Below are 60,551 nucleotides of genomic sequence, written 5' to 3' on the forward strand. Positions count from 1 at the left end.
GTGACTGTTTCTTAACCAAAATACTGTTTTCAAGTAAAGCTTGGCCTTCGTGTCATTTCTCTTTAAAAGGCACTGCTTAGAATGTAGTGCATATTTTAAAATATAACATGTACTCTTTGAAGGACATTTTCCACGCACACACGGCTTCCTCGTCAGGTCGAGATCAAACCTTAATAACTGAGGGAACCATTAAGCTGGTGACCACTAAGATTAGGTTTGTTTACACGGTGTTCTCAGATATCTGGACTTCCTTTATGTGCTGCCTATTTCCATTGGGGTTTCTTGGTTTTTATTGGCTTGGGCAGGTTTCTTTGGCTGGGGGCGGGGGCACCACCCTATGGACCACCGACAGTTGGGCACCGTTACGTGTCTGGTCCTGTTGCTTAAGTGCAGGTGGTCATGTCACCAAGCAGAGAAAAGGCCAAGGTGTCAGTGTGACGAGTCTCTTCTCCTACTCAGATCACTGAGTTCTGACCCCAGAGGGATTCTCATCCCTCTCCTGTCAAACAAACATTTGGAAATGCAGACCTTACTGGTGATTGTTTCATTGTCAACAAAAAGAAGCGTAGGAGAAAAAGAACCCTGGCCTCCCCTCACCCACAGCAGGCCTGACGGACACCGTCGCTGAGCTGCGTACGTGTCAGGGCGGCGGCTTGGCTGGGACGGGACCTGAAACTGGGGTCAGATGTGGAGTGAGGGGTGTGTATGTCCCATTCACTCTGGATTAGGGCTTCCCCCAGCCGTTTGAGTTGGCGCCACAGGAGGATATGATAGAGAAGATGGCGTAGCTCTTCAGTCTTCAGGTGCCCCTTTTTATCCCTGACACTTAACGTCTGAGACGAGGGCACATCTTACAGCTCCAGCTTGTGGCTTCATCGGCAGCATTCTTCTCTTTTGTTGGCCTCATCGGCGCGATGAGCTGCAGTGTTCAGACGTGTCAGTCCCCCCGTCCTGTATGTTGCGTGCTGCGGTGTGGGTGCCATGGTGTCCTTTTCTGTCCTTGCTTGCAGGCATAGGTCGCGGTCCCGCTCTCGGGAGCGTCGCTCTCGGTCTAGAGACCGTGGCCGCGGCGGCGGCGGTGGTGGCGGCGGGGGACGGGAACGCGACAGGAGGCGGTCGAGAGACCGAGAGAGGTCTGGGCGATTCTGAGCCGTGCTGTTCTTGCCGCGTGTCTGCTGGGAAGCGTCGTCCGTCGTTGGTTGACCGAGCCAGTTCATAATGGGAGTTTTTTTAAAAAAAACAACAAAAAAAACAAAGATGGGTTTCTGAATAAAATTTGTAGTGATACAGAATTCCTGTGTGACTGATTTCTTGTGCCAGGTCTTTGTTTCCAGTCTCTTCCTTTACAGACCTGTGCATACATCATCAGCCCTTGAGGTGAAGGGATTACATCAGTCACTTCGCGTATAGATGACACACCTACCGGTTAAGGGAAAACTCATGTGTGAAAAAGGCCTGTTTCCTGCGATCTGCACGTTAACAGGTAATCCAGTGTTTCTCTTCCGAAGCTGTCAGCAGACTGGAGTGGAAGCCCTGCAGGCTGCGCTGGCGTCTGCAGGAAACTTGATCTCGACCAAGCGCAGTCCGTGGAGCCTGCAGTGTTGGGTTCTTATCCGTGAGCTTCTAGTTTTGCTCCAAGGGCTGCCTTGTGTCCTGAGGCACGGGTGGCACATAACACGGGGATGCGCTCAGGCGCTCGCGTTTCTGTTTCACCGACTGATGGCTGCGTCCTAAACCACTAAGGGACAGGAGCACAAGCCCTGTGATCACATCTGCCTCGGCAGAACCCTCCTGTCTGGTGTCACCTTCCCAAACCATCTTCGTCATGGCAACGCAGGGCAGTGTGACTCAGGGCAGCCGTGGAGTCGTGTCCCGGCTCCTGCCGTGGCTGCGCCTCGGCTGAGAGCACAGAGATCCTCTTAAGAGAATGTCTTACCCAAAGGCAAACCGAAACACGCTTCCAGGTGACCAGCACACGGCACTGCGTGGCATCCCCGTGTTTCCTCAAGACAGCCCCAAGCACAGTTGCCCGCAGGCGTCCGACCCTGTTACCCTTTCCTGAGAGGTGTGCCTGCTGAGTGCAGGGAGACACATTACTTCCCTGACCAGTTTGTTTCATGGAAGTCAGCTTTTATCTGATAAATTATAAAAAGTGATTTAGTGATTATGTTAGTTTTGTTCAGGTTTGCTGTCTTGAAATTTTGGGGGTTTTTTGTTTTTTTGCAGTAGTAGGCAGATGATTTTGGATAAAGTGGCACTTTGAGTCGGTGGTCTAGGAAGTTATCTTTAAATCAGTTTTCATACTCGCAAGAGTCAGTACCAGTACTTCAGATTTTCTATCTAAGTTTCGTCAGAGTTGTGGAAATTACTGAGTCATTTCCACTGCATCTGAAGGAGGCAACGTGACAGAATTTTTAATTTGTATTTCTTAACTTTGATTAGAGTCACCTTTTCCTGTGAAAGTCTCTAGTTTCAAAAGTAAATGAAGATCCCTGGTGGTCCAGTGGTTAAGAATCTCACTTTCCAACGCAGGGGACTCAGGTTCGAGCCCTGCTCGGGGAACTAAGATCTCACATGCCACGGGGCAACTAAGCCCACGCGCCACAACTACTGAGCTCACGTGCCTCAACGAGAGAGCCCGTGTGCCACAACTACAGAACCCACACGCCGCAGTGAAAGATCCCGCGTGCGGCAACTAAGACCCGTTGCAGCCAAAAATAAGTAGACTTTTTTTTTTTAAGTGTCTTGAAAACTTTGTCACCAAAGTCAGAAAGAGGAGCTTACAAAGTAAAGGGAAAGGAACCCTGCTGCCCCGCCCTCCACACCCTAATGCAGGTCTGGAGTGAAAGGCCGTTGAGGGCAGTTTGGGCCTGAAGCTGCCCCGTGTTGCCACTGGCTTGGGCATGCTTGGACCTACCCGCGTCAGCAAGGAGCAGCTCAGTAGATAAGCCCAAGTAAAGGTGGTAGCACCCAGGTCCAAGGGGATTTTTATTTTATAAAAATGGTGGGGAGCTTCCCTGGCGGTGCAGCGGTTCAGACTCCGCCTTCCAGTGCAGGGGACATGGGTTCGAGCCGTGGTCCGGGAAGATCCCACATGCTGCAGCGCAGCTAAGCCCTTGCACCACAACTACTGAGCCTGCGCTCTAGAGCCCACGAGCCACAACTACTGAGCCCGCGTGCCTAGAGCCTGTGCTCCGCAACAAGAGAAGCCACCACAACGAGAAGCCCGCGCACCACAACAAAGAGTAGCTCCCACTCGCCACAACTAGAGAAAGCCTGCGCGCAGCAACAAAGACCCAACGCAGCCAAAACTAAGTAAATAAATAAATAAATTTATATTTTTTAAAAAAGCCACTTGAAATAATTGATTTGTAATGAGGACGGGCCCAAATATTACTGGAAGAGTTTCTTGTCCTGAATATTACACGATGTATATTAAGACTGAAACCAAATAGAGAACAGCTGCTGAAACAAACTCTTAAATATGGTATCAACACATTTAATTCAACAGTTGTGTTGAATTACTTCAATTAACTTTTACAGCCTTTGTTTTTTTGCTTGCTGTTTTGACACACGTATAGCAAGCTTACCCTATGCATGTGTATATATATAATAGTTGAAAATCATTTTAAATATTTCAAACATTGGTGTTTGAGGTCACCACCACTATCGACTGGAGAAAATTCACTTCCTTTGAACAAGCTAGTATTGGAGAAAGGGTTGCTGGTGTGGTCACTGCAGTATCACTTTTTCCCTTCTCAGTTCAGGAGTCCTTATTTACCAAAAGGGAATGAAGCAGCAAATGATTTTTCTGTTTTAAAAGTCTATTCAGGGGCTTCCCTGGTGGCGCAGTGGTTGGGAGTCCGTCTGCCGATGCAGGGGACGCGGGTCCGTGCCCCGGTCCAGGAAGATCCCACGTGCCGCGGAGCGGCTGGGTCCGTGAGCCATGGCCGCTGGGCCTGCGCGTCCGGAGCCTGTGCTCCGCAGCGGGGGAGGCCACAGCAGGGAGAGGCCCGAGTACCACAAAAAAAAAAAGTCTATTCAAAACACAGAAAACACTGGTATTATAAATGTGCTTCTAGAGCCTTTGTAGTGGAAAGTCAGGCTGGGGTCTTGGCAGTCAGAGTGTCACACGGGACTCAGCGTGGCTGGCCCTAGTGAGGTTGGCTTTGTGTAGTCCAGTGGTTCCCAGTCTTGGGGGTTCTCAGACCATTTAGAATTTTCCAAAGAAACAACATAGGATTGTGGTCAATATAAGATTCTCAACTTCTGGTCTGCTAAGTGGGACTTTTTCAATTGCTCTCATCAAATTTCACCCATCATTTGCTGAAAGAGCATTTCAGTTTTTTAAACATATTCAAAAGTCGAGAAATTGTGGTGAAGCCCCAGATACTTAAACCTTGTGTACGTAAGATGTTTGCATCCCTGAAACGTAAGGACTTTTCCATGCTGCCCCCTCAGGAAAGCACAGCCCGGAATAAGCTTGGCTCCATCAGCCATGGTGCCTTGCCTTTCCTTTTGTATCTCCTAGGGTTGGGGTGTAGCAGCACGTCCATCAGGGTGCTGTGACGTGTGTGTGTGTGTGTTTGCACACACGCTTGTGCACCAGCCAAAAGTGAGCAAGGTGGAATAAATGGCTTGTTGGCACTTGGCATTTTCGGCTGGCATCTCAGGGCAAGAATAGGCAAAGCTCTGCACTTGAGAAAAGGTTGCCCAACTAGGAGAGGCGCTTCAGAAGGCCAGGTGCTCCGAGAACTCTTGGGTCCGGCCGAGCAACTTGGGAAGAGGGCTGGGGTCTGTCTAGGGGCGCGGGGATTAGGTTCTCAGGGGGCTTTGGAAGTGGCAACAGGAACTAGCCCTGGAGGCTGAATTCCTGTCCCTGTCAATCCAGACACAGGCGGCATGGAGCAAAGCAGGAAGAGAAGGCACCTTGTTGGGTCAGGCTTTCTATTGCAGTTGATCTGCATAACCTTTTGCGAGATAGGAGGGGACAGCTCTAGAAATCAGGTAAATTGAGCACGTGGTCCCAGTGCAAGTAACAGCAGATACGGTGAGCTAGTTCCATCAACAAAAATAAAGGATGTATTGGCTGTGTCGACCCAAAACACAGAGACTGCCAGTTATTTCTCCAGCAAAGATGGGCTTTTTCAGCATAAGCAGGGAATCCAACTGGGGTCTGTAGCCGTGAGGAGCCGTGTGCAAGTCCCCGCAGCGCTCCAGCCCTAGTTCTCTGCCTGCCTCACCCCGTAGGGGTTTGCATCGCCTCAGCTTCTCCAGGCTTCACGTTCCAGAGCAAGGACACCTTCCCCCAGGACACCCAGCACCTGGCATCTAATTGACCCAAATTGTTACTGCGTATAGCTTCCAAATTCTTCATATGAAATGAGTACGGTACTGATAAAATCTCCAAGAAATGGGACACACACACACAAAACTACAGGGGAGTCTCAGTTCTGAATATGGAGCAAAAGTCCTAAATATGGGCAAACAGAATCTAGCAGCATATTAAATATGCCACAGTTAAGTGGGATTTATTCTAGGAGTTAAGGATGAATGATAACAAATATTTAATTTGTTCTATTTAAGTTTTCTTAGGAGAGTCCCAATCACATCTGTGTTGTATCTCTTAGCCGGCTCCATGATTGTCATATTTTTAATGAGCTGCGTGATGCCTACCGCACAATACTTAGAGAACTGTGATGAGGTGAACCCCCCAGTAGGTCCTGCCCAGTCAGGAAGTAGCTGCACCGGCCAACGCCCAGACTAGCCTCCCAGCCACAAAGCACCTCCCTCCTCAAGAAAGCGACCATCTCAACACGTGTGGCCATCGACCATCTCAACACGTGTGGCCATCGACCATCTCAACACGTGTGGCCATCGACCATCTCAACACGTGTGGTCATCGACCATCTCAACATGTGTGGCCATCGTCTTGTTTCGATTTGGTTTTATTATCTTAAACACTGTACATAGATGGACCTAGAGATTATCATACAAAGTGAAGTAAGACAAAGACAAATATCACAGGATATCACTTACATGTGGGATCTAAGAAACCAATACAAATGAACTTATTTACAAAACAGACTCACAGACATAGAAAACAAACTGTGGTTACCAAAGAGGAAAAGGGTGGGGGGTGGATACATTGGGAGTTTGAGATTAACAGATACAAAATACATAAAATAGATAATCAGTCAGACTTCCTGGTGACGCAGTGGGGAAGAATCCTCCTGCCAATGCAGGGGACACGGGTTCGAGCCCTGGTCCAGGAAGATCCCACATGCCGCAGAGCAGCTAAGTCTGTGCGCCACAACTGCTGAGCCTGCGCCCTAGAGCCCGCGAGCCACAACTGCTAAGCCCTTGTGCCACAACTACTGAAGCCTGCGTACCTAGAGCCCATGCTCCGAAACAAGATAAGCCACTGCAATGAGAAGCCCACACGCCACAATGAAGAGTAGCCCCCGCTCGCTGCAACTAGAGAAAGCCTGCATGCATCAATGAAGACCCAACGCAGCCAAAAATAAAATTAATTAATTTTTTTAAATCAAAAAAATAAAATAGATAACCAACAAAGACTTACTGTATAGCACAGGGAACTGTATTCAATATAATAACCTATGATGGAAAAGAATCTGAAAAAGAATAAACATTGCAAATCAACTATACTTCAATAAAAACAAAACTAAAAATCTAGGGGGTGGAAGGATTTGGGAGATTGGGATGGACACATATACAATATTGATTCTATGTATAAAATAGATAACTAATGAGAACCTACTGTATAGCACAGGGAACTCTACCCAATGCTCTGTGGTGACCTAAATGAGAAGGAAATCCAAAAAAGAGGGGATATATGTATGCATATAGCTGATTCCATTTACTGTACAGTAGAAACGAACACAATATTGTAAAGCAACTGTACTCCAATAATAATAAAAAAATCTACATAGGCTTCACCGAACATTACAGTTTTGCCTGTTTTTGAATTTTATATAAATGGAATCATTGCGTATCGCCTTGCCTTGCTTTGACTCAGCTTGTCTGCAACGTTCAGTATGTTTTTGGACGCCGCTGACTTGAAATTGCAGCTCGAGGCATATGAATCGAGTAGTTAATGCCTGTTCCTGGCACAGCTGGCCAGCTGGAGGAACAGAAGGAGGAAGAGGAGGGGGGGCCGGTGGGGACGCGTCCCCTGAGGAAGGAGTGAGCTTGGACGTGCCTGGATCAGGAAAGACCGGCACTAGGCTGTGCTGTGGAAGCACGGGGCCCTCATCCCCCCTCACCCCACGTGTCGGCCGAGGGCCAGCTGCTCTGACTCCCAGCACCGTCATCTTCCCTGGGGCGGCTGGTGGGGCAGCCCCACCTGGATGGAGCGTGGCCAGCCCGCGGGTGCAGAAAGGGAGGAAAACCCCTTGCCGGTTCTTCAACTCTGACCAGAGAGACACGTGAACTTCCTTCCACACTTCGTGAGTCAAAGCAAGTCACAAGGCCACTCAGCACTGCAGTGGGAGGGGCGCCAGGGGTCCTGGGATGCTGGGTGGACAGCAGTGTCCTCCAAAGTGCATTCAAGGCACAGCACACGGGAAAGAGCGTCAGGGCGACATTGTACAGGGCCTCGTGAGTTTGGGAAGGACCTGGAGCTCGTTCTGAGCGGTGGGAAGGATTTGAGCACGAGGACGATACATTCTGATTCGTGTTTCTGAAGTAGTGTCTCACCGAGGGTGCTGGAAGGGGACCAGAGTGGAAGCTACTGCTGTGGTCCAGGCAGGCGGGGAGGGCAGCTTGGACTGTGGCACGTGTTGGGGGCCATTGAGTCTGGGACAGACGGTCTCTGTCCTCTTTGTCTTCTAGCTCTTCCAGTGGCTACCGTGGCAGGTTGGCAGGTCCCTGGCTTCACCTGGCACGTCCACAATGGACGGAGGAGGTTGGTGCCTTTTCGTGCCATTGGCCATTTGCGTGTCCCTGTGAAGGACCTGTTCAAGTCTCGCCCATTTTAAAATCAAGTCGTTTGTCTTTTTCCTGTGTATTTCTAGGAGTTCTTTACACAGTCTGAGTCCTTTGTTGAAGGTTGCAAATATCTATCCCGGTCTAGGGCTTCCTTTTCCCTCTCAGTGGTGGGATGAACGCATGTCTTCCCCTGTAACTAGTCCAGTTCAGCAACATGTCTTCTGTGGACGGTGCTTTCTGGGTCCTGTTTAACCCACCTTTGCTCCCGAGTTCCTGCTGATACTCTGCCTCGCCATAAGCTTATCGTCTTAGCGTGCACACTTAGGGTACACGCAGGATTGCTGTCTGGTCGTTTTGTGTGTATGGTGTAGGGGCGCTTGTCATTCTACAGGGTTAGCCCATCGTTCCAGCAACTTTTATTGTGGAAAGAGCCACAGCCTTCCCTGCAGAGCTGAGGGGGCCTCTGTTGAATCAGGTGACCACACGTGTAGATGGGTCCGTTTCCAGCTTCTCCAGTCCCGGGTACCTCCTCGTGCCTCCCATATAGTCAGAATGAAGGAGAGCCCATAGGACCTGCTGGTGGTCAGATGTGGTCGGAGAGAAGGTTCCAGGTCGCCTCCACGGGCTTTAACCTCAGATTTTTTTTTTCTTTATCAATTTCATTACTGATAAAGCTGATTGGAGAACATGAGTGTGGGTTTTAAGGCCCGTAGAACTCGTACTACCACCTCCATCCATGGTTTGACCTTGGGACAGCCCACCTGAGGGACAGCCTGTGTCCGCAGGACAGGCACAGTCTCCAGGATACTGCCAATGCCAACCTGGGGAGGGGACAGGAGAGTTGGTCCCCAGGGTTCGCACCTTTTAAACAGATCAGTGTCTTGCAGTCGGGAGAGAACGGACAAGTCAAGGGCCTCCGCCGAGCAGACCACCACTCTCCTCTCCTGGGAAGGAGGGGGCATGGGAGGAGAGGGGAGGAGGCAGCACTGTGATGGGTGCTGGTTCCTTGTGGAAACACAGTACTGAGCTAAAGCGGCGTCACTTCCCACCCCAGGATTCCTCAGAGCTCTCTCCCAGCTCCCTGGGCGGAGGCAGGTGGGGTCCAGAGTGGGCTGGGGAGGACTCACCCCTCAAGGCTGCCCTCCGTCACGCACAGGCCATGTCCCCAGTACCCCTACCCCTCCTGTTCCACGGATGGGCGGTTGGCTTCATCCCAAGAAGGTTTGGAACAGGTGAGAACCATGCAGTAATCAACTCAAGGGCCGCCCTGAGGTCAGGGCCGAAACTTCACTCCCGAAGCATCTGTCTCCCCTGAGCCTCGGTCCCACTGTCCAGAGAGGCTTCCCAGCACCTGTGCGGGAGACCGAATGAGAACAAAGCCAGCAATCTGAAACTTCGGGAGTTGAGAAAGTGCAACCCTCCTCCCACATCAAATCCCTAAGAGGGGGTAGCCCAGAGCCGCAATCGCCTTCCCCCATAAAGTTCAAAGACATTGACGCTCAAGGCCTCTTCCTCCTATGGCATCTTACGTAATGGAAGCTTCTCAACCAAACAGTCCTGAGGCCACCAGGTGGCTGCCTTCCCTTGCACCTGTTCCAGGAAGCAGGACGGGCCTGAAAACACAGCCCTGCAAGTCCACGTGGCCCGTCAGGAGAGCTCCCTGCCCGGGACGTAAGAGCTGCACCCATCCCTGGCGGCGGGTTCCTGGCGGCCGGATGACTCACGTGGATGGCACAGTATGGGTCTCGGGGGGACCTACCATGCCCCCCCGCCTTGGGACTTACTGTTAGAGTGAGCTCAGGAGGTCTCACCTCCGAAACGGGGCCCCCATCTCAGGACAGACTGTGGCCTTTTGCTCAGAAGATGCCAGGTTCATCCAGGTGAACTTGGCTCACTCCCAGCTGGAGCTTCCTTGGCGAGCGTGCTCAAACCTTACACAGCAGAGCCTTAAACTCAGACACTCCCCACCTGCATCTGGTGAACAAACATTCAGGCACCTGCTTCAAATCCCAGGTCTTTTTATTTCTTTTTTAACAAGTTGAATCAAATGAAATTGCCCTTTTTTTTGTAGGTTAAAAATGGTCAGACATCAGCAGTTTCATGTGGGTCAACCTGACATGTCCCAGGGTTGGGTTGATTGCCATTGCAAGACAGGCAAGAAAAGCAGAGATGCAGGCGTCCGACTGCCTGGGTCGAATCCTGGTTCTGCTCCCCTTTGGCTGCAGACCTTGGGCAAGTCACCCAACCTCTCCTCCTAGGGTAGTTATGAAGATTCCATTAGTTAAAGTTAGGTAAAGTTCCTTGAACAGTGAGTGGCACGTACATGGTAAGTGCTCAAGCAGGGTTAGTTGTTGTTGTTAGTGGTAACGCTATTCGTAGCTGAAGGTAGGACATGGTGGTATGGAGAAGGACAAGCAGAGGAATAACCAGGAACCCTAATAGGCTTGTTTTACAAGGTGAGGACTTGACAGGTGGTATAAGAAGTTACTGAGTACAGGCCTGTATGGAAAAGAATCTAAAAAAGACTGGACATATGATTCACTTTGCTGTACATCTGAAACACAACAATGTAAATCAACTATACTCCAATAAAATCTTTTAAAAAATAAATATAAATAAATAAAATTTTTCAAAAAGCAGTTACTAAGTACAAAACAGACTCTGAAATTGACAAAACATTGTTGGGAAAACTAGAGTAGAGCTAAATAAATAGACCTCCCGTGTTCATTCATGGGCTAGAAAGTTTATTCCCCAAATCAAAAAGAATAAAATACTTAGGAACAAATTTAATCAAGGAAGTGCCAGATTTGTACACTGAAAATGACAAAAAAATTGCAAAGAAATGAAAGAAAAACTAAATAAGTGGAAAGTTATCCTTTGTTCACAGATTGGAAGGTTTAATGTTGTTAAGATGGCAGTACTCCCCCAAAACAATCTCCAGATTCAGTTCAGTCCCTCTCACAATCCTAACAGCCTCTTTGTGCAAATGGAAAAGCTGATCCTAAAATTTTATGGAATTGCAAGGAAATCCAAGTAGCCAAGGCAATCTTGAAAAAGAAGAATGAAGTTGGAAGACGTGCACTTCCTGATTTCAAAAGTTAGTACAAAGTTACAGTAATGAAAATGGTGTGGTACTGGCATAAGGATTGATGTATAGATCAACAAAATATTTAGAATTGAGGGTCCATATGTAAACCCTAACATCTATGGTCAATTGCTTTTGACAAGTGTCAAGACCAGTCAATGGGGAAAGAATTATCTCTTTAACAAAGAGATAATCCCTGTGCCACCAGGGAACCCAAGCATTTATTTTTATTGTTAAAATAGATATGGCCTAAAGTTCATAAATCAAGAAAAAGAAATACTGGATATTGTCTACATTATGGCGATGAATACCATTTTAAAAATGGCCAGGGCTTCCCTGGTGGCATAGTGTTTAAGAATCCGCCTACCAATGCAGGGGACTTGGGTTCGTGCCCTGGTCCAGGAAGATCCCACATGCCACGGAGCAACTAAGCCTGTGCGCCTGTGCTCTAGAGCCTGCGAGCTACAACAGCTGAGCCCGTGTGCCACAACTGCTGAAGCCCACGCACCTAGAGCCCGTGCTCCACAAGAGAAGCCACCGCAATGAGAAGCCTGTGCGCTGCAACAAAGAGTAGGCCGCACTCGCCACAACTGGAGAAAGCCCACGCACAGCAACGAAGACCCAACGCAGCCAAAAATAAATAAATAAATAAAATGAAATGAAAATGGCCAAATAAATTGTCTCTGGGACCTGGAACTGGGGGTGGAAAGAGACTCCAGTTTTATTGGAGTATAGTTGATTTACATTGTTGTGTAATGCTTCTACCATTAGCTCTTCTGCGTTTGCTTTGCCACCCTGTGGATGAGAACCATTTCCTCCTGCTGTCCTGTAACTGGAGGGGCCAGCCAGCCATCTGCCACCCAGACTCACCTCCGCAGGAGAGTTCACACGTCCCTCATCTGCCTCAATGTCCTGCCTCTTCCTGAGCTGCAAGCCCTTTTGCTGGCCCCTAGGGCCCTTGGGTGCAGGGATAGCAAACTCCTCCACAACAGACATTTATTTTTTCACAGTTCTGGAAGTCCAAGATCAGGTTGTTGCAGGATTGGTTTCTCCCTCCTTGGTTTGTAGATGACCGCTTTCTCCCCGTGTCCTCATGTGGTCTCCCCTCTGTGAGTGCACCCCTGGTGTCTCTTCCTCGTCTTATAAGGACACCAGTCAGATTGGGTTCCAGCCTGCTATGGACTGAATATTTGTGCCCCCGTCCCCCAACCAGAAAAACCCCAATGTGACAACAATTGGAGGTGGGGCCTTTGGGAGGTGATGAGGTCGTGAAGGTGGAGCCCTCGTGGTGGGGTTAGTGCCCTTATAAGAAGAGACACAAGTGAGCTTGTCCCCTGCTCCTTCCCCCAACGTCTACAAGCCAGGAAGAGAGGCCTCACCAGGCTGATCTTGCGCTTCTAATCTCCAGAACTATGAGAAATAAATGTTTGTTGTTTAAGCCGAGCCCCTACTCTTGTTAAAGAAAATTATTCTGACACTTGTAAAAAGGGTAAAGAAGACGTTATTTGAGACTGTTGCAATAGGAGAGAGAGATGGGGCTCAACTCCCAGTACAAGGAGGAAGCCGGGGATTTGCTGCCAAGGAGCGGAGTGAGGGCTCAGTGGATGGAAGACTACTAGGAGACATCAAGGCAAGGAGATTCCTTTTTTTTTTTTTTTTAATTTATTTTTGGCTGTGTTGGGTCTTCGTTGCTGCACACGGGCTTTCTCTAGTTGTAGCTAGCGGGGGCTACTCTTCGTTGCAGTGTGTGGGCTTCTTATTGCAGTGGCTTCTCTTGTTGCAGAGCATGGGCTCTAGGCACACGGCTTCAGTAGTTGCAGCACGCAGGCTCAGTAGTTGTGGCACACGGGCTTAGTTGCTTCACGGCATGTGGGATCTTCCAGGACCAGGGATCGAACCTGTGTCCCCTGCACTGGCAGGCGGATTCTTAACCACTGCGCCACCAGGGAAGCCCTAAGGCGGGGAGATTCTTGATAGACAGACCTTGTAGAGTTCTTGCTAAAGGCAGGCCAGGGACTTCTACATCCAAAGCGGGGGGGGGGGGGGGGGGTGATCAGATACGGGGCGGGGCAGTCTCTCTAAACTGACTTAGCAGGATTCCTGCTAAAAGTGGCCTACGCAGGCCCAAGACAAGGTGTTGGGGGGATGCTAGTGGAGACGAGGGCTCAGAGGAGCCTGACCAAGGTTTGGTCAAGGAGTCTTAGTTACCCTAAAGGCCTCTTTTTCACTTAATCACCTCTTCAAAGACTTTATGTACAAATATAGTTACATTCTTAGGTGTGTGTTGGGGGGCGGCACTTGACATATGAACTTGGGGAGGTCACAGTTCAGCCCATAACAAGGACACATTGTGCAAGCAGATAGGGTAGGGGGTCCCCGGAGAAAGAGAACCAGGCATGGCCTTCTCAACACAAGAGAAGCCATTTTTGGCCTAAGCCACTTTGTTTTTTTCTGTTTGTTTGTTTTTGCTTTTGTTTTAAAATTGTATTTTATTTATTTATTTCTTGGCTGCATTGGGTCTTCATTGCTGCGCATGGGCTTTCTCTAGTTGTCACGAGCGGGGGCTACTCTTCAGTGCGGTGCGCAGGCTTCTCATTGTGGTGGCTTCTCTTGTTGTTGAGTGCAGGCTCTAGGTGCTCAGGCTTCAGTAGTTGTGGCACATGGGCTCGGTAGTTGCAGCGCGCAGGCTGTAGGGCACACGGGCTTCAGTAGTTGTGGCGTACAGGCTCAGTAGTTGTGGCTCACAGGCTCTAGAGTGCAGGCTCAGTAGTTGTGACGCACAGGCTTAGTTGCTCCATGGCACCTGGAACCTTCCCGGACCAGGGATCGAACTCGTGTCTCCTGCATTAGCAGGCAGATTCTCAACGACTGTGCCACCCAAGAAGTCCCCTAAGCCACTTTTGTGATCTAAGCTTGGCCACAGTGCTTGCCCTTAAACTGGTCTCAGTAATTAATGATCTTTGGGGAAGTGAGGGAATGCAGGAACACAGGAAAATCAATAAAGAAACAATAGTTCAGACGCTGACTCAGCACCACTCCTGTGGTCTCCATCCAGAATGCATCCCCTGGGTGGAATCAGACCAAACCAAGGACATTCTACAAAATCCCTGGCTTGTACACTTCAAAAATGTCAGTGTCCTGGGGATTCCCTGGCAGTCCAGTAGTTAGGACTCCACGCTTTCACTGTTCAATCCCTGGTCAGGGAACTAAGATCCCACAAGCCGCACAGCACAGCCAAAAAAAAAAAAGGGAGGGAGGAAAGAAGAAAAAATGTCAATGTCTTAATACAAAGAATAGCTAAAGAGACGCAGCCACTGAATGTGGCATGTGGTCAGGGACTGGCTATGCAGGACACTGTGGGAATGATTGGCCAACTGAGGAAGGTCTGTTGGTTAGATCATAGTTTTGTATCAACGTTAACTTTTTGTTTTTTAAAGTCTTTAATTTTTTCAAAGCAGTTTTAGCTTAACTTCTTGATTTTGACAGTTGAAATATGGTTATAGGAAACAATTCTTTGTTTCTGGGAAATACACACTGAAGTAGTTGGGGGTAAAGGGACATTGTATCTCCAACTTACTCTCAACCATTCAGAAAAAACAGATAGATAGATGGTAGATAAATTGATGACAAAGACTTAGATACATATTTTATATGTAAGAATCTAAGAGAGAGAGACACAGAGAGAGAAGTATAAAGCAAACATAATAAAAATTTAACATTTGGAAAATCTGGATGAAGGGCACCTGGAAATTCTTTATACTATTTTACTATATACTATACCACTTTTCTGACATTCTAAAATTACGTTAAAAATTTTTTTTTTATTTTTATGCTTGCCCTTTAAAACAACACAAGTTCATTGTCTCTCACAGCTCTGGAGGCCAGAAGTCCAAAATCACGGCGTCGCAGGGCCGTGCTCCCTCTGAGGCTCTGGCAGGGGTCATTCCTGCCTCTCCAGCTCCTGTTGCTTGTGTGTTCTTGTCTTGTGCCTGGATGACTCCAGTCTCTGCCTCTGTCTTCACATGGCCATCTCCCCACTGTGGGTCTGTGTCCAAATTTCCCTCTTATAAGGACACCAGTCGTACTGGATTTAGAGCTCCCCTCTTTATTCACTATGACCTCATCTTAAGTTGATTATATCCTCAAAGACCCTATTTCCAAGTAAGATCACACTCAAAGATTCAGGGGTTAGTAAAAGTTTAACATCTGGGAATCTTTGAGTATCTGGGAATTCTTATACTATTCCCGCCACTTTTGTGGCAGTCTGAAATTATGCCAGGATAACATAATTCGGAGCGTAATTTAAAACTCCCCACTGGAAACCCTCCCAGGCGCCCCAGGTCTTTGAGGCTAAAGTCCAGATCGTGGCCTGGACTCCGCCTCCCCTCCCACCTCTGACCGCACCTGCTTCTGCTCTGGCCACAGTGACCTTCCCTGCTTCCCCGGACACCCTGCTTTCTTCCTGCCCCAGGCCTGTGCACTGGCTAACTTCAGCCGGGGACATCCTTCTCCAGGACAAGATGTGGTGCCTACGCTCTCTGCTCAAGGGTCGCCTGTCCACAGAGACTTCTGACCACCTGATCTGGGACTCTGCCGCTCCTGTCTTTCTCCGTTCCCCGCTGTATCATTCTTTATTATCAGTGTCATTAGTGGAAGTTTTTTTATGAAGTGATGTCTGTTGAGCCCCCTCCCCTAGAACAGCAACCCCACAGGCACAGAGGCCATTTGTCTCAGCCTGCTCTGTTTCCCATGCAGCGCTGGGAGCAATGCGGGCACGTGGCCAGCGCACTAAACAGTTGGGTGCTGGGCCAAGTAACTCCATCCTGTGTGTCTGCCCAAGCCTGGCGGCTCCGCCTTTCACTTAGTCACTACGGTGCAGGAGAAACTCAAGGGTCAGGGATTCTCCGTTCAGCTCGGAACCTCAAGAGGCAGGCAGGCTCTTTAAAAGTCGAGAGCACCCAGTCTGGAATATCGTTATTAGCGGTCGCCTTCCCAGCGACCAGGGCCATCCTGGCCGTCAGCCTTTGGCGCCTTAGGCGCCCGTGAGAGCCTGCCGGCAGCCCGGCTCCCAGCGGCTTTGTGGCTTCTGGCCATGTCCACGTGCGCTCAGCTTCCCTCCCTGATGGGAGCGGTCACCGGGCTGGGCAGACAGAGGGGCTCGGCCGGCGAAGCACTGTGTATGCTGAGCCCTTGGACCGTGAGGGGCAGGAAATAAGTCGGGACAAACCCGCCGTGGTGGATCCGAAGCCCAGGTGCAGAGCGCCTACTGTCTGCGCGCTGGGTCCGCCCGCAGCTTTCAGCCCCCTGGGGTCCCGCGACCAGACAGAACCGTGTCCGGTGGTCGCGGGACCGGGCCAGACCCAGCAGGCGGGATGCGTGCTGAGGCTCATCCTCAGGGCCTTCCAAGTCCTTCTTCTCTCCAGACCGCACGTTTTTAACTCATCAGTCAATATTTATTTATTACACTCCCGCAGAGCAAGGATTTACCCAAGTAAAACAGAACCGGGACATTGGGTACAGTGTTCGCACACCCCTGGATGCGGGGTTTGGGTTGGGGTCCCGGGGCGGGAGGTGGGGAGAGGGTAGGGGTAGGCGGAGCGTGCTGGGGTCCCGGGAGTGAGGGGAGAAGAGGGGACAGAGGCCACCGGCCCAAGGCTGCGTCAAAAGAGAGTAGGTGATGGGGGTGGGGTCTTGACCCAAGGTGCGGCAGTGGGGGAGGGATGGGGGCGTGGCGGGTGGGCGTGGCGAGAGGCGGGTACGAGAGAGGTGGGGGCCGCGCGATCCGCAACTCGGGATTGGCCGGAAGCCGGCCCCCGCCCCTTCCTCTCGGCCAATCGCCTTCCTTCCACTCTGGCCGCCTGGTCCCCGGGGTGCCACCCAGCCCCGGGGTCGCGCTTTCCGGGTCACCGCTCGCCGCTCCCGGACGCGCCCAGCCCGCCGCTTTTTCCCGGTCTCGGTCCAGGTGAGCACTTGCCGGACCGTGACTCGCCCCACCCCTAGGCGGAGGGATCTGGCCGGGGTCTGGGACGGGGTCCCCGCCTCGGCAACCGCTGGGCCGGTGTTGCATCATCTACATCTGCCAGCCGCGGAGCTGGCCACGCGAACCCCGCGTCCAAGACCTTCCCCTTATCGCGAGTCCAGACTGTCTTGAAGCTGGGGGTTCCGCGCCCACGTGGCCCAGGGCCTTCACTCCAACTCCTGCGGCTGCGGAGGGGACGGCAGGGGGCGCGAGCCGGGGGGCGTCGAGCTGAGACTTTCGGAAGATGCGCTCTAATGGTGGCATCATTGATTTTTCGCTGCATTTTGGATGGGAAATGGTTGTCTCGAAAATTGCTCTTTTCTGCCAGTTCTGTGGAGTGGGCGGGGGGGGGCGGGGTGTAAAATATTGATGTAGTTGCGTAGGCTGCACGGGAGGTGGCTGCCCGCGGTGGGAGGGAGCGCAGGGCAAACAGGGCCCTGCCTCCAGCACGTACTAAGGGGATGGGGCAGGGTGCCCTGAGACCCCCACTTCGAGCCCTAGGCTAGGCGGATGGCTGAGCTGGAGAATGGGGAGGGGGTAGTGGGGAAGGAGCGGGAGCGCAAAACTTAGCCTCCCAAGAGTTACCTGGGGGTGTTTATCCCAAACGGTATCCCCAAAGGCCAGGTGACCGGGCGGTCTCCAGATCCTCTGTAGCGTCTCAATTACCCGCCTGAAAAGTCTCCCTTTGAAACGGGAGTTTACTACCTTCCGCACCCTTGGCCCTAACTGGCCCCCTTTGGCCGACTGGTGCGCGCGTGCAGGGCGCTGGGGGGCGCGGGGGGCGTGACCCCAGGAGGGTCTTGGGGTTTGGGGTGCGGCAGGAGCCAGCAGGACCGCGCCAGGGGAGCCCGCCTTCCCAGCACGCACGTGCGTCGGCGCGCAGGGCGCTGTGCCCGCGGGGAGCTGTGCCCGCTGGGAGCTGAGACGGGCTGCAGTGGACTGAATCCGCGGGTTCGAACCCGGGTCGCCCAGCGAGGGTCCCGCCGAGTGCCTGTGGGTTCCACGGAGGCTCTGTCGGTCTCGATTTGAGTTCCCAGCAGCCCCTTACCTTTCAGGAGGTCGCTACAGGCGAGGCAAGTCGCCACATAGGAGGCGCAGGGCTGCCTGCGTCTGCGTGGCGGGTCTGCGGGGTGTTCTGGCCAGGGGGCTGCCGGCCTGTGGGCCTCTGATGGGGAGAGAGGTGTACGACAGGGGCGCTTCTGCACGACGGAAGAACCACCTACCCGCGGGCGCACCGTGGAGCGAAGGCAGTGTTCCGCTTACCTCGGGGGCTTTTTGAAAGGTGGAAGAGGGACGCGGGACGTCCCTCCGTGGTTTCACGAGGGGAACTGAACGCCTGAAAAAGTACTTGCTGATCCAAAGACTTGAAGGAACCTCTGCTCTAGGCACGTTTGGGGGCAGATCGGCTGGGAGGCTGGTTTCTCCCGGAAAGCCGTGCGCCGCGGGCCTCGTGGATTTGAAACGGATGTGATTGCCAAGAGTGGGGGTCTCCGCTTCCCCGGCGCGCAGGCTCCGGCCTGGGCATCTGGGGCGACCTGCTGGGTGCTGGTCTGCACCTGGCCCTGCGCTGGGAGACAGGGAACCAGCTGGGGCGGCCTCTGCCCTTGCTGATGGTGGCGGTACCCAGATGGGGCCGCTCCCGAGGAGAAATCCAGCGGGTCCACGAGCCTCCATGTGCACCTCCAAGTGAGGGGCCCTTTGCACCTTCAGCCCAGTTCCGCCTGGGCCACCGAACCTTTTCACAGCAAACTGCCTGCCGAAATGTCCTGGGGAGCAGAGGGGCAAGGCTGGGGGCTGGAGGAGTGGTGAGGGCTGCACTCAGAGGTCACCCCGAGCCACATCCCCTACCTTGAGCTCCTCGCAGGGGCCTTCCAGACCCACAGGGCTCCAGAGACTTGGGGTGGGGGGAGCTTTAGGTTTACAGAAAAGTTGAGAAGAGAGCAGAGTTCTCACGTACCTCCCCCCTCACACTCACGGTTCCCCCTATTATTACCATCTTACGATTTTTACAATTAATGAACATTATGGTTAACTAAAGTCCCTACTTATTCAGATTTCCTTAGTTTCCCCTAATACCCTTTTCTGTTCTGGGATTCCATCCAAGACACCTCATTCCATTTCGTTTTCACTGCTCCTTACGGAGTTGGAGCCGTGGTGAGTGTTCGGTTATCAGCCTGGTGAGTGATGGCTCCGCGCCGGCCGTGGACCGGTCCTCTGTTCAGTGTGGGAAATCACAGGGCGGCAGCCGAGCGGCTGAGCTCAGTCCTGGTTTCTGAAGATGAGAGGTGGGCGTTTGCTCATTGTCACCACAAGGAGCTGGGCAGGGCTGCAGCCTCTTTGAGTGTGCCCATTCCCTTTCCTTTCTTTCTTTCTTTTTTTTTTTTGTCATCTATTTTAAGGTTCCATGAGATTTTTAATTGATAAAATACATGTAATATACTGTTTAACTATTCATAAGTGTCTGAATTCAGTAGCAATGCACACATTCACAATGTTGTGCACTATTATCTGTACCCCAAACTTTTTCATCACAACTCTGTACCCATTAAACAGTGACTCCCCTCCCCCTGCCCCTGGGAATCTCTATTCCACTTCATGTCTCTCTAATTTGCCTATTCTAGGTAGCTCATATAGGTAGAGTCATGCAATATTCTTCTGGCTTATTTGACTTTGCAGAATGTTTCATTCCTTCTTTTTTAGGGTAAAAATATATTTATTAACATCTTCATCTTCCTCTTGTTACTTCCATCATATAAATGTAGTCTTTTAAAATATATATATTTATTTATTTGTCTGCTCCGGGTCTTAGTTGCAGCATGCGGGATCTTCACTATAGAATGCGGGATCTAGTTCCCTGACCAGGTATCGAACCTGGGCCCCCTGCACTGGAAGCACGGAGTCTTAACCCCTGGACCACCAGGGGAGTCCCTAAATGTAGTCTTTCTCAAACAACTTTATTGAGATATCTTTGATATATAAAAGTCATATATATATTTAAGGTGTACAACATGATGTTTTGATTTATGTATACATTACGAAAAGACAGCACAATCAAGCTATCAAGATGAATGACATTCATCACCTCTACATAGTTGCTGTGTGTGTGTGTCTGTGTGTGTGTGTGTGTGTGTGTCTTTGTGTGTGTGCATGTGCTCACATGTTGAGAAGATTTTAAAACTTCATTGTTTTTTCATGGCCAAATACTCTTCCACTGTGTAGGGAAACCACATTTTATTTATACATTCATCCGCTGACAGACACTTGGTTTGTTTCCAGGTTTTTGCTATTGTGAATAGTGCCGTTATGAATGCGGTGGGCACATACTGTATGTTTCCATTTTTTTTGGCTATATGCGTAGGTGTGGAATTGCCGGGTCACACGGTAGTTGTATGCTTAACCCTTTGAGAAGCTGTCCAGCTGTTGTCCACAGCAGCTGGTGCCTGCGTAGTTACGCCTTTTCCTGCCGAGCTACTTGAGTGAATGGAGCTCCACGCCCAGTGGGGGCCGGGCGCGCAGGATTCCCAGGACAGGCAACAGAGAAGCAGACCCTTCTGCAGGTGTTTGGAAACTGCCCGAACTGACGGCATCTCTTCCCCTTGCCTTTGACAGATCCCACCATGCCTTCTGAGACACCCCAAGCAGAAGAGAGGTCTGCAGGGTGCCCCCACCTCTCAGGGGCACACCTGGGGAAAGGAAGCCTGGAAAAGGAGCCTCCGGGAGACAAGGAGGTCCTGTGGATCCGTCCCGATGCCCCGAGCAGGTGCTCCTGGCAGCTGGGCAGGCCTGCCACCAGTTCTCCACATCGCCACACTGCTCTGTGAGTCCCCTTTATGACCATAAGATGGGGCAAGAGTTTGCTACCTGAAGCCAGGCAGCCACAGGGACCTGGGGTGTGAACCGCCACCCCACCACCCCCGTCCCTTGCAGTCGCTCTGGATGGATGGTGAGCTGGGGTGGGAGGTATTTTATAGCTGAGTCCCCCAAGGCTCAGAGAGGCCAAGGCTCATTTGTGCTGTAGCGCAGCACCTAGTTCAGTGCCTCCCAAGAGCAGATGCTCAATAAATAAAGGGATGTGCCCAGGTCCCACGCTCTGAGTGACAGGTAGGGGGGAGGTTTCTGATCCAGATCCGTCCGGTTGCACACTCTTGTAGTTAGGATCATGCCTGCCCTTCTCTGCTCAACTCCAGGCTGTGAGATATTTTTCTGTAGTGGGGTCTTTGTGGTTGGACTGAGACTGTTGGATGAATAAACCGCGACTTTAAGCCCTCTCTTGGGTATTCATGTGTCTGCAATGATCTCATTATGAATAACTGCAGTGGAAAATGCAGTTCGTTTAGTCACAGCACCTACTATATGTGTGCCCTGTTCTAGGTGCACAATCAGATCAATCAGTGGGAAAGGAAAAAAAAAAAAGGCAAAAATCCCTGAGCCATCATGAAACTCGAACTGAGTTCACTAACTCTTAGGATTATCTTTATTTCCTTAGTGTTCTCTCCCAGAAGTACAACAAAGGAGTCGGAAGAACATGCCTTTTGGATGTTTGGTTCTTATCCTTCACACACTGCTGTACCAACGTTTATGATTATTGATTTTCGATTCAGAACGGGGGGGGGAGGGGGAGGGGGAGGGGTGCTCTCCTCACTGGGGCCAATGGACCGAAGTAACATTTACAAACCCAGAAGCTCCCAGCGTTAAACATACCTCGATTCTGGGAGCTCAGGAGGCCAAGTTGGCCGCCGGCCATAGGGCATGAGCCCCTGCTTCCAGAACAAAGCAGGGGGTGAAATGGCTCCGTGAGCTTCTCACGGGGCCTGGGGTGGCTGGGACACCATCCTATCCAGGCTGCAACCTAGCATCACACCTGCACTTCCCGTGGTGGCCTGACCCTCCTAAAACGCCCTGGTGGGGTTGCTGTCCCATCCTGAAACTGCTTGTCCCAGTTCAGGTTATGAGGAGCTGGGCCCGGGCCTGAGGCTCTGGGGCTCACCGGCTGTCAGGACGCTGGACCCGGGTCCCTGGACGAGGCAGCCTAGGCGATCCCGGTGGTGAGAGCACAGGGGTGATGAGACGGGTGGCCTGGGGAGCCCTCAGAGCCGGTACCTGGATGGGCAGGAGGTGCCAGCCCTGTGGGTATCTGGGGAAGGGGTTCCAGACGGTTCCCAGATAGGGTGGGCTTAGAACGAGGAACAGAATGGGAGCAGCAGAGGGAGGGGAGGGGCTGCGGAGGGGAAGCAGAGCCAGGCACCCTGCCAGGCGATGGGGTTTCAGGTTATTCCAGGGGGCTGTAGGGCTCTGCTCCCGGAAGCCTGCTGGGCTGTCCCAGGGAAAGCAGCTGAGATAAGGTGTTAAATTCCCTCCCCAGGCCCGGCCGGATCACCTCAGGCAAGCTCCCCAGGTGACTTTCTGCGCCACCCCACCCCCCCGCCCTGGTGCTGAGTCAGGAGCCCTGAGTTCTCTGCAGGGGCGGGCTGGGCCTCCCAGTTCAGGCCGCTACAACCTCTGCTGGGGGTGGATGACTCAGCCGCCCTCCAGTGCTTCCCAGGTGTTTACCCCTCCTGCCCTGGCTTTAACTAGTTAATAAGTCAACCCCGAGGTCGCCCCTAGAGCCTGATCTCCCTCCAAGTCTGGGGTCAGGAGCCCTTTGCCCCCGCCCCGGCTCTCCCCTCACCCCAACTTCCGCACCTCTCTTGGCCAAGCCTGCCTCTGGGGGGGCTCGGGGCGTCCGTGCCACCTTGGAGGGTGCAGCTGGGCTCCAGCCAGGCCGTGTTGCTGCCTGTGTGGGCCCCGGGGCGGAAGGCGGCATTCCCGGGGAGCGGGGAGGAATCTACATGGTTAACGGGTCCCTGCAGTGGGGACCGCGGCTCACGCAAGCGTGAGAGCCGTGGGGTTGGCACCTGAGAAATCCAGGGTGTAGGAAGCCATTAAGTTTCTTGGAACTCACGTCAGTTTTGCATATTCCGGGATGAATAGTCGGTCCCTGAGGATGAGGATGGAGGCAACATCGTGGGGGCCACTCAGGAAACGCAGGTATCGCAGCGTGCACAGCTGAGCAGCAGCTGAGCTGTCCCACACCTTCCTGTCACCTGTCACCGGCTGCTCAGCTGGAAGAACCACGGTGGGGGCAGTCACTCGAATGTGAAGGGGGACAGTTGGTCCATGAGAAGCGAATCCCGTTCTGAGCCTGGAGACCCACCTGGGAATTCGCCTGACCTTAGCCCCAAGGACAAGAGATGACCCGCCAGAGGCCTTTGTTCTTTGGTCTGAGTATCAGGCTTCCTGCCACCTGTGCCAGACACTCTGAGTGATGCCAGGTGCCTGGGTGGGCTCTTTGCAGTCACTGTCACTGTCACTGCCCGGTGGCCAGACCGTCTGAGGGGGTCTCTGTCCAGGGGTCCCCACCAGTTTTTTCATCGAAGAAAAGGAAGGGAGGTATCCCAGGAGGCAAGTGCTGAGAGAGGAGATGAATTGAAGATCAAAAACCTAAAAAGATCAGAACTTCCCTGATGGTCCAGTGGCTATGACTCCGCCTTCCAATGCAGGGGGCGCGGGTTTGATCCCATATGCCAAAAAAAAAAAAAAACCTAAAAAGGTGGACCAGGACGTGATGTTTTGAAATCAGTGTTTGTTTGTTTTAACTTTTTTATTTGGAAATAACACTCAAATGAAGTTGCAAAAATCATACAGAGAGGTCGTGGGGACGTTCGCCCAGCTGCCCACTGATACCATCTGTTACCACAGTGCGTTTTCAAACCCCGGAAACATTGGTGCAGCTGTTCACTAAACTGCATTCGTTTTCATAGGTTTTGAGGTGAACTTGCCCGTGCATATGTGTGTGACCTTTTAGCAAATGTGGATTCGTGTACTTGCCACCCAGTTCCTCATGAAAGGCAATTCTTGGCTTTACTTCTTGATTTATTTAAAAGAATGTGCTGGCGTGCCAAGGCTGGTACCATTTTGTTCTTCTGAGTAATCGTGGACTCCTCTGTTTTAGGGAGAAGTCTCCCAAAATCCTGCCAGACATCCTGAAGAAGATTGGGGATACCCCGATGGTGAGGATTAACAAGATTGGGAGGAACTTCGGCCTGAAGTGTGAGCTCCGTGAGTGCCGGCTTCCTGCGCGCGGCTCGCAGGCCGGGGGCGCGGGTGGGCCCCTCACACCCTGCGGGAGGGGTGTTTGACCACGTCAGGTGAGGTCGGGAAGCACCCAGGACAGGGCGGGCTGCTGGAGGGTGAGCGAGCCCTCGCCGGAGTCGGTGTAAGGGAGGCCGTGGCCTGTGAGCTGAGGCCTGGATTGTGGAGGGAAGCGTGTCCGGGCAGATGTTGGGGGCAGAACCCGAGCCGGGAAGGCGGTGCTCTAAGCCGGCAACTGCAGGAGCAGAGCGGCGCCGTTCTGTCTCGGACTCTCGTAGGGAGGGGCAGCCATGCCGTGGGTGGGGTGGGCTGACCTGAGAGCCGGGGCGGGTTTTGTGATGAGGGTCCCAGCCATCAGCGGGCAGGAACTGGCTGCCCCGGTGCTCAGACAGACATTCGCATCTCACTTAGGAGACAGTGGGGATTTGGGAGCTGCGTCTGGTACACGTGGGGATCACCTGAGAGTCTTATCCAAGTCCTATGGAGAAGGGACTTCTTTGCAGGAGGCTGTTTCCAGGAACACAAGAGGGTGGGGGCCTTTCTTCACCTCCACTGTTCTCCCAGCTCGGAGCCCAGGTAGATGTCAGCCTTGTCCCAGAGGAAGTGACAGATGCAGAGGCCCTGGGGCGGACCAGGCCCGGTGCTGCTGGGGCAGAGAGAGCTGGGGAGGGGAGGGCGTGGGGGTCCTTGGGGGCCAACACCTCCTAGGGGAGGGACCGAGGCCACGTGGTCGATGCACCCCAGAGGCATCACCACCAGAGGCTTCCCGCGCACGCCTCTGGTGAAGAATTCTCTCATAAGCAACAAGCTGCTGGGGGTGTATCAGAACAGCCCAGGAGAGCTATCGTCTGCTCTGTGCTCCTCCATCAGGTAATAGAGACCAGTAACCAGTACCCCGTAGGCATGGGCCTGCTGCGTGCGCATCAGCTTGGCAGGCGCCCCTGAAGTAGGTTTTACTGTGTCCATTTTACAGATGGAAAAACCGAGCCCCCGGCGGATCAGCTTGAATCCCTGCGCCTCTGTTGGCTTTCCCACGGGCTCACTAGAATTTTCTAACAAGTCATTCAAGTGTGTGACCTACAAGAGTCTGGGGTGCAGGGCTCCTCAGCGGTCAGACATTCAAGAGCCCCTCCCTGCGCCTCTGTTGGCTTTCCCACGGGCTCACTAGAATTTTCTAACAAGTCATTCAAGTGTGTGACCTACAAGAGTCTGGGGTGCAGGGCTCCTCAGCGGTCAGACATTCAAGAGCCCCTCCGTCACTGTCCCGGCAGGGGCCTCTCTGGGTCTTGTGGATTTCAGAAACCAGGACAAAGCAGGAGGAGCTTGTTTTGTGGGTGCTGCAGGCCGGCCTGGTCCTTCAGTCACATTTGGTGCCCCCTCTCCCCCTTTTACGAACACTGCATGTTTTTGAGAGGTGGGAGGGAGCCCTCCCCCAAGGAAAGAAGAGCAGAAGCAGAGGCTTAGGCACGGGAGAGGACGTCGTATCTGCTAGGTGGGGAAGATGGCGGGAGGCGGGTGTGGAAGGTGTGTGGGTCCTGGTCTGTGACGGGTGAGCTGTGGCTTCAGGACATCAGGTCGTCTGTCATGATCCGCTGGGTACGGCGGGGCTGTCTGCCCTGATTTAAGCCTGGGCTCCAGTCGGCCGCCCCCTGCACGCCCAGCAAGTCTCTTCGGGACTGTGCTGCATCACGGGGGTGGCTCTGCTCCATTCATCCAGCTGGGGGGGCTCCTTAGGCTGCTCTGTCTCATGCACTTGGAGTTGCCACGTGGTCCATGGTGGATGGGACGGGCAGGTGGCAGAAGCTCCCGTGGGCAAGCACCCTCACCCACGTCAGGTGTGGGAGGTGGCAATGGAAAGGCGATGATTTTCAGGGCCACTGAAGCTTGTCCCTGCATCCTGGGCGTATCGGGTGCTGGGGAGGGGACGGCACGGCAGGCATCCCTTAGCGGTCGGGGTCCTCTTCCTCTCTCATGATGCGTCTCTGGCTCCAGTGGCCAAGTGTGAGTTCTTCAACGCGGGCGGGAGCGTGAAGGACCGCATCAGCCTGCGAATGATTGAGGATGCTGAGCGCGAGGGGACCCTGAAGCCTGGGGACACCATCATCGAGCCGACGTCGGGGAACACAGGTGGGCGCTGCCACGGGCCAGAGCTCCCGGCCCGGGTGACCCGGGGCTGCACGCGCCGGTCTGTCCGGCGGGCCCTTCCCTTCCCTGCACGCACTTCGCTCAGCTCCTGATGCCTGTGTGCAGGTGTGTGGCTGCGCCCAGCTTTCTCTGATATCTTGCCGTCCCAGCTGCATTGGTGATGTTGGAGTCTGTTATGTGGGCAACTACACCTTGTAGTAAAAATCTGTCCGAGTTTCCTTTGGCGGTAATAAATCCCACAGCCTAGGCGGCTTAATCAACAGACATTTATTATCTCGCAGTCTGGAGGCTGGACCACTGACATCAGGTGTCAGCAGGGCGGGTTCCCCCTGAGGCCTCTCTCCTGGGCATCTTCTCCCTGTGTCCTCATGTGCATCCCTCTGTGTGTGTCTGTGTCCTGATCTCTTCTTATGAGGACACCAGACATACAGGGTTAGGGCCCACCCATATGACCTCGTTTAACCTTAATCTCCTCTTCAAAGACCCATCTCCAGTTAGAGTCACGTTCTGAGGGGGGTTGCAGGGTAAGACTTCAACAGATGAATTTTGGAGGGACACAGTTGAGTCCATAACACTCCACCCTCTGGCCCCCAGAATTCATGTCCTTCTCGAATGCAAAGTACATTCACCCCCATCCCAACAGCCCCCCAAAGTCTGAACCCGTTCCAGCACCGACGTTAAGTCTCATCTAAGGATCACCTAAGTCAGAGGCGGATGAGACCTGAGGCTCGATTCCTCCTGAAGCAAAATTCCCCTCCGGCTGCGAACCTTCAAACCGGACATTTATGTGTTTCCAAAGCACAGTGGCAGGCCAGGCACAGGACAGACATTCCCATCCAAACCCAGAAAGGGGTCGTGGGTCCCAAGCAGGTCCGAAGCCGAGTGGGGCAAACTCCAGGAGATCTTGAGGCTCCAGAACCCTCCTCTCTGGCTCCGTGTTCTGTCTTCAGACTAACTGGGGTGGCCCCTCCCCTCAGCCCTGGGCAGCGGCCCTGACCCCTTTGGAACCAGGGAGGAGGCGTCCGGCCCGGGCCTGTGCCCGGGCCCCGTGGTGGGGCTGGGGATGGGAACACGTGGGCTCCACAACGTCTGCTGCTATTGTCACCTCCCAGGCGCCCAGTAAGAGCTGGAGGAATTGGGGTTCATGGTGGGCAGCCTGCTCTTTTCTCTGGGCACACTTGCCTTTTTATCTCTGCCTCCACATTCTCCTCTTATCCCCTCATTTGAGGGCAGAAGGGGATGACGTAGGGCATTTCTGCAGCGCCCTCTCCCCTGGGCCTTTGGGGCTGGAAGCGGGGTCTCGGGGGCACCGTGCCCCCTCTCACTGCATGTGCTGTCCCCAGGGATCGGGCTGGCCCTGGCTGCCGCGGTGAAGGGCTACCATTGCATCATCGTGATGCCAGAGAAGATGAGTACTGAGAAGGTAGGCGGGCATCTCCCTGGCCCCTGCCCCTGCGCTGTAGGCCCGGTGGGGAGGTGAAGGCCACCACATACCTCTGCAGGTGGACGTCCTGCGTGCCCTGGGGGCCGAGATCGTGAGGACACCCACCAATGCCAGATTCGACTCCCCTGAGTCACATGTGGGCGTGGCCTGGAGGCTGAGGAATGAGATCCCCAATTCTCACATCCTGGACCAGGTGAGGGCCGGGCCCTGGGGGCGACTGTGTGCCCAGAGGCTTGGGACCAAGTGGGGCCTTCCCTGGGGGATGCCTGCCGGGGGCTTGGGGGTGGTGTCACATCTGCAGCAGGAGCAGGGGCCGCAGAGGGACCGACGCACTGGGACACGGTCACTGGCCTCTCCCAGCCCAGTGTGTGGCCAGCAGGGTCGGCCAAGCCTTTGGCTCTGCTGTCTGTGTGCCGGCTTCGAGGGCTCAGCTCAGTGCGCTGGAACGCCCTTTGCAGAGGACCCGGGAAGCTCTCTACAGGCATAAAATACATGCAGACCTCTTGACTGGAAGCTCTTTGTCACTCACTCCACGTCTGGGTTAATTCAGAAATCGCATCTTGTGGAGAGCTGGTTTTCATGCTTGGTGTCTGTTGGGGTGCCCGGGCCATTCCCCGAGCTGCCGGCATCCTCTCTGGCTTTGCACTGAGCTGTTTGCCTGGTGCCCTGGGGCTGCTGCCGGTTCTGTGCCTCGACTTCAGCACGACTCCTTTGCTCTCTTTCCTTGCAGTACCGCAATGCCAGCAACCCTCTCGCTCACTACGACATCACGGCCGAGGAGATCCTGCAGCAGTGTGACGGTGTATACTTCTAACCCTGCTGTCCATCTTGACTGGGAGTGTACAAGTCACTTACCCGCTCCTTCGTAAACTCCTTTTAATCCTTCAAAACCCAGCTCCAATGTCCCCTCTCCGTGAAGTGCTTTCTAGAACATTTCTCTAGAGCGGTTTCCTCCCTCTTGGACCTTGCCTGTGCCTCTGCTATAGCACCAAACATACCATGTGGTTGTATCTGTTTACCTAGCAGTCTTTCCTCCAGACCTGTAGGAGCTCCTGAGTGCAGGGCACAAGGGTGTCCCAGGCTGGTTCTGGGCTCACAGCTGGGGCTTCACGTTGCTGAACGGCACTTGGCCTCAAGTCCCAGCCTGGGCACTGAATTCAACATTGGGGTTTTCTCATCTACAGAACTGGGGTGGTGACATCTGCAGTTAGCTTACTCTGTACAGACATGAGGCTGCTTGGAACCTCTCCGCACAGCTGGTGCCAAGGCCGAGGGGGTTGCGATGTTTTCTGCCGGGCTGTTTCCCTAAGAGGTCTTCGGAAAGAGTTGCCAGGGGCTTGGCACCCCTGGCTTCCTGTTCGGAGCCTAGCGTTGGCTTAAGTGCCCTCGTTCCGTGCCCAGGAGCCAGGCAGCAAGGTCCAGGCATTTGCTCACCCAGGTCTTATGTGTGAGAATCCTCTCATTCGGTAAAAACAGCCTTTCTGCCTCCGCACTGGTGCCCGCGCTGACTTGTCTGCAGGTGCCTGAGCTGGCCGCCGGGCACTGAGAGAGCCCAGACAACGTCTGAGCCAAGCTGAGCGGTTTATTCTGGTCCCTTTGATAGTTCAGTTCACTTATCCACGTCATCTGAACCAAACAGCTTAAGGAAGCGTGAAGAGCCCCCCTGGCTCAGCCCTCAGCCAGCTGGGGCCCACCTCCTGCAGGAAGTCACCTCATTCACGATGCATGACAAACAGGGATTTCAGGGACTGGCGCGTTTAGCCTGAAACGGGGCTCCCTGGGGCTCTGTTCCTGTGACTGTGTCTCAAAGATGAAGGACTGTGAGGAGAGGCTTTAAATTTGAGAATAGGTTTGCTTTTGCCCTTTTTGATAACTTGCCTTCGTTGTGGTTGAGGACCTTCTTGCTTATTAAGAGTGGAGGGCTGAGCAGAAACTAACACACCATTGTAAAGCAATTATACTCCAATAAAGATGCTTAAAAAAAAAGAAAAGTGGGGGTCGGCCGCTCCTGCCAGAGGATGTTCTCCCTGACATGCCTTCTCCCCTGTCAGGGAGGCTGGACATGCTGGTGGCGTCGGCGGGCACGGGGGGCACCATCACGGGCATCGCCAGGAAGCTGAAGGAGAAGTGCCCTGGATGCAAGGTGAGGGGCTGCGAGGGCGCCACCCTGCCCTGCCCGGGAGATGTGGGCCTGGATGTGTGCGCGTTTCCCACCTGCGGCCTGAACTGCAGCTGGAGGCTTAACTGTCGGGCTCCTTGGCCTTGGGCCCACAGAGTGGCCTCTGCTTTAGAGCTGGAAGTTCCCATTTCTGACACTTCTGCGTAGACGGCCTTGCATCTTATATAGGGGGGTGGTGTACCTGTGCCTGCCCGGGGGATAAAGGACCCAGCAACCTGGACGCCCAGATGAGCCGGGGTTGGGAGAGTCCATTTGGGTGGCCTCCAAGGGTCATTTCAGAAGCCGAGAGCTCTCAGGTTCAGGTCCTACCGCTGCCCCACCGGGGCTCTGAGAGTAGGGGAGGGGCACCTGAGCCTGGGGAGGGGCTCAGAGAGACCCCCACTGGAGGTGCCGAGCGCACCCTTCCTCTCTGCCCATTTCTCCGCCGTCCAGGAGAGGTCAGTCCTAGCACCGCCCTCGCCCCAGGCTCCCGCTGTACCGGGGCGTCTCCTGGGGCAGTCCTCGGGCACCCCCGCAGGAGGAGCTTTCCAGGACGCCACTTCCCCCAGCCTCGTGCTGCCCCTCGAGTGCCCTGAGCTGGACATTCATTTACCTTGCGATCTCCCAGCGCCCGGGCCTGGGTTTGTGGGTTTCGAGCCTCATGCCCGAGGTCCGGGAACAGGGCCCGCGCCCGGATGACAGCCGGGTGCGTCCAGGTGAGACTTGAGCCCTAAGGCTGCCCACTCTGCAGATCATCGGGGTGGATCCCGAAGGCTCCATCCTCGCAGAGCCCCAGGAGCTGAACCAGACGGAGCAGACGGCCTACGAGGTGGAAGGGATCGGCTACGACTTCATCCCCACCGTGCTGGACCGGACGGTAGGCGGGGCGGCAGTGACAAGCCCCGCCCTCAGGCCACAGCCTTGCCTAGCTGGGCACGGGGTGGGGGGGGCGGGGCCTGGCTGAGCGGGAACAGAGACGCGAGCTCCGCGCTGCACGGGGCAGTAGTCTCGGGGGTCATGACGTGGTGACTCGCGGTACTTTACCTGATGTACCACGGCCGTGTTGGGCAGACACAGGACGTTGGGGGGTGGCAGGTGGCACAGACCACCCCGGAACGGGGAGGGAGCCGGGTGGCTGGAGCGGGTAAGCAGGCCGACGTGGGAGAGCTAAGGACCCCAGAGAAGGCTCCTTTTAAGGACCCTAAAGGATGCTTCGGTCAGAGACCTAGACTAGAAGTGTGGCCCTCAGCCGGGCTGCTGGGCGGTTTTACTGGCCACGTGCACAGTGTGCTGGACCCGGGGGGAGGGGGTGGGGCGCGACCTAGGTCTGCAGATGCGAGTCCTGGATCCCAGACAAGGGGCTGGGCTGCATCCCTGGAGGGTCACGACCTCCTGGACCGAGGTCCTCTGTGAGGTTGCAACCTGGGCGGTGGTGCCCACGCCCACCACACCCCCGCTGCCCAGCGCCCGGCGCTGCCCGGCCTCACCGCCTGCCCTCGGCCCACCAGGTGGTGGACACGTGGTTCAAGAGCAACGACGAGGATGCCTTCGCCTTCGCGCGCATGCTGATCGCGCAGGAGGGGCTGCTGTGCGGTGAGTGGGGCGCCGGGCGCTCGGCCTCTGCCAGCTGCTGGGCCAGCGCCGGAAGGACACCCTCGCTCTGGGGCTGCCCGGCCCACCTGCACCCCATCTGCTGCAGGGCTTGGAGGTTCTGTGCGAGGAGGGTTTGGTCGTGACAGTCGATGGTAACGAGGAGCATGTGGGTGGACAGTGAGAATCGGGCGTCCTCCCAGCACCCCGAGCCCGGTCCCTCCACCGAGGACCCCTCCAGAGCGTGTTGGGGCGTGCACACGCAATGGCACGCACACGCGCATCGCACGCCCCCGCCGGGTCTGACCCCGACCCTCCCGGCAGGCGGCAGTGCTGGCAGTGCCATGTCGGTGGCCGTGAAGGCCGCCCAGGAGCTCAGGGAGGAGCAGCGCTGCGTGGTGATCCTGCCGGACTCTGTGCGGAACTACATGTAAGGAGCAGTCCCTCCGGCCCCTCGGCTGCCCGCACTCCGCCCCCCAGGCGCCTGTGCCGGCTCTGTTGCCCGCCAGGCCTCCCCGAGCCGCGGCAGCAGGAGGGAGGCGGCATGGGGGTCTGTGAGGCCGCGGGGGACGCGGAGGAGGACGCAGCCGCCCTAAGAACGCCTCCGCAACCCCCGCTGCAGGGAGCACCGGCTCTGCTGCTTCACTCACACTGCAGCCCCAACCTGGCGAGACCCAGGCTGGGCTCGGCAGCCCCGGGGACGGGCTGTGCGATGCCTGCCTGCTGGCCTCCCTTCGAGTCCGATGGTGCTGAGTATCTGCACACCTGCCCAGGTGGCAGCTTGCAGCCTCCTGCTTCCAGTTCCCGTCCTCTCGGCCGATGGCGCCCGTCTGGGGCCACCGGCTGAAAGAGCCAGGGTTGCTGTGCGGGAACAAGGGCACAGGGGGCTAGAGACCTCCCCCACGCACCCGTGGGCTTCCTCCCTGGCCCAGGAGTGGCAGGTTACATACCTCGGGTGAGCTCCGCTGCCCCTGGTGGGCGCCCGTTCCAGCAAGGGGTGAGGCACGTCTGGGTGTCCACTGCCAGGTTGCCCTGAGCATGGCCGTCCGCTCACACCGCACGGTGCGTGAGAACGGCCATCTCCCCATGTGCTGGGCCGGCCTGCTGGGCGTGCGCACTCCTGCCTGTGTGTGTGAGAGAGAAATGGCGAGAGTGTGACTGAATGATCATGTCTCGGGCACACACGTCTAGGCTAGGGGGCTGTGGGTCCTCCCTGCTCCCCACTTTCTTGGTCCTCGTCTGCCTTTTTTTTTTTGTAACGTCTTTATTGGAGTATACTTGCTTCACAATGGTGTGTCACTTTCTGCTGTATCACAAAGTGAATCAGTTATACATATACATATGTTCCCATATCTCTTCCCTCTTGCGTCTCCCTCCCACCCCTCTAGGTGGTCACAGAGCACCGAGCTGATCTCGCTGTGCTATGCGGCTGCTTCCCACTAGCTATGTATTTTACATTTGGTAGTGTATATATGTCCATGCCTCTCTCTCACTTCGTCCCAGCTTACCCTTCCCCCTCCCCGTATCCTCAAGTGCATGCTCTACGTCTGCGTCTTTATTCCTGTCCTGCACCTAGGTCTTCAGAAACTTTTTTTTTTTTTAGATTCCATATATATGTGTTAGCACACGGTATTTGTTTCTCTCTTTCTGACTTACTTCACTCTGTATGACAGACTCTTAAGTCCTTCTACCTCACTAAAACTAACTCAATTTCGTTTCTTTTTATGGCTGAGTAATATTCCATTGTATATATGTGCCACATCTTCTTTATCCATTCATCTGTCAGTGGACACTTACCATGTCCTGATTATTGTAAATAGTGATGCAGTGAACATTGTGGTACATGACTCTTTGAATTGTGGTTTTCTCAGGGTATATGCCTGGTATTTGGATTGCTGGGTCATATGGCAGTTCTATTTTTAGTTTTTTAAGGAACCTCCATACTGTTCTCCATAGTGGGTGTATCAATTTACATTCCCACCAACAGTGCAAGAGGGTTCCCTTTTCTCCACACCCTCTCCAGCATTTATTGTTTGTAGATTTTTTGATGATGGCCATTCTGACCAGTGTGAGGTGATATTTAATTGTAGTTCTGATTTGCATTTCTCTAATGGTTAGTGACGTTGAGCCTCCTTTCATGTGTTTGTTGGCAATCTGTATATCTTTGGAGAAACGTCTGTTTAGGTCTTCTGCCCATTTTTGGTTTGGGTTGTTTGTTTCTTTGATATTGAGCTGCATGAGCTGCTTGTATATTTTGGAGATTAATCCTTTGTCAGTTGTTTAGTTTGCAAACATTTTCTCCCATTCTGAGGGTTGTCTTTTTGTCTTCTTTATGGTTTTCTTTGCTGTGCAAAAGCTTTTAAGTTTCATTAGGTCCCATTTGTTTATTTTTGTTTTTATTTCCATTTGTCTAGGAGATGGGTCAAAAAGGATCTTGCTGTGACTTATATCATTGAGTGTTCTGCCTATGTTTTCCTCTAAGAGTTTTATAGTGTCTTGCCTTACATTTAGGCTTTAATCCATTTTTACTTTATTTTTGTATATGGTGTTAGGGAGTGTTCTAATTTCATTCTTTCACATGTAGCTGTCCAGTTTTCCTGGCACAACTTATTGAAGAGGCTGTCTTTTCTCCATTGTATATTCTTGCCTCCTTTATCAAGGATAAGGTGACCATGTGTGCGTGGGTTTATCTCTGGGATTTCTGTCCTGTTCCATTGATCTGTATTTCTGTTTTTGTGCCAGTACCATACTGTCTTGATTACTGTAGCTTTGTAGTATAGTCTGAAATCAGGAAGCCTGATTCCTCCAGCTCCGTTTTTCTTTCTCAAGATTGCTTTGGCTATTCGGGGTCTTTTGTGTTTCCATACAAATTGTGAAATTTTTTGTTCTAGTTCTGTGAAAAATGCCATTGGTAGTTTGATAGGGATTTCACTGAATCTGTAGATTGCTTTGGGTAGTAAAGTCATTTTCACAGTGTTCATTCTTTCAATCCAAGAATATGGTATATCTCCCCATCTGTTTTATCTTTAATTTCTTTCCTCAGTGGCTTATAGTTTTCTGCATACAGGTCTTTTGTCTCCTTAGGTAAGTTTATTGCTAGGTATTTTATTCTTTTTGTTGCAATGGTAAACGGGAGTGTTTCCTTAGTTTCTCTTTCAGATTTTTCATCATTAGTTTATAGGAATGCAAGAGATTTCTGTGCATTAATTTTGTATCCTGCTACTTTACCAGATTCATTGATTAGCGCTAGTAGTTTTCTGGTAGCATCTTTAGGATTCCCTATGTATAGTATTATGTCATCTGTAAACAGTGACAGTTTTACTTCCTCTTTTCTGATTTGGATTCCTTTTCTTTCTTTTTCGTCTCTGATTGCTGTGGCTAAAACTTCCAAAACTATGTTGAATAATAGTAGTGAGAGTGGGGCAACCTTGTCTTCTTCCTGATCTTAGTGGAAATGGTTTCAGTTTTTCACCATTGAGAATGATGTTGGCCGTGGGTTTGTCATATATGGCCTTTATTATGTTGAGGTAAGTTCCCTCTGTGCCTACTTTCTGGAGGGTTTTTATAGTAAATGGGTGTTGAATTTTGTTGAAAGCTTTCTCTGCATCTATTGAGATCATATGTTTTTTCTCCTTCAATTTGTTAATATGGTGTATCACATGGATTGATTTGCATATACTGAAGAATCCTTGCATTCCTGGGATAAACGCCACTTGATCATAGTGTATGATCCTTTTAATGTGCTGTTGGATTCTGTTTGCTAGTATTTTGTTGAGGATTTTTGCATCTATGTTCATCAGTGATATTGGCCTGTAGTTTTCTTTCTTTGTGACATCCTTGTCTGGTTTTGGTATCAGGGTGATGGTGGCCTCGTCGAATGAGTTTGGGAGTGTTCCTGCCTCTGCTATATTTTGGAAGAGTTTGAGAAGGATAGGTTTTAGCTCTTTTCTAAGTGTTTGATAGAATTTGCCTGTGAAGCCATCTGGTCCTGGGCTTTTGTTTGTTGGAAGGTTTTTAATCACAGTTTCAATTTCAGTGCTTGTGATTGGTCTGTTTATATTTTCTATTTCTTCCTGGTTCAGTCTTGGAAGGTTGTGCTTTTCTAAGAATTTGTCCATTTCTTCCAGGTTGTCCATTTTACTGGCATATAGTTGCTTGTAGTAATCTCTCATGATCCTTTGTATTTCTGCAATGTCAGTTGTTACTTCTCCTTTTTCGTTTCTAAGTCTGTTGATTTGAGTCTTCTGCCTTTTTTCTTGATGTGTCTGGCTAATGGTTTAACAATTTTGTTTGTCTTCTCAAAGAACCAGCTTTTAGTTTTATTGATCTTTGCTTCTTTCATTTTCTTCATTTCTTTTTCATTTATTTCTGATCTGATCTTTATGATTTCTTTCCTTCTGCTAACTTCGGGGGTTTTTTGTTCTTCCTTCTCTAATTGCTTTAGGTGTAAGGTTAGGTTGTTTATTTGAGATTTTTCTTGTTTCTTGAGGTAGGATTTTATTGCTATAAACTTCCCTCTTAGAACTGCTTTTGCTGCATCCCATAGGTTTTGTGTCATCGTGTTTTCATTGTCATTTGTTTCTAGGTATTTTTTGATTTCCTCTTTGATTTCTTCAGTGATCTCTTGGTTATTTAGTAGTATATTGTTTAGCCTCCATGTGTTTGTATTTTTTGCAGATTTTTTCCTGTAATTGATATCTAGTCTCATAGCGTTGTGGTCAGAAAAGATACTCGATACGATTTCAATTTTCTTAAATTTACCATGGCTTGATTTGTGGCCCAAGATATGATCTATCCTGGAGAATGTTCCATGAACACTTGAGAAGAAAGACTATTCTGTTGTTTTTGGATGGAATGACCTATAAATATCAATTAAGCCCATCTTGTTTAATGTATCATTTAAAGCTTGTGTTTCCTTACTTATTTTCATTTTGGATGATCTGTCCATTGGTGAAAGTAGGGTGTTAAGTCCCCTACTATGATTGTGTTACTTTCGATTTCCCCTTTTATGGCTGTTAGCATTTGCCTTATGTATTGAGGTGCTCCTGTGTTGGGTGCATAAATATTTACAATTGTTATATCTTCTTCTTGGATTGATCCCTTGATCATTATGTGGTGTCCTTCTTTGTCTCCTGTAATAGTCTTTAGTTTAAAGTCTATTTTGTCTGATATGAGAATTGCTACTCCAGCTTTCTTTTGATTTCCATTTGCATGGAATAGCTTTTTCCATCCCCTCACTTTCAGTCTGTATGTTTCTCTAGGTCTAAAGTGGGTCTCTTGTAGACAGCCTATATACGGGTCTTGTTTTTGTATCCACTCAGCCAGTCTGTGTCTTTTGGTTGGAGCATTTAATCCATTTACATTTAAGGTAGTTATTGATATGTATGTTCCTATTACCATTTTCTTATTTGTTTTGGGTTTGTTATTGTAGGTCTTTTCCTTCTCTTGTGTTTCCTGCCTAAAGAAGCCCCTTTAGCATTTGTTGTAAAGCTGGTTTGGTGGTGCTGAATTCTCTTAGCTTTTGCTTGTCGGTAAAGGTTTTAATGTCTCTGTCGAATCTGAATGAGATCCTTGCTGGGTAGAGTAATCTTGGTTGCAGGTTTTTCTCCTTCAACACTTTCAATATGTCCTGCCACTCTCTTCTGGCTTGCAGAGTTTCTGCTGAAAGATCAGCTGTTAACCTTATGGGGATTCCCTTGTATGTTATTTGTTACTTTTCCCTTGCTGCTTTCAATATTTTTTCTTTGTATTTAATTTTTGATAGTTTGATTCATATGTGTCTTGGCGTGTTTCTCCTTGGATTTATCCTGTATGGGACTCTCTGTGCTTCCTGGACTTGATTAACTATTTCCTTCCCCATATTAAGGAAGTTTTCAACTATAATCTCTTGAAATGTTTTCTCAGTCCCTTTCTTTTTCTCTTCTTCTTCTGGGATCCCTATAATTCGAATGTTGGCGCGTTTAATGTTTTTTCCGAAGTCTCTGAGGCTGTCCTCCGTTCTTTTCATTATTATTATTTTTTATTTTTTTGTGGTACGTGGGCCTCTCACCACCACAGCCTCTCCTGTTGTGGAGCAGAGGCTCCGGACGCGCAGGCCCAGCGGCCATGGCCCACGGGCCCAGCCACTCCGCGGCATGTGGGCTCCTCCCGGACCGGGGCACAAACCCATGTCCCCTGCATCGGCAGGCGGACTCTCGACCACTGCGCCACCAGGGAAGCCCCATTCTTTTTTCTTTATTCTGCTCTGCAGTAGTTATTTCCACTATTTTATCTTCCAGGTCACTTATCCGTTCTTCTGCTTCAGTTATTCTGTTATTCAGTTATTGATTACTTCTAGAGAATTTTTAATTTCATTTATTGTGTTGTTTATCATTGTTTGCTCTTTAGTTCTTCTAGGTCCTTATTAATCATTTCTTGTATTTTCTCCATTCTATTTCCAAGATTTTGGATCATCTTTACTATCATTACTCTGAATTCTTCTTCAGGTAGACCGCCTAGTTCCTCTTCATTTGTTTGGTCTGGTGGGTTTGTTCCTTCATCTGCTGCATGTTTCTCTGTCTTCTCATTTTGCTTAACTTACTGTGTTTGGGGTCTCCTTTTCACAGGCTGCAGGTTTGTAGTTCCCGTTGTTTTTGGTGTCTGCCCCAGTAGGTAAGGCTGGTTCAGTGGGTCATGTAGGCTTCCTGGTGGAGGGGACTGGTGCCTGTGTTCTGGTGGATGAGGCTGGATCTTGTCTTTCTGGTGGGCAGGACTGCCTCTGGTGGTATGTTTCGGGGTGTCTGTTAACTTATGATTTTAGGCAGCCTCTCTGCTAATGGATGCAGTTGTGTTCCTGTGTTGCTGGTTGTTTGGCATGGGGCGTCCAGCACTGGAGCTTGCTGGCCGTTGGGTGGAGCTGGGTCTTAGCGTTGAGATGGAGATCTCTGGGAGCGCTCTTGCCGATTGATATTACGAGGGGCCGGGAGGTCTCTGATGGACCACTGTTCTGAACTTGGTTCTCCCACCTCAGAGGCTCAGGCCTGACACCGGCCGGAGCACCAAGACCCTGTCAGCCACATGGCTGGTGAGGGTCAACAACTCTGCTTTGCCCTCTGGGCTTCAGTTTCCTCACCCCTGAACTGAAGTCACTCTGGGCTTTCAGCGGTCTTCCCTCCAAGCCTGCCCCTGTAGCTCCAGGCCTAAGCAGCTGTTTGTCAGGTGCTTCCTCATCTGCCTTTTTAGGGCAGGTCTCTGGCAGACCCCAAGGCCTGGTCTGGTGTCCTCTGAGCCCAGGTGGGATGGGGTCCCCCATGCCCCTCTGCCAGAGCAGACATGAGGACAGCCAGGGAAGAGGCCACCCAGGAGCCCCGAGGGGACATGATGGCGCAGGATCCGGGACAGAACTGTTACCCACCTGGGTTCTCGGACTCTTTAATCAATAGAAATTAATAAGAGGCCAGACAAGAAATTCAGGCAAGGCTTTATTGGGACTCATTCTGTAGCAGGCAGGAGTGGAAACAAGTAACAGCTTCCCTTGCTCTCTCGCTGAAGAGGGGGTGAGCTGGTCCCTTAAGTGGGGTGAGGGTAGGGGTGGGTCCAGGGGTCAGGAGGGGTGGCTTAGGTGGTCTGCCCACCCCTTTGTGGTACTGTGTACACGGGGCATTTGCAGGACCCTGCTTTTGCTCCCAGCAACTCAGAAGTGGCAGTTGGGTTTTTGGTTTTTTTCTATCTTGTTTTGTCCTTAATTTGCCCCAGCTGTGCTGTGCATGCGGTTATTTTTAGTCCCTCATAGTCTCTTTGTATCTGTTGCTTGAGAAGACGTTTGTCCAGGTGCAAGCACTGCAGAAAAGGGTCCCAGGTCCCAGGTCCCAGCGTACCACAGAACCTTCTGCTGTGCTCTGATCTCATTCAGCCCTGGTTGACCAGATGCCCCCGTCGACCACAGTTCCCTAGGGGGTCTTTCTGGACTGTGGCTCTCGGGCCTCTTCGCGGAGCCTCCGGCCAGCCCCTTTGGGGTCTCTGCTGGGCCGTGGGGTCTGGGGAGGGATGCTGGGCTTTCTGAGAACCTCCACCCTCAGTGTGGGCAGAGGTGGTGGTGAGCCCCTGGTGACTCGTGGTGCCGCAGGTCCAAGTTCCTGAGCGACAAGTGGATGCTGCAGAAGGGCTTCATGAAGGAGGAGGACCTCCTGGTGAAGAAGCCATGGTGAGGACGCCTCTGAGCAGATGTCTCCCCAGCCGCACGCCTGTGGCTTGGGACTTGTGTTCCCGGTACCCAGGGCACGTGTGCTGTCCTGCACCTGGCTGGGTGCCCCTGCGGTCTCCCTGTCCTGGACTCAGCCTCCCTGGCCCACCCTCTTCCTGCAGGTGGTGGCACCTCCGAGTTCAGGAGCTGAGCCTGTCGGCCCCGCTGACGGTGCTGCCCACGGTCACCTGTGAGCACACCATCGACATCCTCCGGGAGAAGGGCTTCGACCAGGCGCCCGTGGTGGACGAGTCGGGGTCAGTCTCAGCCTCCATCCAGAGCTCTGCCCTCAGAGGGCCCTGCCGGGCGCCTCCAGCCTGTGCTCCACGCTGCTCTGTGTCCGCGGTGCTGGACGGGGCAGCCCAGGGGACCCCACAGCTGGCTGGCTGGCCTTGGTCACTTTGCACTCAGATGCTCAGAGTCTTGGACGGCTGGTCCCTGAGCACCGGCCAGGATGGGGGCTGCTTGTATTAAGCCTTTGGGCTTTAATGCCTTGGTCCCAGCCCATTGCACCCAGCATGTGCACAGGAGGCCGGTGTAGGGTCCTGCCCTGGCTCTGGGCATGTGCCTGACAGTGGAAGGCCGTGACAGACGTGCCCTGGTGACAGTGACCCACCATCAGGGCTCTCCCGGGACTGTCCCAATTCTAGCACCGAAAGTCCCATGTCCCAGGACACTGGCCAGCTGGTCACCCTTGACACCTGTCAGAATGGAGATGCCCAGAGGACTCACTGGTTTCCCGTTGCCTGCACTGGACGGTCAGCTCCAAGGGCAGGGTGTTTGGTCAGTGCTCGGCTCCTGCCACACAGAGACCCTGGGTAGATAGTGGTTGGTTCTAAGAGGAGTTCTGGGTCTGACCCTGAGGGTGGCTGTGCTGGACTCTGCTGTCTTGGCAGGGGGTAGGGTGGGGCGTGGAGGGTGCGGGAGAGGCACCAGTGCTGACTCCTGCACCGCCTCTGCTTCCCCAGGGTGATCCTGGGGATGGTGACCCTGGGGAACATGCTGTCGTCCCTGCTCGCGGGGAAGGTTCAGCCTTCGGACCAAGTTCGAAAAGTCATCTACAAGCAGTTCAAACAGGTACGAGCCTCGCGAGGCCTGAGCAGTCGGTGCTGAGACCAGCTCCGTCCCGGGAGGCGGGGCCACGCGTCCCTCGCCCCTGACCCCATCAGACCCCTAAGTCTGACAATTCGCCCCAGCTTCACAAAGCGAGAAGCCCCAGGTGGGTAAGGCCAGCATTGGTGAGGGCTCACCCACGCCTGTACTTTGGCAATGCCTGTGGTCACTGGCAAGCCCAGGGACCGTCATCCCAGCCGAGCCGGGCATCTGCCAGCATGACCATTCCCAGGGCACCGGGCCCTGATTTTGTCCTGTGCACACCTCATTTAAGATCACCTGGCACGCCTAAGTATTTAATAAGAACTAGAACGTTCTGGAGACTGAGCCGGGGCTGGTCAGACCCCGTGGTCATCCTGAGATGACGGCCACCCTGTGATGGGCCAGGGCAGAGCCGACTCTGTGTCCCCGAGGGTGCCTGGGGTCAGGGCAGCCCCTCTCCCTGGTCGCGAGGCATTCCACACCCCCTTTCTCCTCGGACCCCCAGGGAGTGGGAGTGCTGGGCCGCTGGCTGTCTCCCGCTTGAAAGGCTAGCGGTGGAGCCCAAATCTAGGAATGGATTTTATTTTCCTTTCTCCCCACCTCACACGTAGCCGGAATGTCACCAGAATCTGTGCGTTTCTCCCCATAGCCACCGCGCTGCCATCGCCTCTGGCGTGGTCCCTGCATGGCCCCTCGCTCCTGGCCCTAACTCTGCGGCTGGAGAGACCACAGGAGACGTGGGTGGGGCCTTGCCCCTTCCTGCCAAGCCCAGCCGGGAGGGTCCCGGCCCTGCGACCCCGGCTGCCTCCACTCCTGCCGTCCACCTGCCCTGGTTCTCAGACGGGCCGGTCCCTTCCTGCTGCCTTGGCACCGCTGTGTCTGCTCTCCTGCCCCCCACCCCCCGTCCCCTCCTCTCGGCCTCTCTGACCCCCAGGCCCCGAGCACCTAGCACACGGGGTGTGTTCTGGGAGCCCTTATTGCCCCCAGTCCAGTGGAGGCTCCAAGAGGCTATCCTGGCCCCCGTGGGCCCTGAGCGGGGAGCACAGGGCCCGGCGTCACATGCATGTGGGTGGCCGGCCAGGCTGGGCAGGGGCAACCTTTCCGCCCATGCCATTGCCCACCAGCCTTTCTGGAAGTTTCTGCCCCTCCTTCTCTTCCCTGCGTTGAGCTGAACATAGCGTGTCCCATTTGATGATTTTGAAATGAACACACACCCGCGACACCACAGTCAAGAGTGAGCGTATCCATCCCCTCCCCCACTTCTACCCCGGCTTCCTCTCCCCTCCCCGCACGTCTGTCCTGTCCTGTAGACTGTGCGCCCTCCCCGGGCCATGCGCATATGCAGCCCCACCGTGTGTACCCTTGTCTGGCTTCTTTCATGCAGCAGAGTGGTTTGTGGTTTTTTTTCTATATAAATTTATTTTATTTTATTTTTGGCTGCGTTCGGTCCTTGTTGCTGCGCGCAGGCTTTCTCTAGTTGCGGCGAGCGGGGGCTACTCTTTGTAGCGGTGCGAGGGCTTCTCATTGCGGTGGCTTCTCGTTGCAGAGCACGGGCTCTAGGCGTGAGGGCTTCAGTAGTTGTGGCTCACGGGCTCAGTAGTTGTGGCTCGCAGGCTCTAGAGCGCAGGGCTTAGTTGCTCCATGGCATGTGAGCTCTTCCCGGACCAGGGCTCAAACCCGTGTCTCCTGCATTGGCAGGTGGATTCTTAACCACTGCGCCACCAGGGAGGCCCAGCAGAGTGTTTTGAGGTCCCTCCGAGGTGTGGTGCGCTTGCTGTCCACCCCCTCCCATGCCTGAGTCCAGTCCTGTTGTGTCTCTGGCTTCTCCTGCTGATTCTCTGCTGTGTGTGCCCTTTCCTCCCCCAGGGAAGAGCCGAGCGCTCTAATGTTACTGAGTCCAAGCTTGCTCTGCTTGCCGCACGACAGGCCAGTAGGTCGGGAGACAAGGTGTCGAGGCTATAGGAATACAACGTTATTTGGAAAGCCAGCAGACGGAGAAGATGGCAGACTGATGTCTCAAAGAACCATCTTCCCGGGGTCTGGATGCCAGTTTCTTTCACAGAACAGAGAGGGGGAGGAGGTGAGGAAGTAAAGTAAAAAGGCCATAAGATATGCAAATGTCCCCTGGAATGGCCAGCCTCGGGGAGGGGATGTGGGGGAGGGGATGTGTTTGTTTCTTCTTTCTTGCAGCCATCCACAGGTGGGCAGGGTCAGGACGTTTCCCTGAACAAAGGCACTTGGGTTTAACATTCAGGCAGAGGGGCGGGGTTCCCCGAGGCAGGCTGTCCTTCTAGCAAACAAAAGCAAGGGGAAGCAAAGGTTAAGCAAAGGTTAAAGTAAAAGAAACAGATGCAGCCTGCAGTCAGGATTGGCTCCTCCCTGTTACACCGGTCACCGCCCTTAGTGGCCGGCGGACCTCCAGCTGCAGCCTTCCCCCGGGGTGTAGCCGAGCGTCCGTTCCCTGGGCTCTAGTGCCATCCAGGCCCTCGGGGGTCTCGACGCCCTGCCACCGAGATGTTGGGTGGGGCCCTGTGTGCCTGCTCTGCTCCAGGAACCCAGCGGTGGGTGTAAGCGGACACAGGACGTCCTTCAGCAGGGTCCCCGGCATCCCTGGTGCAGACAGTGTCCCGAGGAGAATGCGGCCCCGAGGAAACCTGGGTGGGTCCTGTCTCCTGGGTACACCCTCCGCCTCCAGGGCTGCCCCTTCCTGCCGCCAATGGGGGTCTGGCCGCCGGCAGTGAGCAGCAGGGGGAGGTGCCCATGGAGCTGTGGCGCCTCCTTTCCGCCCTGTTCTCCTGGCGGAGAGGAGAAATCCTGACCCCCGTGGTCTACTGACCACACCCAGCGTCTGACCTCGTAAAGGCAAGCCTGGGGGAAGTTGCTTCCACAGCCCGGGGCCGCTGTGTTGTGTGCCGCTCAGCTGCACTAGTGCTTGGCGGGCAGTGGTGCCCAACCCTCCTTACACAGGTTAAGGCACTGCTGGCGCTTTTCCTCCCACCCCCGAGCTTGCGTTCTCCCAGAGAACTTGCCTCCATTGCCGGAGCTGAACTGGAAAGGGTTCCAGTGGGGCTCACAGCTTTGGAGATCGCCTTGGGGTTTGAAAGACGGACCTAAGTGTCCTTTTTTTTTTTTTCTTGGAAGCTCTCATCGTGTGTCTACTGAGCAGATGGCCCAGAGTGGGCGCTCACGTTGCCCTCCCCTCACCAGGCCCCGTACCCCCGCCCCGTCCTGTCACATCTTGCACTGATGTAGGATTTGTTCCGATGGATGGCGAATATTACGCTGTTCGTAACTAAAGTCACTCGTTTACTGAGGGTTCAGTCTTTGGGTTCTATAGCTCTGTGGGTCTTGACAAAGGTACAGTGACCTGTACCCATTACAGCATCACACACAGTAGTGTATGTGCCCCACGTGCCCTGGATCCCTGCACCCATTCCCCACTGCCTGAACCGCCAATCTGACTAGTTTTGCCTTTTCCGGAAATTCATAGAGGTGGAATCATACTGTGGGAAGCCGTCCTACTGGCTCTTTGCAGAGTGATACGTACGGACTCCTCCAGGTCATCCAAGTGTCCTTTCACGTGTGTCAAGGCTCGTTCAGGTTCTAAGTCAGCAAGAGGCTCCAGAAGAACCTTCTGGAGGGACGCCGGCCCCTCCTGCTGCCTTGTGCGCCTTTCCTCGGGCCCCGGCCGAGCTGGGCTGCCCTGGCGAGCGCTGACCGCGGCTTCCCTTCCAGATCCACCTGACGGACCCTCTGGGCAAGCTCTCACACATCCTGGAGATGGACCACTTCGCCCTGGTGGTCCACGAGCAGATCCAGTGTAAGTGGGGCCCTCTGCGGGCTGGGGGTGGGGGGGCGGGAGCCCTGTGGGGTGCTGGCCGCCGGGCCCCCGGCCCAGGCTTGTGTGTGCGCTTTCCTGCCGTGAGCGCACAGGGCGTCTGGGAGCTGGAGAAGCTGATCCCCAGCCTTGGGTGCAGATCTCAGAGGGACCCCGCTGTGGGCCAACCTGGGTGCCGGCTCGCGGTGAGATCACAGGGCTTTATAGCCTGCCCACAAAGCCCTTCCCGGACCTCCTGGCCGCACCTCTGGAGGCCCGGGATGTTATTCTGGTGCCGGGAGAGGACGAGGGTTATACAGATCCCGAGAATTGGGGCTGGTCGGGGGGGGGGCGGTGGCCTTGGAGCCTGCCCTCCCGCCCGCCGAGGGCTGGTCCTGGGGCCTGGGCGCCCCCACCTAACCCTCTCCCGTCCTCGGTTCCTCGGCGCGGGACCTGGCCTTGGGGATGGGGGGACCTGCAGGTGTGTACGCCCCGCCCAGCCCTCGAGCTGGGGAGCGGCGCTGCGGTCAGGCGTGAGGGACAGACAGGCGTGAGGGACAGACAGGGAAGCGGGGTCTGGTGGAATGGGGTGCGACCTGGGCGTTTGCCACCGGCTGCTTAGCTCTGCCCGGCCCGCTGTGTGCTTCACAACAGCTGTCAGTCAGGGTTCCCCGAAGAAAGAGAACTAGTAGGATGTGTGTATACAGAGATTTGCTCTAAGGAATGGCTTATAGCCTGGCAAGTCCCAAGACCTGCGGGGCTAGTGGCCAGGTTCAAGGCCCCAAGAGTCAATGTTTCCGGGTCCAAAGGCCGGACGTTTCCATCTTACTCGCGTTGGGTCAGCCCTTTTGTTCTATTCGGGCCTTCAACTGACTGGATGAGGCCCACCCACACTGGGGAGTGCAATCTGCTTTACTAGGTCCATCCAATCAAGAGTTGATCTCATCCAAAGACACCCAGAATGTTCGCCCAGTATCGGGGCACGCCATGGCCCAGTCGAGTTGAAATGTAAAATTTACCATCTCCATCACCCTCTCTGCCCTTGGGCGGCAGGGCAGGGGGCCAGCGGCCTGCATTCATTCTAAGCCTGAGAGAAAGGCATGGGTTTGAACACAGAACGGTAGGCCAGAGATGTGAGCCGGTGGTGTTGGGTGTGAGTAGGATTGGAATTTCATGCCACGACTCGGGCCTTGGGCACCAGGGGCGACCACCGGCTGTTCTGAATGAATGTGGCCCTCGGGCGTCCCTGGTGGGCGTGGCTCAGCGGGGTCAGGGCCCTGCTCTCTGCAGCTTCGCCCAAGTGGCTTGCGTTGGGAGGGGACGGCACTTGTGCTTGGGCCGCCAGGGCACACAGGTGCCCGTGGACACGGGGCATCCTCCCCGCACACCCCCGCCACCCTGTGCCTCAGATCCGCTCCGTATGAAGGCCCCTCTGAACCTGCGGCCTTGTCCCCCCTCAGACCACAGCCACGGGGAGTCCAGTAAGAGGCAGATGGTGTTCGGAGTCGTCACTGCCATCGACCTGCTGAACTTCGTGGCCGCCCGCGAGCGGAACCGGAAGACAAACTCGGGAAGTGGAGGTGCCGGGGCCGCAGCCCAGCTCTGACCACCCCCCAGGGCTGTGCGGCTGTTCTCTTTCACTTTCGTAAACACTAAACAAACACACACATGATTTTAGCCACCTGGCACTGGGCATCTCTGTCACAGTGGGTGTCAAGGATGCTAAGTGCTTAGCCGGGGCCCAGCAGAGATGTTACAGGTCCCCGTCATTAACACCTGGCCACCTAAATGAATCTACATATGATTTATTCGATTAGATGTGTTCTTCTTTAACTAACTTTCTCTTAAGATGTTTCAGCAAGCAAATCTTTTCAAAGAGAACTCAGCCAGGCGGATGGACCCCTGCCGTGACTGGGGTAGGGGGACTGAAGACAGAGGCCAGTGCCTTTCCCAGGAGTCCAGAGGGGGGAGCAGGAGAATGGGGCCCAGGAAGCGTGCGTCGGCGCCGTGGCCCTTCTCCCAGCAGCGTGCTCCACTGGGGGATGGCTTGGTTGGAGTGGCTTGAGTGTTTGGGGTTTTTTAATTGAGGTGAAATCCACTTAACCTAAAATGATCGATTTTTCAATGTGTAATTCATTAGCGTTTATTAGAGGTCGTCCAGCCACCACCTCTGTCGAGTTCCAGAACATTTCATCCCCCCATTAAGCTGTCACTCCCCTCTCCCCTCCTCTCCTGGCACCCACGACTCTGCCTTCCATCCCCACGGCTTTACCTGTTTGGGATATTTCATATAAAAAGAATCGTACAATCTGTGACCTCTCGTGTCTGGCTTATTTCACTTTGTCTGATGTTTTTGAGATTCACCCACGCTGCCGCATGAATCTGCTCCATCTTTGTGGCCGATCAGTATTCCTTATACGCACAGACCACATTTTGTTTATCCATCATCCGTTGATGGACATTTGGGTTGTTTCCACTCTTGGGCTGTTGAGCCTAGTAGTGCTATGCACCTTCGTGTACAGGCATTTGTTTGAACACCTGTTTTCAGTTCTTTCGGTTCTATACCCAGGACTGGAATTGCTGGGCCACGTGATAATTCTATGATGAATTTTTGGGGGAGCCACCAAATTGTGTTCCACGGTCGCACCATTTTACATCCCCACCAGCAGTGCATGAAGGTTCCAGTTGCTGCACGTCCTCACCAACACTTATTTTCTGCGTTTTGTTTTTTACAGCCATGATAGTGGGTGTAAAGTGTTATCTCACTGTGGTTTTGATTTGCATTTCCCTAATGACTAATGATATTGAGCATCTTTTTATGTGCTTGTTTGGTCACTTGTGTATCTTCTTTGGAGAAATGTCTATTCAAGTCCTTTGCCCATTTTAAAATTGAGTTGTTTGCCTTTTGTTGTTCAGTTGTAGAAGTTCTTTATATATTCTGGATACTAGAGCCTTATCAGACATGTGATTTGCAAATATTTTCTCCCATTCTGTGGGGTAGCTCTCCTCTTTCTTGATAATGACCTTTGGTGTACAACAGTGTTTTGTTTTTGATGATGTTCAATTATTCTTTTGTTTCGTTTTTGGTGTTATATCCTTGCCAATCCAAGGTCATGTTTTCTTCTAAGCGTTTTATAGTTTTAGCTTTTACGTTTAGTTCATTGATCCATTTTGAGTTAATTTTAGTACATGGTGCAGGGCAGGGGTCCACATTCATTCTTTTGTATATGGCTGTCCATTTGGGGAACAGACATTCTTTCTCCATTGAATGGTCTTGGCACTCTTGTGGAAAATCAGTTGGCCATAGATGTATGGGTTTATTTCTGAACTTTTGGTTCTGTTCCACTGGTCTGTATGTCTGTCCTTATGCCAGTACCACACTGTTTTAATTACTGTAGCTTTGTAGTAAGTTTTGAAATCAAGAAGTGTGAGTCCTCTGGCTTTGTTTATGTTCAGTATTGTTTTGGAAATCGTGATCTATCTTTCTTCATGTTTCTTGTGCTTGGAATTCTTTGAGCTTCTTGGGTTCCAATATCTGGTTTGTAGGAGTTCCAGAAAAGAGAAGGAATCACCAGTGAAATAATTCAAGAAACTGTCCCAGTCTGAAAGACACGAGTTTGTAGATTGAAAGGTTCCACCTAGTACTCAGCGCAACAGATGGAGAAAGACCCACACAGGGACAAGAAGATTAGAAAAAGTTTCCACTTAGGGGTGGGGAAACCCAGCTCACAGAGAGAGTCTAGGGAATGAGAAAGGGATCCAGCTTCTCCATCTCTAGAATGTGGAGGCTGGGAGACAAGGGAGTGAAGCCTCAAGACATCTGAAAGAAGGGACGTGGGCCAGAATCCTGGGTGCAGGCACGCTCTCCCTTAACCCTGGAGGGAGGATGTAGACGTTTCCCCCGAGGCAGGTGGCCTCCGGGCCCAAGGGAGCACTGGAAGTTGCACTCCACCAAAATGAAGGGGGAAAACAAGGGCCCCAGCAGGCCATCAAGACAGGTACCCCCAGAGTGACGGGGAACAGGGCTGGGCAGCCATAGATATTGCAATAGACGGACACAGCGTGCAGGACATGCTGAAGACGCAGCCCTGAGGGCCCACTCTTGTTTCCTACACGCCAGAACCCCTTCCAAGGCCTCAGACCACGTGGGCAGGCCGAAGATTCGACGGGAGAGGCCACCGTCCCTTGGGAGCTTTCTGGCGGGGCTGGGCTGTGTGGAGGGGGTGCTCACAGCTGCCTGACCCTGTCCCGGCTGCTGCGCTCCATCCATCTTCCGGGAAAGGCCTCCTGTCGTGGACGCGGCTTCACTCCTCTGTAAAGAGCCCCAGGTACAGCTGGGTGTGCCTTTGGGGAACGGCCAGTTCCTTAGTCATCAGCTATTTGTCTCTAAGACCGAGGCTCCTTCCGGGTGTTCTGCAGCCCTGGGCCCCCGGCAGCCGCGAGCAGGCCACACGCCGCTGTCCCCCTGGGGGCTGTGCGGGAAGCCGTCCCGGTCCCCACAGACAACCTGGCAGGCGGAGGCCTTCCCCACCAGGTCCGAGGAGGGCCTGGGACTGCACAGATCTGGCGGGAGATGTGCTGTGACCTCAGGGGTGCTCATTTGATGATTTGACTGAGGATGGGGAAGTTTTTTCAAAAAAGTATTTTTCAGTAGAACTGTGGTAGGACAAGTAAGAAATATCAGGTCCTAATCCCTGGAACCTGAGAATGTTCCCCTCTTTGGAAGTGTTTGCAGGTGTGATGGGGCGATTATCCTGGGTCATCCAGGTAGGCCTAAAGGCCCTCACGTGTGTGACAACAAGGGTCCGTCTAGGGGAGAGGCAAGCGGAGACCTGAGACTCACGGACAAGAGGAGGAGGATGTGGCCGTGGAGACGGAGACGGGAGGGATGCGGCCGCAAGCCAGGGATGCCTGGAGCCCCGGAAGCTGGAAGAGCCGGAAGGACCCGCCCCCAGAGCCTCCAGAGGGAGCACGGCCCTGGGACACCCTGATCTCAGACTCCTGGCTTCCATACTGGGAGGGAATGAAGGTCTGTTGCTTTCAGCCCCTGTTCGTGGTGCTTTGTTTCAGCAGCCCCAGTGTATCAGTGGAATCATCAGATGATACTCTTGTATTTGACTTCTTTCACTCAGCATGATATTCTGATTTAAAGGGAATATTTCAGACATACAAACAGGTGGAAAGAACAGTAACCGCCCCGCTGAAGAAATAAAACCTCACAACGGCAGCTGGAGCCCTGCATGGCTTTCTGATGGCGCCTGTGTCGTCTCGCTACACACACGTGTGTCCCTAGATGGCGTGTGTTACCGGTATCATAGGTACCGTTGTGCCGCCAGCCTTTTCCGCTCAGCTCCGCGCCCTCAGGATGGTGTGTTGGTGGTGCCGCACCGGCTCACCCACTTCCGGCCGTGTCATCTTCCATCAGACCGCTTCGCCCACCCACGCGGACGGGTGCTTGTTTCCAGTGCTTTACTGTGACACGTGGTGCGGCCACAAACATCTCTGAACGCGGTGGCTAAACCTTACGGATCGCTATTATGAACTGGCCATTGCTCTAAGCATTTCATGTGTATTCACTCAGTTGAAGTCCCGTGATTTAACCTCTAGACTTCTGAGAGAGAAAGACACTCATTCCTCTGTTGCATAAGCCACTGTTACTTTGGGTCTGTGCTACTTACAGCTGGGCCCGACCCTCCCTGGGATGCTTAGGCAGGAGGAGGGGGGCTGCTAGGAGTGATGGTGTCTTCAGTTTTTCCAGAGATAGACGGCCATCTGTCCCCCACCCCGCATTAGCTAGAGCTGGTGTAACAAAGTACCCCAAACTGGGCAGCTTAAACAACACAAATTAATCCTCGCACAGTTCTGGAGGAAAGAGGGCCAAGATCCAGGTGTGGGCAGCGTTGGTTCCGTCCGGAGGCTTTTTCCCAACTTCTAGGGGTTTGCTGGTAACTCTTGGGCTTCCCTGGGGTAGCCTTGACCTCTGCCTCCATCTTCACATGGCGTCCTCCCTTGCATGTGTCTCTGTTTCCAAGTCACCCCTTTTTATAAGAACCCCAGTCATCAGGTTAGGGCCACCCTAATGACCTCATCTTAATTAACTGCATCTATAACTACCTCATTCCAAATAAGGTCACATTCAGAGGTGCTGGGTTAGGACTTCAACCTATGAATTTGGAGGGGACGCAGTCAGCCCCTGACGCCCCCGACATAACCTGCCCTCATCCCTTTGTTGACACTTCTGACGTCATACCCGACACTTCCACTTGGATCCTATTGGCTGATCCAGCTGCCAGCACACAGGGTACCTTTGGGGGAATTTGAAAAAGGCAATCCCTCTGCTAGATGCAGCCCTGGGGGCACACAGCTTGGCAAGGCGACAGTGCCTTTGTGCAAATTGTGCTGGGACTGTTAGACCCCAACAAGCATTGAGTCCTGCAGAGAGCAGCGTCCTGGGCCCAGTTCAATCTGGGTTTGAATCCTGACTCTCCCACTTATCAGTGCAGGGCTCTTGGGCAGATTGCCCTGATTTCTGTGTCTGTAAAGAAGGAGGTAAGTGTGACCTCACTGGTATTTGGAATCCAATCAAACTAGATCAGGGTCCACCCACGGTCATGGTAAGCCTCAATCATGGTAATATTACCATCCCTCTCCCCCTGTCCCGCTTCCCCGTTTGCCCCTCCTCAGGGCACTGCCTTGTGGGACACGCCCCCGTGCTTCCATGCACTCACTTCCCAGAACTTGCACACCCTTGGGACTTACATCAACCCATCACTATGCGATGGGACTAAATTCAGACTCTGCAGGGAGCAGTTCCAAAAGCTAGTTTTTTGAGGACAGATTTTTTTTTTTTTTTTTTTTTTTTTGCGGTACACGGGCCTCTCACTGTTGTGGCCTCTCCCGTTGCGGAGCACAGGCTCCGGACACGCAGGCTCAGCAGCCATGGCTCATGGGCCTAGTTGCTCTGCGGCATGTGGGATCTTCCCAGACCGGGGCACGAACCCGTGTCCCCTGCATCGGCAGGCGGACTCTCAACCACTGTGCCACCAGGGAAGCCTGAGGACAGATGTTTTTAAACACAGTTGAGAGCCTGAAACCTCACCGTATCTATGCCTGAGACAGTTGACTCTTTCCCTCTCCCACCCATTATTGAGAAATGGAATCCCAGGAACCCGGAAGGTCTCCAACCAATCACTGTGGATTAAGTCTTCAGAATGTATGCTTTGACATGTGTTCACTATTGAGTCATAATCTGTGTGGAGCTGTCACCCCCAAACGCTGTTCCTCTAAATAAAGGGACTCCTAAGGGGTAAAGAGCTGGGTGGTGAGAGAGTTCTGTGGTTGACTGTTTGGCAAGCACTGGGGAAACAGTTGTTTTTTCTGCAGGACTTCTCAGAGCCTTCAGTTTGCTAATGAGCATCAACACTCTCTGTATCACTTATAATTCGGTTCTCCTGCAAGTGATAGAAAACCCAGATGACAATGGCTCCATTCAGGTTAGAGGAGATTCTCTCTCTCTCACTGAATCACAGTGCAGAGGCCAGCAGTTCCATCAGCAGCAGAAACCCAAGACCTTTCTACCTTGCTGCTCCTCCATCCTCAACACAGCCTTCTACCTCATGATCCCAGATGCCTGCTGGAGCACCAGCCATTATGTGTATGCTCCAGCAAGCAGGGAGAAGAAGGGGATAAAGAAGAGTGCCTGGGCTTCCCTGGTGGTGCAGTGATTGAGAGTCCGCCTGCCGATGCAGGGGACGTGAGTTCGTGCCCCGGTCCGGGAGGATCCCACATGCCGTGGAGCGGCTGGACCCGTGAACCATGGCCGCTGAGCCTGCACGTCCGGAGCCTGTGCTCCGCAAGGGGAGAGGCCACAACAGTGAGAGGCCCGCGTACCGCAAAAAAAAAAAAAAAAAAATGAGTGCCCTCATCCTTTTGTTGACACTTCTGACGTCATACACGACACTTCCACTTGGATCCTATTGGCTGATCCAGCTGCCAGCACACGAGGTACCTTTGGGGGAATTTGAAAAAGGCAATCCCTCTTCTAGATGCAGCCCTGAGGGCACACAGCTTGGTAAGGCGACAGTGCCTTTGTGCAAATTGGAAAAATGGTGAATTAGTCCATCGCTGCCATTTCTCCAGGCAGACCCAGGACGCAGGCCTGTGCTGGGGACCCTCTAGTGTGAGCAGAGGTCGGCCTGGAGTCAGCTAACCTCACCGTCTCTGCTCCACACCCTCGCTCTGGCCACAGCAGTATTAGCACAGGAGGCTGCCCTGCCCACTGGCCTGAATGTGGGAACGTGTCCCACCTTAGCTGCAAGGGAGGCTGGGCAGTGGAACATTTATTCCGTGGCCACAGGCTCAGCTTAAAATGGCGGGGGGGTGTCTAAGGAAGTCCTAAGGAAGAAGAAAAAGTAAAAGTTGGGTGCCGGTTTCAATCTCTGCCATACCCTCACACCTTCCCAAGGTGCCCTTTTTAATAAAAACCCAAATGACAGAGAGAGCTGGCTCAGGACACTGGTGTCCCAGAGAGCAAAAGCAAACTGATGGAGCTCCTTGGGCCCAAACCCACGGCCAGCCCCCGTGGCTGGCGGACCCTCCCTCCCCCGAGCTGGGGTGGTGGACACGGGCCATGCCTGGCCGTGCCCAGCAGGAAGGGCGTCTTCCTGGGTTGTGGATTGCCTCGTCTCATGACTCAAGTCCTGGCGGGAGACAAAGCCCACCTCCCAACCTCTGGACCGGAAGCGCCAGCCACTCCCGCATCATCCCTTGCAGCTAGGGTGCAGGCCCCCCGACAAGCCTGGAGGATGAGATTCGCCGCCCCGACCAGGTCCGGGGCCAGGGCCACCAGGAGGGAGGAGGGACGGCGAGCCTCTCTGCAGGGTCCGGCCGGCATGCAGAGGGCAGTGCCGTCCCACCCACTGGTGGCAGCAGCGTGGCCCCCTCCCCATCCCTGGTGTGACCAGCCATGGGTGGGTGGCCAGCCTGAGCCTGGCCCTCCCACTTCGTGGCCATCAGTCAGGCCCCCCTGACAGTTCCCCTTCTGCCGAACAAGCCGCGGGCTGTGCTGGTTGCAGCAGGAGCCCTGAGCAGGGACATGTCCCCTCCACCGCCGCCAGGGATGGCTGTGTTTTCATCCCGCCCTCATTCTCCCTCAAGCTGAGCGCACAGTGGGTTCCAGAACCCTTCCCGCTTCCCGGAGCCAAGCCAGCTGGAGAAAGAAGCAGCTGTTCTCCGTGGCGGTCTCGGTAGTGCTGGGAAGACTCCTGCCCCCATTAATAGAGCGCTTCAGCTTGAAATACTGTCAGCAGCCCCGCGCTCCTTAGGAGACGTGCCTCCACGTGTGCACAGAGACCTGCAGGCTCACAGCGAGGCTCTTCTTTATCTACCAAATCGGTCAGCATCAGAGAGGAAGCAGTGGGAGGTGCTGGGCATCCCTGCCCACCCGGCGTGGGCCTCCACCAGCTCCCGACGAGGGCAAATCAAACCGGGACAACCCCCGGGGAGGGCGGCTTGAGAGCAGGAGCCTTAAAATTCTCCCTCATTCACTCACTCGCTCACCAGACAGCCACTGAGGTCCCACCACTGATCGGGCACCGGGGCCTCCCTGCTCGTGGGAAGAATCAAAGAAGAAATAAAACAACTGCAAAGGTGATCTGTGCCGCCAGGAAAAAGCAAGAGACCTATGGACGATGGATAAAAAGTGCCGTCTACACACGCGGTAGAATAGTATTTGGCCCCGCAAAGGGGCATTCTGACACATGCCACGACGTGGATGAGCCTGCAGGACATTACGCCGAGTGACATCAGCTGGTCACAGAAGGGCAAGTACTGTACAGTCCCTAACTCACAGAGGTCCCTAGAGGAGTCAGATTCATAGGGACAGAAAGTGAGAATAGTGGGGGCCCGGGGCTGGCGGGGGACAGTGACAGGGAGCGAGTGTTTAACGGGGACAGAGTTTCCGTTTGGGAAGATGAAATAAACTGTGCACTTAAAAATAGTGAAGATGGTACATGTTATGATATGTGTATTTGACTACAATTTTTTAAAAAATTATTTAATTAATTTATTTTTGGCTGCTTTGGGTCTTCGTTGCTGCGTGCGGGCTTTCTCTAGTTGCGGCAAGTGGGGGCTACTCTTCATTGCGGTGCACGGGCTTCTCATTGTGGTGGCTTCTCTTGTTGCAGAGCATGGGCTCTAGCCGCGCAGGCTTCAGTGGTTGTGTCGCGTGGGCTCTAGAGCGCAGGCTCTAGAGCACAGGCTCAGTAATTGTGGCTCGCAGGCTCAGTAATTGTGGCTCGCAGGCTCAGTAGTTGTGGCTTGCAGGCTCTAGAGTGCAGGCTCAGTAGTTGTGGCTCATAGACTCAGTAGATGTGGCACACGGGCTCAGTAGTTGTGGCTTGTGGGCTCTAGAGCGTGGGCTCGGTAGTTGTGGCTCGTGGGCTCAGTAGTTGTGGCACATGGGCTCAGGAGTTGTGGCTCACAGACTCAGGAGTTGTGGCTCGTGGGCTCTACAGCGTGGGCTCAGTAGTTGTGGCTTGCGGGCTCAGTTGTGGCATGTGAGCTCAATAGTTTTGGCTTGCAGGCTCTAGAGCACAGGCTCAGTAGTTGTGGCTCGCAGGCTCTAGAGCACAGGCTCAGTAGTTGTGGCTCATGGGCTCTAGGGCACGGGCTTGGTGGTTGTGGCTTGCAGGCTCTAGAGCACAGGCTCAGTAGTTGTGGCTCAGGGCTCAGTAGTTGTGGCTCGTGAGCTCTGTAGTTGTGGCACGCGGGCTCAGTAGTTGTGGCTCATGGGCTCTAGAGCGCAGGCACAGCAGTTGTGGTGCACGGTCTCAGCTGCTCCGCAGCATGTGGGATCTTCCCGGACCAGGGCTTGAAGCCGTGTCCCCTGCGTTGGCAGGTGGATTCTTCACCACCACGCCACCAGGGAGGCCCTCACCGCAATTTTAAAAAGAAAGAAAAAGCAAGGAAAGGGTTGAAGATCTCTGGGAGGCAGAGTGGCCGCGTTTCCCAACAGACTGGCAGGGCTGCCCGGTGGACAGCAGGGGAAGAGCCCAGCAAGCTGAAGGTACAGAAGGTGCAAAGGCCCTGGGGCAGGAGATGCTCCCCAAGTCAGGGCATGGGCCGAGGACCAGGTGCGCAGCGGGAGCAGGTTCAGGGCCGAGTCAGAGGGCAGCCCCGCAGCTGAGGTGGCCCGTCGCTTCTGGCTCGGTGCTGTTTCCTGCAGGAGCACGTCTGCCCTGGTCTGAGCCGTGCACCCACCAGAGGCTGGCTCTGGTGGAGTTCACGTCGGCTCTTTGGTGAACGGAAGCCCCGTGTGGCACGTGTGTGCCGGTGCTCCGGACACGGCAAGTCCACGGTGTGCAGAGGTCTTGCCGAGCACCTCCTGGTGCGGTTCATACAGCAGAGGCCACGAAACCACGAGAACAGAGGAGGGGTCCGGGCCGGCAGGCGTCGTCAGAGCTGCATCGCCAGCTCCTCCTCAATCCTTTACCACAGGGGTCCCCAACCCCTGGGGGCCGCGGCCTGTTAGGAACCGGGTCGCACAGCAGGAGGTGAGCGGCGGGCATTCAGGCGAAGCTTCACTGCTGCTCCCCACCACCGGCATCACCACCTGGACCATCCCCCACCCCACATCAGTGGGAAAACTGTCTTCCACGAAATCGGTCCCTGGTGCCAAAAAGGTTGGGGACCGCTGCTTTACCAGAATGGCCGGGAGGACAGCAGGGGAGCAGAGAGGGAGGCCGGGCCATGAGCAGGGCCAGGCAGGGAGAGACAGCCCGGCGTCTGGGAGCTGGGGAGAGCCAGTGGGTGTGATGAGGTCGGCTCTGCCTGAAGGCTGGCCCTGCCTCAGAGACTGCCCCCCGCCCGGGGTCCCTAAAAGCTGGCCGTGGAACTGGAGCTTTGCTCAGACGGCTCAGTGTGCCCCCCAGGGTCCCCTGGGCAGGATGCTCGCGTGGGCTCTGCCAGTGGACACACCTCCCTCGAGTCCAGGATCCCCACCCTTGAGTCACCATGGCAAGGTGGGCGGGCGGCGTGCCTTTGTGAGTCGATCTCCTCAGAACTTTTTAAGTTCTCTAATTTTTTTGAAATTTAAAATTAAGTGAGCATCTCAGTATTGTGTAATAATAACAAATACGTGTCAGCTATTTTTAACTTAACTGGGTGGGTAGAATTGAAGAGTGCAGTTTTTTGGAGCACGTATTTACTTGAAGGTTTACAACTTGAAAGAAAGGGGGAGATGGACGAACCACGTGTGCCACTGGAAGACTATGGGAACCGTCAAAGGCCAGTTGATGAGCCCCGAGGGGACGAACACACCCCGAGGGGGGCAGCTGGGGAGGAGACGAGGAAGTGCTGCGGGACCATCAGATCTACCCCCTCCACGTGTGACGCTGCAGCAAGGGGAACACGACGCAGGGTGGGCCCCCGCGGAGGCACCGCGTCCCCTTGCTTCCTGGCTGGGGTCTTGCGGGAGCCCCCAAGGCAGGACAGGAGGAGGAAGCCGGGGTCCTGGACGCTGCTGAGGGGCTCCCCCAGCCCCTCCCTACAGCCATGACGTTGGAGATGGGGGCGGCAGTGACTCCCCCACCCGGGGAGGGGCCTTGGCTCGGGCAAGCCCTTGGTGCCTACGTCCCCGGCCGGGCATGTGACCTCGCGGGACGGGCAGCCCGCAGCCCCAGTTGCTGTGGCCGCCACTGCAGGACGTGGAGCCTCCTGGGCAAGGCAGGCACTGGGGGGTCCGCGGAGGGCGGCCACGTGCGCATTTGTGCAGCCGTTGGCTGTTCGAGAACATGCATCATCGCTTCAGAAACGCAGAGGCACTTAATCGCCAGGACGCACAGGCTGCTCGTTACAGACGGGCCGTAATTTAAGCAAGGCCCTAAAGCCTCCGTCCTAGGGACACCTGATTTGCCGCTGGCGTGTTTCTTGTGCGTTTTAGCGACAGGACTGGTCTCTCTGCAGTCTATGGCTCAGCCTTCTCATGGACGCCTCCGGCTCCCGTGATCTAGCCCAGCCATGTCCCCCGGTGGGACCGGGCCGGCCCACGTGGGGATCGCCACATCCACCTCCTCCATCAGGTCAGGAGTGTCCCAGGCAGGCCCGGCCTCCTGCAGCCCCAGGGCTCTCAGCAGGCAGGGTTGAGTTACAAGCACACCAGTCGGGAGGGAGCGGGTGGGAAGCTGAGCCCCTCGCTGCACAGCCCCGGATGCCTGTCCTTGCTGAAGACACCACCGCAGGGCCAAACGTAAGCTCTGCACCCTGGACAAGGCAGGTGACTGGCTGGAGGGCGGCGTCCCTGGCAAGATGGGCCCTTCGAGCCCCTCTCAGTGCCTCTCCTCGGGCCCAGTATCAAAGTGGGGGGAAGGTTAGTGACTGGATCCAGACCAGCATCAAAATCGACGCGGCTCACTGTCTTCTCCTGGGTCCAGTGCCTCACGTGGTGAAGAAGGGGCACCGCGAAGGCAGGGCACCGCGGAGCGCGGGCACCGGGGCTGCCCAGGTAGGCACCCCCAGCAGCATCGGGCAACGACGACATCTACCTGCTCACACTTCCCACGTCGAGCAGCTGCCCCACCTCCCAGCGCAGCTCCCAGCGTCTGCGAGGCCACCCGCCCGTGCGTGGCAGGAGGCTGATGCCGTGGCTGGAACCTCTGCACGTGGCCTGGGCTTCCTTACAAGGGCACGCGTCCCGAGTGGTACAGCGCCAACAGGACGCTGTCCACTTTTGTTCTAACCTCAGTCACCAGCATCACAGACACGCATCCTGCCCGACGGCAAGGCGGAGCCAGACCTCAGCCAGTTTCTAGAGAAGGGGACTTGCTCGATGGACAAAGTTCTAGAAGAGCACATGGGCCTGGAAAGACTGCTGTGGCCACTGCGGGGAAATTAACCTGTGGAGACCCCAAGGCTTGCCGCGAACCAACATTGCCGGGCAAAGAAGCAAGACGGGAACGGCTTTAGGTCGCTCAACAGTAAGGTGGGAGGCGACCGAACAGACCCTTCAATTCCCAATGAAAACAGTCTCTAGGCACAGTTCTTCCCACTCCCGATTCCCATTTTTAATTCCTGACCTGCGGTGCAGAGAGCTCGTTGTGCACTCCGACCCTGTCTGGACAAGGCCCCACCTCATCTGAGACGGGCTCATCCTCAGGACCCACTCCTAACGCCTGCCCTCCCCCCTCCCTCCCAGGCATCCTCCCTGGGACCTTCAGAAAGATATGTATCCTTGAAAAACAGCGTTTCATACATTTCCCATGTGCCTGAATGGTGAAACAGGTCTGGTTCCACTTCCTTTTTCTCCACTCAAACCGATCGTAAAATCTTGTTTTCAGTAATCATTTTGGGGCCCCAGTTCCATTTTGGATGTAGAGGCCATGAGAACACTTCGCAGCCTATCAGGGAGAAAAAGTGGATAATCTACAACATCTTTAATGCTGCTTGAGCTCAGAGAGCTGCGGTTGCAAGGCGAGCAGGTGACTGAATCCGAAAGAGGTACAAGCCCCCCAAGGCGGGAGGCGGGGTTGCAGGCTGGTTCCCCTTTGGCATAGCCGGCAGCCCAGCTGCAAAGGGCACCGCCTCGGCCGGCGAGCGTTCTCTCCCCCGTGTGCCGGGGAGCAGGGCAAGGGCTGGAGACCTCCCCCCCCACCCCCAGCCCGGTGCCCCGGGGGAGCAGGCGTGAAACGCCACCCACCACCCTGACCCTCCCCTCCTTCGAAGCAAAGCCTTAATCCAGCGGGGGAGGGACAACCCCCCGACCCCACCCAGGTGAAGGCTGCTGCTTCTGGGGAGGAGCAGGGAGCCTCTCAGCCCCGCCCCAGGGACGCGCCCCCAAACCCCGAACCACACCCAGACGCGAGGCAGAGGCTGCGGCAGAGGCGGCAGAGGCGGGAGGGGCAGGATGGCTGGAAAGGCTGACCCCTGGGCCCCAGGACGCAGGACCTGCCTGCGACCGAGCCTGGACCAGGAGAACACCTGCCTCCACCTGGGGGGCGGGGCGGGGGGGGAACAGAGCAGAGAGACACGCCCCCCCCACCCCCCCCCACCCCCCCGGCCGTGGGCAGGCAGAAAGCTGGAGGCCGGGCAGGAACACGGACGGAGACCCTCTGGCAGGAGGAGTCTGAAGGCCACGAAAGCAGCGACCAAACTAAACCCCAAACCCAGCACGAGGGCCCAACAGACGGACTCAGCCCCGCACCGCGAGCCTGCCGCTGGCTGCACCCACTTCCGCGCGCGAGGCCTCTCGGCTTTGGTCTCTGCCCTTCTACAAAAAGTGTCCGGCATTCGGCCACGTAGCATGAGACACGCGGCAAAGAGAAGACAACCCCTCGTCCTCAGAACCAGCCCCGAGAGTGTCCACGTGCCGCCCGTCGCTGTCCGAGCCCGGACCGCACGGCCGCTGCACTCGGCAGGGACCCCCAGGGCGCTTCCCTGACTCCTGCCGCCACGGATAGCACGGCCGCGGGCACCTCTGCAGGTCGTCACGTGACCCTGCAGAGGAATTCTGGCAGAGCCTGTAGGACCAGAGTCCAGCTCCATCTCCTTGGGGACCGCCAGGGCTCCACGGCGGCCATCCCGGTGAAGCTCCCACACTCGGTGCCACCTTCCGAACCGCTGCCGGGCAAGGGGCAGAGTCTCCTCGTGGTCTTGATTTAGTTTCTGGTGGCGGTGAGGCCCAGAACGTCTTCACGTGCTTGTTGGCTGCACGGGCTTTCCCTTCAGTGAACTGACTGACGATCCTCTGCCCTTTTCTTTTGATTTCCAAGAATTCTCCCTTTACCCTCAATATGAACTCCTTGCCAGCTTTAGATGCTAACAAAGAAAGCGAAGGAGCAGCGTTTCTCCCCGAGTGTCGCCTGTTGGCGGTCCAGGCTGTCGCCCTTTTGCTTTGGCCGCAT

At 54.2% G+C, this 60,551-nt stretch overlaps 2 protein-coding genes across 4 annotated transcripts in view; both read left to right on the plus strand.

The window, feature by feature from the left end:
• U2AF1 (U2 small nuclear RNA auxiliary factor 1) overlaps positions 1-1,284 on the plus strand; it is a 12,851-nt gene extending 11,567 nt beyond the window's left edge. For all 3 annotated transcript variants that reach the window (XM_082840423.1, XM_082840422.1, XM_082840424.1), the window contains one exon: positions 1,011-1,284. In XM_082840423.1, coding sequence (XP_082696549.1) covers positions 1,011-1,149 — 139 coding nt within the window. In that variant the 3' untranslated portion in view covers positions 1,150-1,284. The remainder of the gene's footprint in view (positions 1-1,010) is intronic.
• Positions 1,285-16,906: 15,622 nt separating this feature from the next.
• On the plus strand, positions 16,907-47,090 carry CBS (cystathionine beta-synthase). Its single transcript, XM_082839542.1, has 16 exons — positions 16,907-16,997; positions 20,664-20,871; positions 24,046-24,152; positions 26,178-26,312; positions 27,674-27,753; positions 27,833-27,967; positions 28,505-28,574; positions 29,826-29,917; positions 30,684-30,809; positions 31,441-31,525; positions 31,847-31,952; positions 39,627-39,704; positions 39,866-40,000; positions 40,712-40,820; positions 44,574-44,658; positions 46,116-47,090. The coding sequence occupies exons 2-16, from the start codon at positions 20,672-20,674 to the stop codon at positions 46,259-46,261; spliced, it is 1,689 nt and encodes a 562-aa protein (XP_082695668.1). The 5' UTR covers positions 16,907-16,997; positions 20,664-20,671; the 3' UTR covers positions 46,262-47,090.
• The last annotated feature ends 13,461 nt before the right edge of the window (positions 47,091-60,551 follow it).

Source organism: Leucopleurus acutus (genome assembly GCF_964270905.1).
Source record: "Leucopleurus acutus genome assembly, chromosome: 5".
Classification (NCBI taxonomy): domain Eukaryota; kingdom Metazoa; phylum Chordata; class Mammalia; order Artiodactyla; family Delphinidae; genus Leucopleurus; species Leucopleurus acutus.

Excerpts from the sequence above, each read along its gene's own strand:
- CBS (XM_082839542.1), top strand. The coding sequence starts at position 20,672 with ATGCCTTCTGAGACACCCCAAGCAGAAGAGAGGTCTGCAGGGTGCCCC. Across the intron at positions 30,810-31,440 it reads CCACCGTGCTGGACCGGACG|GTGGTGGACACGTGGTTCAA; the intron begins GTAGGCGGGGCG and ends TCGGCCCACCAG. Across the intron at positions 40,821-44,573 it reads TCTACAAGCAGTTCAAACAG|ATCCACCTGACGGACCCTCT; the intron begins GTACGAGCCTCG and ends CTTCCCTTCCAG.